The sequence below is a fragment of the Podarcis raffonei genome, chromosome 10, assembly GCF_027172205.1.
Source record: "Podarcis raffonei isolate rPodRaf1 chromosome 10, rPodRaf1.pri, whole genome shotgun sequence".
NCBI classification, from domain to species: Eukaryota; Metazoa; Chordata; class Lepidosauria; order Squamata; family Lacertidae; genus Podarcis; species Podarcis raffonei.
The window spans coordinates 62,141,697-62,202,644 of NC_070611.1; the positions used below are offsets into that span (position 1 = coordinate 62,141,697).

General features: G+C 43.4%; 1 protein-coding gene across 1 annotated transcript; it reads right to left on the reverse strand.

The window, feature by feature from the left end:
* Positions 1 to 17,743: 17,743 nt before the first annotated feature.
* On the reverse strand, positions 17,744 to 60,624 carry LOC128422271 (1-phosphatidylinositol 4,5-bisphosphate phosphodiesterase zeta-1-like). Its single transcript, XM_053406061.1, has 13 exons — positions 60,499 to 60,624; positions 58,024 to 58,145; positions 56,218 to 56,449; positions 44,472 to 44,673; positions 42,397 to 42,541; positions 40,282 to 40,434; positions 38,506 to 38,724; positions 37,733 to 37,889; positions 32,345 to 32,461; positions 28,635 to 28,807; positions 20,810 to 20,942; positions 20,562 to 20,711; positions 17,744 to 17,893 (listed from the first exon to the last, which is right to left on the reverse strand). The coding sequence occupies exons 1-13, from the start codon at positions 60,509 to 60,511 to the stop codon at positions 17,796 to 17,798; spliced, it is 1,914 nt and encodes a 637-aa protein (XP_053262036.1). The 5' UTR covers positions 60,512 to 60,624; the 3' UTR covers positions 17,744 to 17,795.
* Between the last annotated feature and the right edge of the window lie 324 nt (positions 60,625 to 60,948).

The window sequence follows — 60,948 nt, forward strand, 5'->3', positions numbered from 1 at the left end:
GGGACCGTGGCCCTGGGTGCAAATTTCTGAGGGGGCACAACCAGACACCCCCACAAAGGCTCTTTCATCAAGGCCAGAGCCAAGGGGAGGTAAGCCACACCCGGGCCAGGACTTTATGATACGATACGATAATCTTTATTGTCATTGTCCCATACAGAACAACGAAATTGAAAAAAAAATCTACATAAGACATTCAAAACCAACAAGCCTGCTATCCCAACTATCCCAACATGGTTAGCCCCCTAAAAACTCTGATACCCCATTTTTAAAATACAATATACTCCCATAGAGACTCCTTACACTGCATTTAAAACCAAAATCGCATTTAGACAGAAACTGTTTCTCAGGTGGCTAGTCCTAGTCTTTATAACCCTGTACCTTCTTCCAGAAGGCAGAAGCTGAAAGAGATCATTTCCGGGGTGCTCACTATCCTGTGCTATCTCTGCAGCTTTCTTATGGCACCTGGAAGCATAGATTTGAGGTGGGAAGAGTGCACCCAATTATTCTCTCCGCAGTCTCTACAACCCTGGACAGCATTGTTTTTTCCCTGACCGTGCAGCTCCCAAACCACACACACAGACCATAAGTTAATACACTCTCAACAGTACAATGGTAAAGTGCCATCAACAGGTCATTTGAGAGATTGCTTATCCAGAGGAGTCTCAGAAAAATTGGGGCTGGGGTGGCAGTGGTTCCTCCTCTTCGTGGCTGGCAAAGGGATGCCCACGGGTGCCCCACCCTTGGGCTGGCCGAGAGGGAGGGAAGGAGGGGGAGGGCACTGCCACTGCCCACCGAGAAGGGAGGGAGGAAGAAAAGCCACATGTTTCCCAGAGCACCTCACTGCAAGGACAGGAGGGTGTGGTGACACAGTGGTGCTCCTAGAAGGATTTGCTTTAATTCATACTTTTGAAGCTGACTTGTTGTTGTTGTTTAGTCATTTAGTCGTGTCCGACTCTTCGTGACCCCATGGATCAGAGCACGGCAGGCACTCCTGTCTTCCCCTGCCTCCCGCAGTTTGGTCAAACTCATGCTGGTAGCTTTGAGAACACTGTCCAACCATCTCGTCCTCTGTCGTCCCCTCCTCCTTGTGCCCTCAATCTTTCCCAGCATCAGGGTCTTTTCCAGGGAGTCTTCTCTTCTCATGAGGTGACCAAAGTATTGGAGCCTCAGCTTCAGGATCTGTCCTTCCAGTGAGCACTCAGGGCTGATTTCCTTCAGAATGGATAGGTTTGATCTTCTTGCAGTCCATGGGACTCTCAAGAGTCTCCTCCAGCACCATAATTCAAAAGCATCAATTCTTCGCCAATCAGCCTTCTTTATGGTCCAGCTCTCGCTTCCATACATCACTACTGGGAAAACCATAGCTTTAACTATACGGACCTTTGTTTGCAAGGTGATGTCTCTACTTTTTAAGATGCTGTGAAGCTGACTTACACCAAGTCAAATCATTTGTCTGTTTAGCTCAGTGTTACCTACTAGGGGCGTGTGCCACTCAGAGGATTCAACTTGCATCTGTATCTGCAGCTTCAGGAAGCGGTCCAGCCTCTTTCAGTGCCACGCTGCATCTTCCCAATTCAACCTCCATCCAGGCAAGCAAGAATCACTCTTGAACAGGTAAGAAGTTTCCTTACAATCAAGAAGTCCGTCAGTTTTGTTAAACCAGTAAATATCAGCATTCACAGAGGCATTCTAGGTGAGCAGAAGCATTCAAGAAGGGAGCAAATCAGAGCTGGTGAGGGGTGTGTCCTGGATAGGGCTCCAAGGGTCAGGTAGAGAGGCTGGAAGAACAGCTGTTACCACAGGCTCAGAAAGCAGCACGGCAAGGCCTTCCAGACGCAGTGCTTAGAGGAACAGACTTGCACCGTAACATACCTTTGAAGCGCCATGCTGCTACTTTAAACATTTCTGGCTTTCCTTGAAGAATTCTGGCAACTGCTTGTTGTTAGACAGCCCCTATTCGCCTCACAGAGCTGCCTTAAGAAAAAGAGATGGGTAAAACACTCTGGGAATTGCAATTAGCCAGGGCAGCTATGCTCTCTACGTTCACAGCTGAAGGCAGCAGCGCTTTTGAATACCAGTCGCTTGAAGCCACAGAAAGGAGAGTGCTCTTGTGCTTGGATCCTGCTTACGGGTTTCCCATTAAGGGCATCTGGTCAGCCACTCTGAGAACAGGATGCTGGGCTAGATGGACCTAGCAGGCTCTTACATTCATATGAACCACACTGAGCCCTTTACCTATGAATTAGTGCATACAATTTATATACATATCTGTATCTTACTTTTCCCTTTTTCCCTTTTGGCAATGTGCAACTGGCTGCCCTGGCAATACAGTATATTTGGGGGGGGGGTACAGAATAGGCACTGGAAGAGTCGTTCTGAGGAAAGGAAAGGGTGGTGCTAAGCCAGGCCTAGCTTTCAAAGTGTGTATGGTTCGGATGCATCAACTTCTGGCGGTTCCCTCCCTGTGAGAAGTGAGGTTACAGGGAACCAGGCAAAGGGCCTTCTTGGTAGTGGCGCCCACCCTGTGGAATGCCCTCCCGTCAGATGTCAAGGAAATAAACAATTATCTGACTTTTAGAATACATATGAAGGGACCCCTGTAAAGGGAAACTTTTTAATGTTTGAGATCTTACTGTTTTAATTTGTTGGAAGCCGCCCAGAGCGTCTGGAGTAACTCAGTCAGATGGGTGGCATATAATTTATGATTTATATATTATAAATTATATTATTAATATTATTATTTGCAACTGTCCCTGCAGGCCACCATCTCTGGGGAGCAGGTGAGCGGTGTGGACAGTCAGCAGTGCTGACAAACCCAATCCTGGGGCCTGTTAAAGACATTTGGGCACCTGAGGCCGGCTCCAAAATGGCTCCCCCCTCCAGGAAGAAGGGGAGAGGGAAGGTCAACATCGGGAACAAGGAGAGAAGAAAGATTGACCTAAGGATTGACTTTCCTGAGGATTGGACCCCATGTGAGAGACCCACATGGTGAGAGGCTATGAGAAGAGAGGGATGAGCCCAGGTGAGAGCCAGGGATGAAAGTTAAGATACAGTGATGAGGGAGGTTCATTTCTTTTATTATATTGTGAAAACTTCAGGAGCATTGGATGTCCTGGTGGACCCTGCCACCTGAGGTGGTAGTAGCCTCACCTGGCCTCATGTGTGGGCCAGCCCTCTACATCAGCATCTGCTGTCCCTGGGGATCCTGTTGCTTGGCCTCAGAGTGAATGGGGCTGACCCTGCCCGATCCTATTGCCCTTTTTAAGAAACCAAGGCTGAAACTGACTGGGAAAATGCCAGCTCACATACACAGAGAGAGAGAGAGAAATCGCACAGTTCTCAATTTTACACATATTAGTTAGATTTAGGTTGCTGAAACAAGGAGTGTGTGCCTCTGTGTGCGCGCCTTTGTGTACTGAACTCTCTCAGTGGGTCTGCTTTCTCAGTAACCCAATTCAGTGCAGTTTCTTTGCTTTCTCCTTGAAATAACTTCTGATGCTTGGAGAACATAGCTAGGGTTAATTACGAAATGTTAGCTCTGTATTCCCAACTTTAAAAATCTGTGGAGAGCTAACAAGACTGCGACAGCTTGGGCAGGAATGCCTTGAATTCATAATTGGCCTTCCTCTCCTTCCCGCTTTTCGACAAGAAAGGAAAAGCACAAGAAGAACCGAGAGCATCAATGTTTCACGTCACGTTGGCCGCCGAGTTTTAGATCCAGAATTCAGGATTCATTTCAATGCGCTGCCAAAAATGTATTTATTTATTTCTATGGTTCCGTTTATCAATCACTTCCCCATAGAAATATATTGAAGTGATTTCACAGTAAATACAGCATTTTTTAAAAAAAATAAAAAACACAAGTTAACAAAAAGAAAGAAAACAACAGATCTTCCAGCTTCTCGCTATGCTAGGATATGAAATTGTGAATTGATTATGCTGTTATGCTTTATACAATATTTCAGTTAAACAGAGTTTATACCGGGTTATGCCTTAGAGATGCCTTATATTTAGATTATGCCTTATATTTTTTTATCAGTGTGTTGTCTTCCCTTTACCATCCTGGGATCTTTAACTGTAGTTCTTCATATCCATTAGCATTCTCTGTATACCAGCATTTTAAAGTACCAGAATGATTTTCTTTCTATGTGAGCTTTTGTGGATGTCTTGATGATGTAGTTTTTCTGCTTTTCTGCTGTGAATTTTGGAACCTTTGTTGGAGTTTCTCCTCATTTTTATCTGGGGGAGAGTGTTCTTTCCCTTCCTCACTGTTTCTTTGTTTCTTGTAATTAAAAAAACAAACAAACTATTATTTTGAGAGCAAAAAACAATTACACAATTTCACATATGAAAGCAAGCATAACAATTACGAAAGAACAACTAAGAATGCTTTTATATGTAAAAACAATTTCAAATCCAATACAGATATAGACTGGGAATTTTTAAAAAAAAATGTTTGAAAAGACCTTTATCACATACTCAGCCCAACAAGACAACAACAAGAACCCGCCGACAGCATTCGAATCAATCTGGCTAACCTAATCCAAAAACACACACACACCCCACTCACACACAAAAACAAAGTTCACCACAGCTTATCACAACCAACCAACCACACCCTAGGCCAACTCCAACCTCTCTCACCACCAAAAAAATACAAGTGAATAGTAAAGAGAATCCACACAAGTGATGCTGACACAAAACCCCACACATACATTAAGTAAAATAGAAGCATTGCCACCCGACCCCACTCACCATGCCCCCCTCCACCTCTTCCCCCCTTTTCTTCCTAATGTAACACTAATGTCTTAACAAATGAAACTGATCTGTAGAAAATGTAACTTTGAAAAAAGAGACATTGCACATACTTTTGTAAACCAAGAAATCTTTAATTAAAATATATTTAGTAGTAGTAGTAGTAGTAGTAGTAATAACAACAACAACAACAACAACAACAACAACAACAACAACAACAACAACAGAAAAGGCTTGTTAGAAAAGGATGGTCTTAAATGGGTCCTGTCTGATAAGAGCTGCCACTATGTTGAACATCCACTTCCTTTGTGTGTCGAGGACCCACCACCCCGCATGGAGATAAGAAAGACACAAGGACACAAGTATTTTGAGTTAATGGGCTAAATAAGCCACAACTTTATTGGCTACAGCATGTGAGAGGTATTGGCTTAGTCACTGGGTCAAACAAATTATACTTGACTCCACCCTGCTCAGCGGAGGGGTCAATCGAGGGTTAACAGCCAATGAGAGGAGCTTGTTGATGCAAATACAACTGAAAGCTTCCCCAGACGTCACTGGGGGTTGTGCCATGGCCCTAGCCACCAGCAGGGCATCGGACGGGATCCATGAGGTAGGCGAAAAACCAAGACGCTGGTGCCAATTTGCCAAATGGATAAAATGGATAAAATTCCTACCAGGCCCCCTGGTCAACCAGGACAACCAACCAAGGTCCATATCAAGGTAAATATGACCTAAAGGGAGGGTGGGTGGGTGATTCGGAGGAAGTAGAAAGCCGAATGGGTCCCCCACACTGCCGCAGCCACTTAAGCGCAGCTAAGCTCCACCCACCAGGCAGCCCTATTGGTTGTCTGCTGGGTCTGGTGCGGCAGCTGAGGGGAGGCTGACGCAGGGGGCCGAACACGCCCAGCCCTGATGGAAATAAATAAAAAACACTGGCTAAAAAGGGCTCTGTTTCCTGCAGAAGAAGAAAAGAGTTTGGATTTGATATCCCACTTTATCACTACCCGAAGGAGTCTCAAAGCGACTAACATTCTCCTTTCCCTTCCTCCCCCACAACAAACACTCTGTGAGGTGAGTGGGGCTGAGAGACTTCAAAGAAATGTGACTAGCCCAAGGTCACCCAGCAGCTGCATGTGGAGCAGCAGGGAAGCGAACCCGGTTTACCAGATTACGAGTCCACCGCTCTTAACCACTATATCATACTGGCTCTCTGTTTCTCTGTCCAGAGGTTGTTGCAAGGGGCATGGTTGGGGGGCATGTTGGTCCCGTATTCTGAACCCCATAAGGCCGCAGGCCCAATTAGGCTCCCCAGGATTCCCTATTTGGGTTGTACTGGCCAAGCCTCATCCACCTGTGATACAACTAATGTCATATATGATGCCAGGTGTGGAGCAGGTAAAGGCAGGGCTCAGTCAAAAATGGGGTTTGCAGACACTGTGATCAGCTAATTGCCAGCCCTTACAAAGTGCTGCGCTTCTGCCTGCACAGTTTGATTTCTCCATGAAGTCAGGTGACTGGCAGGTGGACATCTCTGCCCACCTGTCAAACCTGGCCCGCAGAATATAGAAAAGGTAACAATACAGAGGGTGGCAACAAGAGAACAGGCCATTTCTGTGGTGGCTCCCCGATTATGGAATGCTTTCCTCAGAGACACTCGCCTGGCACCATCATTACATGTCTTTAGGCACCAGGCAAAAACATTCCTCTTTACCCAGGCCTATGGCTATTAAATGAGGGACACAGGTGGCGCTGTGGGTTAAACCACAGAGCCTAGGACTTGCCGATCAGAAGGTTGGCGGTTCGAATCCCTGTGACGGGGTGAGCTCCCATTGTTCAGTCCCTGCTCCTGCCCACCTAGCAGTTTGAAAGCACGTCAAAGTGCAAGTAGATAAATAGGTACCGCTCTGGTGGGAAGTTAAACGGCGTTTCCGTGCGCTGCTCTGGTTCTCCAGAAGCGGCTTAGTCATGCTGGCCACATGACCCGGACGCTGTACGCTGGCTCCCTCGGCCAATAAAGCGAGATGAGCGCCGCAACTGCAGAGTCGGCCACGACTGGACCTAATGGTCAGGGGTCCCCTTTACCTTTACCTTTTATGGCTTTTAAATAATCTAGGGCCTGTGAAATGACTTTTATTATTAGGCTGTCTGCCTGTATGCTTTTATTATGTTTTTTATCATTGATGTTCTGTAATGTGTTTTTAATGTTGTACACCAACCTGGGATCTTTTGATATAGGGCGGAACATAAATTGAATTAATAATAATAATAATAATAATAATAATAATAATAATAATAATCTAGGTTGCCACCAAGATCTGCTTCCCCACTCCTTTGACAAAGCGTATTTTATTTTCCTTGTCTGTCAGTAATTACAAGAAATGCTAGCCACCGACAAATCCACAGAATCTCCTGCATTCCCTTCTTCTTCACCCTGTGTTGACCTTCTGAGATAGCGAGAGTGCTGCGCTCCTTTTCCTGGACCGGAATGCCAGAATTTGAGATGCACAGCAGCAGGCCTCCTGTTTTCCTTCTGAGCCACAGAGCTGACCTACAAGAAGCAGGAGATGCAATCGGTAAGTGTGACTGACCTGGCCTCGAGGCCGGGTCAGGCGGGCTTGACCCAGAAGTGTGACTGGATCAAACAGATATGCCGATCCCATCTTAACCTCCTCACAGCTTAATGGGAAAGTGGCAGAACTGAAAATGTGTGCTAAAAATGTCCTACATTGGAATGGTGGAGGGGGGGTAGTTTACCACCGCAGCCTTGTTGTTTGTGAGATCAATAGCTACAGTGTTATCCGAAGCAATACATAAATATATATTTAAGAAAGTCCTTGGTACAGGCAGGTTATGCAGCTTTATTTTTGCATTCATAAACTACCAGGTCATTCAGCCTTGGTCAGACTACACCAGGAAGACAGCGTCCAATTCTATGCACCACAATTTAGGAAGGATGTTGACAAGCTGGAACGTGTGCAGAGGAGGACAACCAAGATGGTCGAGGGTCTAGAAGCCAAACCTTATGAGGAACAGTTGAAAGAGCTGGTTATGTTTAGCCTGGAAAAGAGAAGATCGAAATGGGAAATGATAGAAATCTTCAAATATCTCAAGGGCTGTCACATTGGAAGATGGAGCAAGCTTGTTTTCTCCTGCCCTGGAGGGTAGGGGTCAAACCAATGGCTTCAAGTTACAAGAAAGGAGATTCCAACTAAACATCAGAAAGAACTTTCTGACAGTAAGAGTTGTTTGACAGCAGAACAGACTTCCTCAGAAGGCGGTGGACTCTCCTTCCTTGGAGGTTTTTAAGCTGAGGTTGGAAGGCCATCTGCCATGGATGCTTTAATTGAGATTCCTGCTTTGTAGGGGGTTGGACAAGACAGACCTCGGGGTCTCTTCCAACTCTTCAATTCTATTATTCCTCCACAGATATGACTTATCTCCTTTTAAAGCCATCCAAGCTGGTGGCCATCACTTCATTTTGTGGAAGCAAATTCCATAGTTTAGCTACGTATGTGCTGTGTGAAGGAATTGGGTACCGTCTGTCATGGATGCTTTAGTTGAGATTCCTGCATTGCAGGGGGTTGGACAAGACGGACTTCGAGGTCTCTTCCAACTCTACAATTTGATGATTCTATTATTCCAGTTTGGCTGGAGCAACACTGAAGCCAGGGACAGCTCATGCATCAGCCTCCAACATAGCCAGGGCAGCTTCACCCCACAAGCTGCAAGGATCTGCTCTGCCTTCGACTGCACAGGGTGATGGTGGTAGTGATGCTGTTATCATTCCGTTAACAACTTTCAGTTAACTACAGGAAAACACTGCGCACTGGAAGATACTACAGTTTGAACAGTGATAGGCCAGCCTTCTCCAACATGACAGCTGGACTACATCTCCCATGAGCAGTGACTACATTATTACATGAGCACTGTTCCACAGCATTTGATAATTTCATTTATATACATTCATTCGAAATAAGATGGGTTTATGAAGCAATTCTATATCCTCCCACCACGCTGACGAAGAATTCTACGAAACAGTAGTCAATATCCATAATCACTGTTCAGTGTTGGACATCATATTTGCTGAAAACACAAAGCTTCACAGCTTGTCTTTCATCGTACAAAGTCTGGTACCTCGCTTCTTTTAAAGATTTTCAGAGACTTTTAGACTAAAGATTTCATTTTGTACTTATTATGGTTTGAAGGAATTCTATAAAGATTGTCTATTGCGTATGTACATGGCCATCGTGTTGCCTAGATATTGCTGACGTTCTCCAACATGATAGCTGGACTACATCTCCCATCAGACCCAGCCAGGATGCGCCAACATAGTAGCCTCCAGATGTTTTGGACCACAACTCCCATCAACCCCAGTCAGCTTTAGCTAAATTTCCAGATTTTGGGGGGGATTAGAGCTCCCATCAGCCCCAACCAGCACAGGACAGAGGGCACCAGGCTGCCAAAGACTGCCGCAGGCAACTGAGTTACTCATTCCTGTGGACGTCTCTCCCTCTTTTCCTCGTGAACTGTTTTGCCACATTAACTGAAGTGTTTGCCTTGGAGAACATGAGCACAGAGGAGGTTGCTAAGTGCACATAGCAAGCTGCTAATCACGAGGAAATTATAATGGCTTTTTCATGGTCCATTGTCATTTCGTTATCTTCATGGAATTACTGCCCTCCATTTGCAAAACAAAAAACGTCCCCATTAGCACAGGTGCATAAAAGGCCTGTGTGGATATTTTCCAGCATGCAATCTCAGCAAAGGCTTACCCACTACACACTAATGCGGTTCATCGTGTTCCTCCAGTGCTGTTTTGTAAACATCAAAGCATCTTCAAGAGCAGGTTATTTAGAACTGAGATGCAGCGTGGGTGTTTAACCCGTTCCTGACCATTTTGCACCTGCTCCAAATCATTCCACTAGCAGCTTTTCTCTCTGCAGGGCTCAAAATGTGTTTCCCTTTACAAACCAGAATTTTGAACCCAATGGGGTAAGTGGCTTGGGGGAGGAGTGGTTTGGGGTGATAAGGCAATGAGTGGAGATGGATCTGAACACCTCCAGATGATGCTTTTTTGCTCTAAATTCCTCCTCTGCTTTGAAAAAGAACAGAGCACTATAGTAAACCATAAGCAGTTACACCATCATTTTGGTTTCTTACCTGCGTTTCACCATAAGGTCCCAGGGAGCATTGCATCGGTTAAAAAACACAATGTTAAAAACAAATTACAGTCACAAGAAGAGGGTGGGTCCTAATATCTGTCAGTCTCCCTATCTATCTCTCTATCTTGGGTCATGACCCTCAGATTTCTGCTCCTTTGACATTTACTCCATTTATTTGGAAAATAAGAGCAGCTTTATTAAATATGAACCCTCAAATCTAGGATCCCCTCCAAACTGATTCCAACGTTTTGTACTTCTTTGTAGGGGGTGGTGGTAAAAAATGTGGTACAAAGTGGCAGAAAACAATTACAAATCATTGGCTTCAGTTTGGAGGGGGAATCCCAAATTTCAGGGCTCATGTTTAATAAAACTCTTCTCCATTCTAGGAGGGTGGGCGAAGTTTGATTCAGTTTGCACTTAGCGGCAAACCTATCGGATTCACTGTTTCCAAAGCACAAATTGAAATAAGGGCCCATCTTTTGAAATTGGCACTTCTCCAATTTATGCAATACAGTTTTCCAACCAAGTGATGTGTACAAAAATGCAGAGGCTGCATACAGCAAAGTGTGCATAAAAAAACACATATAACAGTGAAAATACTAAACAAAATATGTTTCATATTAGGAGAGAATTGTTTGCAAAGTGGTACATTTTAGACAAGACTGCATACCAAGTGGTGCATAACTGGAGAAAAATACACTGAAATGCAGGTGAGGTTTCACGAGGACTTCTTTTAAAAGGATTTGCAAAGTACTGTGGAAATGTGGAAAGCTGAACTTCAGAGAAATAGAGAGAAACCAAAAGTGACAGACTCATCCCTCCCTGCTCTGAAAAGCATGGCATAAACAACTATTTGCAGTTCTGCTCAGCCCAATTAAATAAGGATGTTAAATTGGAAGTAACTGAGGAAAGATCAATATTTCCCCTCCCCGCTCTCCTAATACTATATCTCAGAGGTCACTCAGTGAAGTTAATTGGCAGCAGGGTCAAAAGGACAGGCAAAAGAAAGAACTTTTGCCACCTGATACAGAATAAAACTGTGGAACTCTCTATGGCATGAGGTGAGTATTGTTGCAAATAATCAAGGGTGGTGGTGCATGAGAATGTCTTCTCTCTGTGTGTGCCCCTCCACCCCGGTTATGGAGTGACCCCACTCTGAGATGCGCAGGCTTTATGATGACTGATCAAAGCATGCACCTCTTGACCCAGACGTCAGTCTGAGTGGGTGCCTTCCCTCCGCCTGCACTGCTGTTTGTTTATTTTATGGTTTTGCTTTATGGTTTCCACGTTCATCCGCATCTCTTTTTTATTGCGATATTTTTGTAACCCATCCTAGGGCCATGCACTGAAGGGCAGGCTGTAACTACAAATCATAAATGAATTGAGAGGACTTGGTGGGCTAGCCATGTAGGAAGCTACTCATCTAGCCCCAGACTGGATTATCTCGAGGAGGAAGAGGCGGCGGCGAGGAGGGTTAATGTGCTTCCCACACAATGCCTGGCAGAATTTTTGAAGGCTGGGGATGGAATTGCCTGCGTGTTGCTTTGGCAACTCTCAGAACCCAAGAACCACACTGGATTAGACCAATATCTGACTGGTAGGTATCTATCTGGTGGGGCGGAGCTATTCTTCAGACACTGGTGTCACTGCAGCTTTTTTGGTGGGGGGAAGGAGATGGAACAGGTTTGCTCAAACCAGTGCACTCATACAGCCCTGACCTTACTGCTCCCTCCCCACGGTTCATCTGGGTAACTTGCAGTGATGTCAATGTCAGGAGAGTGGCTCCACCACACCATACACGCTGCTACTGGTAATGGTTTATCTAGCCCAGCATCTTCTCCCAGAAGACCAGAAGTAGGAGGTGGAGCCATAGCCCTACTACTGCAGCCCAGCAGATGGTACTCAGTGTTCTACAGCCTCTAAACCCAAAGATGCCACAATGATCATGATTTGTAGCCACTTGTAGACCTCTATCTTCCTTGAATTCATCGGATGCCCTTCTGGAGCCATCTAAGCTTATGACCAGCACTGCATCTTGTGCAGCAGCAAGGTTCATCAATCCATCATGCACTACATGAAGCACATCAGCTGGTTTCTTATAGGCAAATTGTTGGATCCATCCAACAACCTCTGATGGGTTATTTAGGAGGGTTGGGTCTGGCATCACTTTCACTGTTCATGTGTGCCAGTATCCATACTCAGCAGTTACATCTAAACACAGCTCCTTCCGTGGAAGCGTCTTTGGGGTTGAAGGTACACGCAGTAGGCAATAAACACTCATGGACGCCATAAAGATTCAGTCAAGTGTAGAAGTTTTACTTGACAGGCATAAAAGCATATTGGTAGCGAATATATACAGACATTCACCACTGCAGTGATCAAGGCATGCTTAGAGTCCAACGAGAGACGAAGACTCTCTCTCTGCTTCTCTCACCACAAGGCGCAAGCAAGAGAGAGAGTCTCCTACTCTTGTCGGACTCTAAGCATGCCTTGATCCCAGCAGTGGTGAATGTCTATATATATTTGCTACTACAACACCAAGGAAACACCATACTAGACACTGACTCCCAGTTAGGCAAGTTGGACCAGTCACACTATATACAAGCAGTGCTTGCAAAAAAAGGTTGTGTGTGTTCACCTCTACATTTATCTGCATATGTAGGTAAAAAAGTAAATGACCCCTGGACGGTTACATCCAGTGAAAGGCGACTATGGGGTTGCTCATCTCGCTTCCAGGCCAAGAGAGCCGGAGTTTGTCCAGAGACAGCTTTCCAGGTCATGTGGCCAGCATGACTAAACCGCTTCTGGTGCAATGGAACACCATGATGGAAACCAGAGCACATGGAAATGGCGTTTACCTTCCTGCCGCAGTGGTACCTATTTATCTACTTGCACTGGCGTGTTTTCCAACTGCTAGGTTGGCAGAAGCTGGGACAGAATAATGGGAGCTCACCCCATCATGGGGATTCGAACCACCAACTTTCTGATTGGCAAGTCCAAGAGGCTCAGTGGTTTAGACCACAGCACCACCCGCATATGTAGAGGATTTTTTTCAGTATGCTGAATTCCTGCCTTGTCTCTTGGTGGCCCCCTAACATTAGCCCGGGCTGCCACAGTGGAAACTGCAAGAAGCGAGAATGCTGTTGGGCTCAAGTCCTGTTTGGGGGTTTCCCAGAGACATCTGGTTGGGCACCATTGTAGCAAGATGTTGGACTAGATGGGCCATTGGCCTGATCCAACAGGTTCTCATGTTCTTATGCCCATTTGCTGTTAGAGCAGGGAACTAGCCATCTCCTTGGGGGCTGATGTGGTCCTCCAAGGAAATTTTTCTGGGTCCCAGTGAATTTGCTTGCGGCAGCAAAAAAAAGACAGCCCCCCTTCTTAGCAGGCCTGCATGTGTTATGGGTGGGTGCATGTGAGAGGGTGGTGTGGCAATAGCCACAACTTATATGCGGTCCCTGGATGATTGGCAAAGGCTGAATGTGGCTCCTGGGCCAAAATAGTTTAGCCAGCCCTGGCCTCAAAGGAATTGTAGTGGTTGCCAGTTAGGGATTGCAGAGGGATTGCCAATCATCCATGTCTTAAGACCCACCAACAAACTTAGCCAGGTTGACCAGTAGAAAACAGGACACATTGCGAAAGAAACAGAGTTCAGGACAAGAAACAGAGTTAATTCAGAGCCCTTTGCACTAACAAAGCAACCGGCATTATCTTCCCTTTTGGACAACTCTTGGAGAGAGATGCCATAAAGGATGGAGATATTAGCCTCCCACTCCACTGAGTGCAATATATGAAAGGCGTAATACGAATCTATTCAAGCAAAGACCTTCATATGCTTCACAGTTCTGAAAATTTGTGATTTTAATGCTTTTTTCAAAAAAAAATGGCTATAAAACACACCCACACAAGCAATATAAGATTATCAGGGCCAAAATTCTGATTACAGCTTTGGGAGGCTGAAAAGGCAAATTACTTTCCCCTCTAAAAATAAAGTGCATTTGGCAGCTCACTCTGGCTGTTTTTCAAACTTCCTGTCCTTAAAGCTCAATAAATATTGATTTCAGAGGCTTCTCAGTAGACTGGGTTTTTAATTTGTTCCCTTAAGGTTTACTGTAGATAAATGTAGACATTTGCTTTCCAGTAGTTCTGTAGTCTTGACTCTGCTTTTGTCTTGTTATTGCTCTATTGAGGCCAGTCATTTCAACACATGCATTCCACACAAACACAAATGCAGTAATATTTATACAAGGCTTGTGGTAAACGGATCAGATACATCACACCTGTAAATGTGATGCTACGCTAATGGTAACTCACTCATGCTACCACCCAGGCGATTAATACCTTGAAAGCTAACTGAAATTTCATTTCTACCTACCTAATGCTTTTGCCATTGATTTTGTTTTATTACACAAACTATATAAAATTACTGTTTAGAAACCGAATAACAACACATATCCATCATAATGAATAGAGAGGTACACCCACCCCAATTAAATTAACTTGTCTATTATTGTGTGTTGAGGAAAACCTGCCATAGCTTGGAAACTTGAAAGAATAAAAATCCCTGACCTGATACGCTGAGGTGTCAGTCATCTTGGTAAGCTAGCCAATTATCTTCCAGCAAAGGCACCCCACACTCCAATAACTAACCAGTAAATATTGAAGAACTTAAGAAGAGCCCTGCTCTTTCAAGCTGACTGCTCAGCTATAGTCCAACCTCCTGTTCTCACAGTAGCCAACCAAGATGCCCATGGGAAGCTGACAAGGATGACCTGGGCTCAACAGCTCTCTCACGGTTTGTGATAGACAGCAACTGGCATTCAGAAGCAAAATGCCTCCAACACTGGAGTTCATGCATCATCATGATGAGTAGCCACTGGTAGCCTAATCCTCTTTGAATTTGCCTGATCCTCTTTAAAGCCATCCAAGTTGGCAGCTTTCACTACATCTTCTGGGAGCTAATTCCTTAGTTTAACTCTGTTCTGGAGGTAGATCATAGCTAGTGTGGCTAGTAGCTAGCAGTGGCATGTGGTGAGTGGACTAGCGGGACTAAGCTAGTCCCCTAAATGTTCCATTGGCTCCTCCTGGGAAGCTTCTGCCCAAGTTAGGGAAGGAGGCACAATGCGCATTTGTGAGATATCAGGACCTTGTGATGTCACATGAGCAACGTTTCCCCCCCCCCCCGCCGCGGCCCATCGCCCTCGCCTCTGGCCCTATCTGCTCCCCTATGAACAATTTAATTGCACAATACTGGGTATTAATACCAATAATTTACAAAGCTTGTGTTTATATTTTTCAGCAGCTACATTGCAGCTCATTCTTAAGCTCTAGTTATCTCCCGCTTGGACTACTGCAATGTGCTCTACGTGGGGCTACCTTTGAAGGTGACCCGGAAACTACAACTAATCCAGAATGCGGCAGCTAGACTGGTGACTGGGAGTGGCTGCCAAGACCACATAACACCAGTCTTGAAAGACCTACATTGGCTCCCAGTACGTTTCCGAGCACAATTCAAAGTGTTGGTGCTGACCTTTAAAGCCCTAAACGACCTCGGTCCAGTATACCTGAAAGAGCGTCTCCACCCCCATCATTCTGCCCGGACACTGAGGTCCAGCGCTAAGGGCCTTCTGGTGGTTCCCTCACTGTGAGAAGCGAAGTTACAGGGAACCAGGCAGAGGGTCTTCTTGTTAGTGGTGCCCGCCCTGTGGAACACCCTCCCACCAGATGTCAAAGGAAAAAACAACTCTCAGACTTTTAGAAGACATCTGAAGGCAGCTCTGTTTAGGGAAGCTTTTAATATCTGAAGGACTATTGCATTTTAATATTTTGTTGGAAGCTGCCCAGAGTGGCTGGGGAAACCCACCAGATGGGCGGGGTATAAATAATAAATTGTTGTTGTTGTTGTTGTTGTTGTTATCACTTAGGTGCACCGATTGCTGCAAAACTCTTCTAGTCAACTACTAAGGCATGAGGTGAAGGAAGCTTGGCTAAAACTCTGAATTCCTGTTTGCAGCTGAGGACGTGTGATAATGTTCTATTGCAGGCACTGCATATTAAGAAGCTAACATTATTTACCACACCTCTGCCACAGCACCATTCTGAAAAGTAATGTTGGTATTTCCCTTGAAGACCAGAGGATTAAACACTGGAAATGAGCTCCAAATGCAATAGCAGCTAGAAGGAGACACAAAGCACTGCAAAGAATTTGCTTCCTGCACAAAAGTTTTTTTAAAATAAATAAATAAATAAATAAGTGCAAATATTTGCTATCATGCAAATCCAGTCCATTAAGTCACACAAGTCATCTCATTAACTTCTGTGTGCTAGTGCAAGCCTCTACCTAGAACCTTTAAGAAGATTCCTCCTGGATCAAACCAATGGCTCATCTAGTCCAGCTTCCTGTTCTCACAGTGGCGATCAAGATGCCTGTGGGAAGCCTGCAAGCAGGACCTGGGTACAACTCTGCACTTGTGATTCCCAGCAACTGGAATCCAGAAGAATGCTGCCTCCAACAGTGGAGGCAGAATTTAGCCATCATAGCTAAGAGCCATTGGTAGCCATATCCTCACTGACAATTTCAGGGCAGATTTGAGGGTAAACCATACACAGCACGGGTCTGCCCTTGTGGCTCGTTGGAAGTTGAAACTGCTTCACATGTACTATTACGTTGTCGTTTTTATGAGGATATATGTTTGACTTTTATTACACCTGTTTTGCAAAAGTCCAGGAAAGAATCAGAATACCATAGTTTAAAACTACTGCTAGAGGACAAGAATCCCAAGACTACATTAAATGTAGCTAAATTCTGTGCGTCTGCAATCAATCGCAGGAAGCAAATGGTATCCCATAGTGACCAAACCCCTAAATGTTAATTACAGGGGGCACGCTAATAATTAATTTTAATTTTTATCTTTAAATCCTTGTTATATTCATATTGTCCTTTGTATTTCTGATATTTTTTATGATCTGTGATATTGTGTGTGTTGACGCTGGTCTGTGACCGTATTAATAAATTCATTCATTCATTCACTAACAATTTCATTTCCCAGAAGGTGGAAGAAGCAACAAGGGGACCATCTGTCTTGGACCTAGTCCTCACCAACAGGGAAAAGGTGGTCAATGAAGCAAAAGTACTGTGAACCTTAGGAGGAAGTGATCATGTCCTCTTGGGTTTCATGATTCAGAGGCAAGGGAAAGCTGATTGTGGTCGGACATGCACTCTGGACTTTAAGAAGGCTGATTTCAAAAAGCTTGAGGAACTACTGGGTGAGATCCCATACTCAATGAGAAGGAAGCCCAAGATGGATGGGAGCTTCTTAATGGTGAAATACTGAAGACACCAATTCCAACAAGAAATAAGAGTAGGAGGCATAAGGCGCTTCAAATATCTCAAGGGCTGTCACATGAGAAGATGGAGCAACCTTGTTTTCTCCTGCCCTGGAGGGTAGGGGTCAAACCAATGGCTTCAAGTTACAAGAAAGGAGATTCCAACTAAACATCAGAAAGAACTTTCTGACAGTAAGAGCTGTTCGACAGCAGAACAGACTTCCTCAGAAGGCTGTGGACTCTCCTTCATTGGAGGTTTTTAAGCTGAGGTTAGATGGCCATCTGCCATGGATACTTTAGTTGAGATTCCTGCATTGCAGGGGGTTGGACAAGACGGACCTCGGGGTCTCTTCCAACTCTTCAATTCTATTATTCCCCCACAGATATGACTTGTCTCCTTTTAAAGCCACCTAAGCTGGTGGCCATCACTTCATATTGTGAGAGCAAATTCCATACTTTAGCTACATGTGTGCTGTGTGAAGGTATCGGGTGCCTTCTGCTTTGATTATGGTTGCTTTATTAAACACGCAGCTGGGAGGAGTAGTGATGACATTAACTCAGGACATGAAAGCAATACCAGATATATACGAAGAGCGAGGCGGGCTTGAGGGTCACTCCGAGCTTGGAGACCAATGGAACATGGCGGTATCCTAGAAACAAACCAAGAAGGAAGAAGATTTTTTTCCCCAAAAAATGTGCTAAATATAAAATACACATCAAATAATATATGATGAAGGAAGAAGGAGCTTAAAAAAAAATACCATGCCATTTTTTTTAAAAGTAAATCCACGCATGTGATGCATACAGACCATGCTTTTAAAGCACATTGCTTCCTTTCCCCCCAAATCCCCAGTTCTGTAGTTTGTTAAGGATGGAAGGAATCGTAATCCTGGGAGGGTTAAACTACAGTTCTCAGGATTCTTGGGGAAGGGGCAGTTATGCGCTTTCAATGTGTTTCAAATGCATGTTGTGGTTGCAGCCATGTTCATACAATCCTTGGGGAACTACCTACATGGAAAAGCAAGAGACCAGGTTCTTCCAGAGAGTTAATGCAGCCTGGTCAAAGAAATTGGGTATGCCCAGTGGAGAATTTGCTTTTTTTCTCTCTGCCAACCCATGGCATGCCCCATTTTCTGGCCCTGTGGATCACTGCCAGATGAGAAATGTCAGTGGAGAGCTCTGAGAGGCCTCCATGTATGGGCCTCCTACTCTGCCACACTAGAGAGGCCTCCACCCCTGGACCTCCTGCTCTGCCCATGGCAGGGGTGTAGACCCTCAGCATCCTACAGCCCCTTGGCCTATGCTCTACGTGGGGCTACCTTTGAAGGTGACTCGGAAACTGCAATTAATCCAGAATGCAGCAGCTAGACTGGTGAGTAGGAGTGGCTGCCGAGACCATATAACACCGGTCCTGAAAGATCTTCATTGGCTCCCGGTATGTTTCTGAGCACGATTCAAAGTGTTGGTGCTGAGCTTTAAAGCCCTAAATGGCCTCAGCCCAGTATACCTGAAGGAGCATCTCCACCCCCATCATTCTGCCCGGACCCTGAGGTCCAGTGCCGAGGGCCTTCTGGTAGTTCCCTCACTGCAAGAAGTGAGGTTACAGGGAACTAGGCAGAGGGCCTTCTCGGTAGTGGCGCCTGCCCTGTGGAACGCCCTCCCAGCAGATGTCAAGGCAATAAACAACTATTTTACTTTTAAAAGACCCTGTTTAGGAAAGTCTATAATGTCTGACACCGTATTGTTTTTGATATTTGGTTGGAAGCCACCCAGAGTGGCTGGGGAGACCCAGTCAGATGGACGGGGTATAAATAATAAATTATTATTATTCTTATTGGCCACCCTCCCAGCAACTATGATTGCTCCTTAAGAGACCTATGTGTCCCCTGCAGAACACACAGAGTATTGCATAATATGGAGATCTGGCCCTCCAATTCTCCCCAGGCCACACACGCTCTGCAGATACAGCTCCTAGTGGCCCTGTTTTGTAACCCCATTGAATGGTTGAAATGTATCTTCTGAAGGTGCCTTCTGCTTGCCTGAGTGAAGGAGAGAGAGTTGAGTGTATGGTTCTGGGGTGGGGAACATCACAAGGGCCAAAGCTGACCCTCCAGGTCTCTCTGTCTGGTCCTCGGGACTCTCCCAAGTCCACACCTCTAATAATAATAATAATAATAATAATAATAATAATAATAATAATAATTTATTTATACCCCGCCCATCTGGCTGGGCTTCCCCAGCCACTCTGGGCGGCTTCCAAAAAAATATTAAAATACTATAATACATCAAACATTAAAAGCTTCCCTAAAAAGGGCTGCCTTCAGACGTCTTCTAAAAGTGCCTCCCAGGTGCTTTTGCCTGGCTGCAATGTGTTCTTAAACACTCACAATGCCTCTTGCTTGTCTGAATGGACAAGGTCCATTGTAGAAATTAGCTGACCATATAAGGTAAAATTTGCATCCATGTGGCCCCTGGAAGGTTGCCCAGGAGGGAATATGGCTCTCAAGATGAAAAATGTTCACTGCTTCTGTCATAGAAGGAAAATTTGTTTTGATCTTGCAAAATAAAAAAGAAAGTTGTCTATTTTGCTTCTTCGTTTCTTTTGGCACTCTTGACAGTAGAGATTTACTTTAGCTTTCCCAGAAAATCATACTTGTATGCCATTTAAAGTAATAATCTCTCTTTATTTTGTACTGCTAACTTCATACTGGTAGATTTGAATGCATTTTTATTTGTGGTTTTCCTGTGCCTTGATATTGATAAATAGACATCTTCCACTTCCATAATAGCATTGCTAGATTGAGTCTGACAGCACATAGACTTTGTTGTCTTGTTAGAGACTAAATATTTCAAGACGGTTCATGTAGCCTGAAATACAGCTTAATAATTCTATGGATATTTCATTGGGTTGTGGATATAATATTAAACTCAAAGAAATATTTTATAAACCGATTTTATGTGGGAATTTTTTAAATAAATAAATAAATAAATATTGTAGCTACAAAACAAGTATGAACCAGTTTGATGGATTTCTATCGCACAAACTTTTAGATTCTCCTAAAATGACTATATTGATTTAAAGGCTGCCTTTGTCTATGGCTGATTTGGCTAATTTAATTCCTCTGTACAAAACTGTAATCAAGTTATTTCGCCACAATCTAGCGCTCTGCAGGCACTACAGCAATAGGGCAGCTGTATCAGCGCAGAGGGACCACATGTGCAAAATTGTCTCAAACTCCACAATGAACAGGAAGACCCACGCATGCACAAATATTGTGTGTGTGCATGCTGACTCCTCCCATCCCTGCTTAATCTTACCTTTATTCAGGCTCATAACTGGCAAAGTAAATTGACCGAGGAAGTCATTTGCAGTTAGTGCCATCTGATCTTCTAAAACAAAGCGTATTAAGGCAAGATCAGGAACATTGATGTTAAACGTGAATGTTTCATTCCATCTAGGATTCAAAGCTGCAAGAAACAGGAGGGGAAATCTAGTTGTTGAACATGCATTTTTGAACAGAGCTCCACTTAACATCTTACCCAAGTTCATGGTGTGTTAGACTTACCATTGTTCTTTATGACAGAAGTCTGCTGTTTATTCATATCTCCAGGAACTCCATGAATCTCTATCTTGACTACAGGATCAGCCTTATTGCTCTTGGAGAGGTTGCTTGGTGGCAGCTGGCAACCACTGATAATCTACATAAAGGAAATCAACCGCCAGCATGAATGAATTGCTCAAATTACAGAGATACGTTCCCACAAGAATCCACTTTGAGACTTCTCCTTTCACTGTTGGAAGATCTGAAGTGGCGCTGGTGCCTCTGGAGATGCTGAACTCAAGGTGCCTGCTTGTCTGCCCACTCCCCTTTTTCTGTCTACACATGTTCACTCCACACACTTAAAGAGAACTAGTGTGGAATGGCAGCACGCTCCGTGTCGTCTGAATAAAAGACAACACGGTCTAGGCTGCTAGGGCTTTGGGGGTGAGTGCCAGGGCTAGGCGCCCCCCCCCCAATAAAAACCCCATGGGCGAGTGGGGACTCCAGGGGTTGCTGATCAGAAGGTCAGCAGTTCGAATCCCCACGACGAGGTGAGCTCCTGTTGCTCGGTCCCAGCTCCTGCCCACCTAGCAGTTCGAAAGCACATCATAGTGCAAGTAGATAAATAGGTACCGCTCCTCCAGAAGGTAAACGGCATTTCTGTGCACTGCTCTGGTTCGCCATGCTGGCCACATGACCCGGAAGCTGTCTGCAGACAAACGCTGGCTCCCTCGCCTATAGAGTGAGATGAGCACACAACCCCAGAGTCATCCGCAACTGGACCTAACAGTCAGGGGTACCTTTACCTTTACCCTTTACTTCGCTGAAAACAATTCACTCTACCTTTTTCTGTTTTTGCTCTTGTTGCAACAACAACATGGGATTGTATCCAGGTAAGAATTACTCAGAATAACTCTAAGTAGATCTACTCTAAGTAGAATGAGCATGGGAGACAACCCATCATCATTATTTTATAACAACAATATTGCTAGTGTGGTTATAGTATGAGGGTAGACAGCCCCAGCATCAAATGATGGAGGGCACTCTCTGAATTTCTGAATATACAAATTTCACATGATACAACCCCAGCCAACATGGCCAATGGTCAGAAGTGATGGGAGTTGTAGTCCAGCAACCTCTGGACTACAAACGGTGAAATTTCACAGTCCAATTCAACCCTGGGATGAGAGCTTTGAAAATGCCGACTTCCGGGTTGGCGCCATTGTTTAATGGCGGATTCCCTCCGAGCTCCGGAGGGAATCGGCTCCGTAGCGTCTGGGTCTGGCCGCTGCGGCGAAGCGGGGACCCTTAAAATCACAGGCGCGGATGCCTGTGAACACAGAGACTCGGCGGGCACCATTTGCGCCCCCCCAATCCGCGACGGAGCCTTTTTAAAGGCTTCGGAACGGAGGCAGGGTGAGGCGTGGTGCTGAGAGTACTCCCTCGTCTACGGAGTGAAGCCGCAAGCCATTGACAGAGAGCGCCAACTTCTTCTTTGGATCGATTGGACTTTAAAACATCAACCCGTGAGTAATACGGAGATTGGAACTTTAAAAAAAAAAAAATTATTTTGGATCTGGAACGAGCGGGAAGGGGCTAAAAAGGAAGTCCACCCCCCCCCTCTTTGTAAACAATTTAAAGCAAAGGACCGGGCAGCTAAGGTCGAGAGAATCTGTTTCTTGCTTTTTAATAAAAGATCTTGACTTCACGGTTTTGACATTATAAGAAGATTTACTGGAGGATAAAAAGAATTTTGGGAGCTGAAATTTCACCCCCCCCCCTAGACCCGGGGACGTCCTATGAGAAAGCCTGCTGTATTGAAGAGTTTGACAGCTGTCAAGTTAGCTGTCAGTCAGCTAGTTGTCAGCTGGAAAAAGAGAACATTGTTTCTGCTGTTTTTGCTGGTTTATTCGGTATAACTTTGTTGAAAATAAGGAGGGCTGATACAAAATAACTGGACTTTTGGTTTTGAGCTGAAAGGAATATTAAGGAACTAAAATCCCCCTAGAGGGGTAATAGGGACACTACATCATAAAAATGGCTGGAGCATGTAAAATCCAAGCAGAATTGGACAGAGCATTTGTTCTCCTAGGAAAGTTACAAGATGAATACAATGCTTTGTCTACAGAGGTTTCAGTACTACACTGGACAGTAAACAACAGTTTTGAGCCTGATAAGGACTTGAAACAGGAAGCCCATTCAACTGAACAAATAAATGAAACTGAAAGTGTAGATACGATGGAGCAATATGTTGTCTCTGAAGAAAATGAAGGAGGAGCTGGAAGTTTGCAGGAGTCAAAGGAGAGTTGCAATATGAGGCCTGACATGATGAGAAAAAAGGACAATAAAAATTGGATGCAGAAAGCCTGGTCTGAATGGGAGTCTGAAAAATGGAGAGATCCCCTCTGGAGGAGATCTGAAGACCTGAGGATTACAAATTTGTTGAAGGTGAAAGTTGGAGCTTTGGGGACATGTGGATTTGAAAGAAATTTGAAACAAGAGTTGGAGTACCCCATAGGCTTTGCTTTTAAGTACGGAGGACTGGCTGGAAGCAACATGGATCCTGTCGGGCCGGAGCCTCTCCGAGACTTGGGGTTTAACATCAAGGACTATCAAAGAGACCGGCAGAAAGGAACTGAGAGAGATATAAGGGCCTCGGACGTGAGATCTCCAGGCTAAATAACATAAAGACTGATGGATATTGGCTGGGGACTGGAACCGGGAAAAGGGTGGGTGGAGGTTGGGAATCCAAAGGGTACATAAGTATAATCTGCCTTGTTTTTTTTATATATATTTTGTTAGTTGTATGGAAATTGGGAAAATCGTGGAAGGGAAATTTTGGTCGACTTTAGGAAAAAGGTTTAAGAATAATTAATGAGGTATAAGTATTGATGTGTAATTTTGATAAGGTAAAATTGGTTTTTTAAATTAAATGAAAATAAGGCTGCTAAAAATAAATTGAGGAAATGGAAAAAAGAAGTAAAGTAAAATAATAGTATGTGAGAACAAATGTTCAAGCTAAGGTGAAGAAATAAGTTAAGGACTTGCTGAATTGACAATTTAAATTAGAATACAAGAAGGGGAGGTGTGAGGAGGTCTGAGAAATAAGGTTAAGGAAAATAAGTATTTGAAACTTTATGTGTTTTTTCTTTTTTTCTGTTTAAGTCTTGAATTTTATGTATTTTTGTGTGGTTTTTATTTTGTTTATTTTTTGTTTTTGATTGTTATACATTTGTTGAAAATACCAATAAATATTTAATAAAAAAGAGAGAGAGAGCTTTGAAAATGCCACATAAATAAATACTACAGCACTCCACGGTGTCATCCTCTTTAAGTCTCTTGAGATTTTCAGAATTACAACCATTAGCCCTACTAAGAAGATTGCTATAGCATGGATCCCTATATAGTGTTCAATCTTTCTCCCACTGTCAACAACAGGAGTCATCCATTATCTGCTGCGGAAGGAGGAAAAACATCCATAAGTATATATGATTTAAATGCTTTAGAAAAGATTCACTTTACCATAAATATAGAAATAAGATGTTATAAAATCAGCAGAACACAGAGTCGTCCAGGACCAATATTGTATAACACAAAATGTATAGGCATAGACCCCCCCAGAGTGCTTGGGTGATACCTATATCTCAAACACTTTCTTGTTTCATATGATTCACTAACTTTCAAATTATACTTTGGAAAACTTCGGGAGTTTCTCAGAAGCTTGTCAGGGGTTTCTTAATCAGATGAATCATAATGGCAGATAAGCTTTCATTACCAAAACCTCAAAGTTTTTTTGTTTTGTTTTTTAAAAAACTATGATGCAATAATTCATTAATCCAATGAAGCTGAATGTTGGAAAATTCAGAATAGATAAAAAGGAAGTGCTTTTTCACACAGTGTATAGTTAAACTGTGAAACTCAATCACACAGGAGGCACTGTAGGACACCAAATTGGCTGGCTTTAAAAGAGGCTTAGACAAATTCATGGAGGGCAAGGCTATTGATGTCTATCTTGTACTTCTACTTGTCAGGTGTATTATGCCTCTTAATGCATTAGGGTTGTCCTGCCTTTGAATATGGAGGTTCTTTTTCACCAATACTCTTTGATAGACCATTTCTCCACAAATTAGTCCAACCTCTTCTTACAAATCTCCAAGGAAGGAAAGTCCACCACCTCTTGTGGAAGACTGTTCCACTGCTGAATCCTTCTTACTGTCAGAAAGGTCTTCCTGCTATTTAGTCAGAATCTCCTTTCTTGTAACTTGAATTCTTTGGTTGGGGCCCTAGCCTCTGGAGCAGGAGAAAACAAGCTTGCTTCATCCTCCATGTGACAGCCCTTGAGATGTTTGAAGATGGCTATCACATCTTCTCTTTACCCAGGCTAAACATACCAATTCCCTCAACCATTCCTTATGAAGGAGGGAGAAAAATATCTGGCCTTGTTTAACATGCATTTTAAAAAAAAATAACGGTGAACAAAATCTTTGTTAAAGGTTGGCAAGATGGGAAGAGAATGCTTATTCTGTAGCCAGACCACACACACACACCCAAAAAAACCCCACACACTGTACACCGCTGGTATTTAATAACCTGTCAAATGTCTTTGATAACTATTTGCAGCTTGCTGGCCACAGAATTTATAGTATTTGAGGTATTTTCAACAACAAGCATAGGAGAGTACCAGGAAATATTACAGATAATAAATCAAACCTGTTTGATTTATTTTTGTTCAAACAGGCAATTTTCCAGAACCATCTCTGTACATGAATATCACAGCTTGCCCTGAAAGGTTTAATTCAATTTGCCTCTCTCTATTTTCAACATGCTACAGTAATGTTCTAAATTGCAGCTGAAGAATGACCTAGGTGTACTGAGAACGAGATCCTTGTAAATAACAGTATTTAATGAGGCTGCCTTGTAAGCAGAATGCCAGAATTTTTGGAAAGTTCAGTTTCGTTCTTGGATGCTGCAAATTAGATTTAATCCCAATCTGGGGATATATTGTAGCTAGGGGGCTAGAGAGGGTAAACTGTAACTATACCCCTGCATTCCTATCCTAGCCCTATTGAATTCGGTGGGATTTACTTCAGAGTTGGGATCTAATAAGGTATCATTTCCCATGCTGCTCTGCGTGCTTTGCATGCAGAATTGTTTCTGTTCTGCTGCAGTCGGTTTTCTGCCAAAAACTACATTATTTGTCTCGCTATGCATGGTGGCAAAATTTACATAAGTTACGTAATTAATTAGATAAATCGCATCAGTTATGTTGATGTTATTCCGCCCCCTTCATTTCCGTGCAAAGGAAACACAAAACCGATGGGGGGAACATAAGCAATTCATTTACAGACTGGCAGCAAAAACAGCAGCTAATACCAATTGTACTTGCTGAATTGATTTCTCTTCCAGACATGGGATAAGTAAGTGAACAATGGTCATTTCTGCTCCTGTTTCTGAATTCTCTGGCATCCCTCGTTTTGAGTAGGCATGATTAGGGTTGCCCACAGAAAACTCTGTCTCCAGGAAGGGTTTCCCAGTTCAGAACTACCCTGCTGGATCAGACCAAAGATCCATCTAGCATTCTGCTTCCAAACATGGCCAACTGCATGTTTCTGTGAAGATCACAAGTTGGCCGTGAAGCGAGTGCTGGGTCATGGGCAACAGCCTGGAGAAATTCAGGAGCTGGGAAATGAGAGGCTGGAGTAAAAATCTGCAACAGAGCAGAGGGCCAAAGAACAAGCTAGGAGACCAAAGAATTATCAGGATGCAAGAGAAAGAATTCTGAAGGCAGGGATCCAGATGAAGAGGGAAAATACAAGATACAGGTGGTGCTCAGGCAGATCTTGTTGCTCAAGCAAGGTTTAGCTTGAGAAAAGAGGCTCTCTAAGCTCTCTTCTGTTCAGAAAGATCTAGCGATCAGCCTGGGTGGGCAGAGTCAACCCAGAAGGTCAATCTGAGATGGTTGCCAACTGCAGTTCAACAGTTCACCACATGGGGCAGCCACATGGATTCCAGCAGTTCCTGGCATTGTACCGCCATCACCTTTTTTTGGTTTCAGTCTCTGGTATGAAAATGTACATACCCTGAACATAAAGTCTGTACTTCTGAATATGGAGCCCCCATTTAGCTCTCATGATTAAGGCTGCTCCTAACATTTACTGCATTCTTCTTAGTTCAAAGTCTGCTGTTTAAATCCATGGGTTGTATTACTCCTATTAGTATTACTCCTACTCATGAGTATACCCATTGAAATTAATGGATACAAGTAACTTAAGGTATATTAATTTCAGTGTGTCTGTTCTGAGCATGGATGGAAGGATCTGTCAATTCTGGTTTTCCCCATTTGTCACTGTACCAGTCTTACATTCAGTGCTCCACATTTCTACAGCAATCTGGGAAAATTCATCTGCTTTTTTCTCCCCGTAAACACAGTTTTGCAAGCAATTTCCCCTAATATGGTGTGTTTTGTATGTTATTCTCCCTAATGTGTTTATTTTCATGCACATTCTCCCCAAATATATGAATTCTGTACACATTGTCTGATTGCACAACTACACTGCAAATTGAGATAAGTGAAAATTTTGAGGAATAGGTTTGCATCTTTAGGTAGGGCTGGAAAAGTCTCCTGTCTGAAACTCTGGGTGCTATCAGTGCAGACCTTGCATGGGGAACCTGTGGCCTTCCAAATGTTGCTGGCCTGCAACTGCCATCAACCTTGATGAACTGGGGCCATAGGCACCAACTTCAGGGGGTCCTGGGGGCCAGGGCACCCTCAAAAAAACCCCTGTGGGTGCATGGCCCTGTCCTTGCCACCACTGAACCGCCCACTGCCTGCCACTGAACAGGACTGAGCCAATGGGGAAGTCCACTGTGTGCTGTCCAGGGTGCTGATCACTCCTTAGAAAGAGGATTTGAAAGGACTTAACCATGCTTGACTAGACTTACGCAGATTCCCTCAGCAGGACAGGGTAGGGATTTTACCTGTGGGCACATGGGCCAAGAGTCACCAGAGATGTACAACTGAAATGTTCAACCAGTAATGAATTTGGGATATTTTCTTTTTTTAAAAAAAAATAGAGCTTAGGAGAAGTAAGGTAAAGATAAAAGGTAAAGGACCCCTGTATGGTTAAGTCCAGTCAAAGGCGACTATGAGGTTGCGGTGCTCTTCTCGCTTTTAGGCCAAGGGAGCCGGCATTTGTCCACAGATAGCTTTCCGGGTCATGTGGCCAGCATGACTAAACCACTTCTGGCACAACAGGACACTGTGATGGAAACCAGAGTGCACGGAAACACGATTTACCTTCCCGTTGCAGCGGTACCCATTTATCTGCTTGCTCTGGTATGCTTTCTTTTATTATTATTTTTTATTATTAATAATATTTTTATTAAAGTTTTATAATTACAAATATCATGTACCATAATCCAGTCCTACCTTTACAATCCCCACCCTCCCACTGGCATCCCTCATTTTCCCCTTCTGGTTTGTTACATTGTTTGTTGTATGCTACATGTATATATATATACTATTAAATGTTGTTACATTGTCATCCTCCATTTTGAAATTCAATAAAGTTGTGAAAGTTTGTTCAAATCTTGACATTGAGTACATTTCTTTTTGTTATTTCTGCAAATATCTTGTAAAAAAAATTCCCATTCCTTTCTAAAGTCACTGTTGTCTTTTTCGCTCTGGTATGCTTTCGAACTGCCAGGTGGGCAGAAGCTGGGACAGAGCAATGGGAGCTCACCCCATCGCACAGATTGGAACTGCTGACCTTTCAATCAGCAAGCCCAAGAGGCTCAGTGGTTTATCATATATGAATGATAAGTGAAATGTTGAATGAAACCTTCTTACCCTTACTGTAAGTGTAAGCGCTCTGAATTTCATGTTTACGTCATGTGGGTTGTAGTCTGTATCTCTCTTTCTCAGGAATTCTGGTTTTAAGATATAACCAGAGCCACCATTGTCCAAATACTTTCCATTCAGTAGATCCATCTGTACTCCGGGTGTCTGGAAGTTTAAGGCCACTGCAAGCGGGGGAAGAGATAGTTTCAGTTGCATACAAGGTATTGTGTGAGCAGTTGTTGTTTTTAAATGCAACTGAAGTAATGACTGATTTTCAGAAATATTTTCCCCCTACACACACACACACACACACACACCAGGATCTGATGAAACACACACATACAGAGACATTGAAAAAACAAATGGGAGTGATGAAGCTGCAAGGGCTGGGCCTCTGAATTTCTGGTGCATGCAATGATCACATACCACAACACTTGCACATTTTGCTCTATGCACCTATATCAGCACGTGCTTGTAACCTCTTCTCCTGCCAGCTGAGGTGTGGGACTCTGGCTCCTGTGCACATCTCATGGGGATCGTGGGATAACATACCTCCCCACTCTTTAAAATGTAGTTCAGAAAACCTCTTGGTGGTTTTATAATCTATCCTATGCAACTGCTCCATGGGGCACAGAGCTAGGGACAGCTTCCTAGAGGCTAGAAGGGTGTTTGCATGTGTATCCAGAGCACTGTGGGAGTTGCTGTAAGTGCATGTTTTTGTCAATAAAGAATTAACTATCAGATGTGTACCTTCCTTGGCTGGGGGTGTCTAGGGCAGAACGGGGTGGAGCAACAATTCTAAATTTCATCTTTGTAAATTTCTAAATTTCTACACATGTGGATGGCTCAGTTGGTTAGAGCGTGATGCTGATAATGCCAAAGTTGCAGGTTTGATCCCTGTCTGGGACAGCTGCATATTCCTGCATTGCAGGGTGTTGGACTAGATTAGCCTCAGATGAACCCTGCAATTCTATGAGCCTATGATTCCTCTCTAACCTCCATCCAGAGAACCAAGAGTCATTATCAGTGTTCAAGGGCATGTTCCTGCAAGGCACTTGGAGTGTGAAGCAGGGCTGGCGTGGGATAGGGTCAGGGGAGGGTTTTGAGGACCAGATAATGGAGAACCATATTTGGCCCCTGGGCATGAGGCTACCCATCCCTGTCCATTAGTTTGGCAGCCACTGCAGAAAGAGCATTCCTAGTGGTACCACCTGGACTAGGTAACACCTTAAGTCGGAAGACTGACCCTTTCAAATGGGATTTAAAGACCTGTTGTGCTCAAAAGGTGCACAGAAGCAGCCTTGTGCCAAGTCAAAACATTTGTCCATCTAGCCTAGTACCGTCCATTTTTTCTGCCCTCGGCAGTCCAATATCTTAAGCAGAGAAAGCTATTTTCCATTGCCTGCTATAAGAACCTTTTAGCTGGAGATGCCAAAGTTGGAACTTAAAGATTTTCTGTCTGTTTAGACAATCGTCTGATCTTTAATTTGCCTAATTGATTTCATCTAGATTTACTGACTGCTGTTTAGCTTCTCTCTGCTTGGCATTCTTTTTGGTAGTTTTATTGTTCTGTTTAGGTTGTGTTTCGTTTCATTGGGTGTTCTGTTGCTGGAGAACACTTCAAAGTGAGGTCGTGAATTAAATAAAACTAGATAGGTAAGGTAGATATTTCCACCACAACCTCCTCATCTATCCTGTAAATCAGCCTTCACTAACCTGACGCTCTCCAGCTGTTTTGGATTGCAACTCATTTCAACCTCAGCCAGCATGACCATGCAGGCTGAAGCTGATGGGAGTTCAAGTTGAAAACATCTGGTGGGCACCAGGTGGGTAATACTTTCATCTGTTAGGCATTTAAATGGAACAGAGATTATAATAAATACACGTGATAGTTTGATAAGGAAGCCTGTAGACCTTAGGGCTGCAGCCTTGTTGCAGTTTTGCTTGGGAGGAAGATCACATCTATGCTATGCATTTAAAGAACACTTAACACACATGGCTTCCTCCAGTAATCCCAGGAACAGTTGTTTATCCCCTCACAGAGATACTATTGCCAAACATCTTACAAACCTACAGTTTCCATGGGGTTGTTTTTTCAGCCATGTGCTTCAATTGTGTTTTAGACAGCAGGTGTAGATGCGGCCAAAGTCTCATTGAGCTTGATGGAACATACTTCCAACTCAACATACATGCATAGCTTCAACATTCACAAGGGACTGACCTCTCTCTCTCTCTCTCTCTCTCTCTCTCTCTCTCTCTCTCTCTCTCTCTCTGAGACTGTATTGCTATTCCCATCATACAAATCTGATGATTGGCAGCATGCGGACAAGCTCAAAATAGTTATATCTCAAAGGGCAAAACTCTTTGGTTCAGAACCTTTTTAATTTCATAGAAATAAAGTCACTCCTTCCGCATGTCACCCATTCAGTTCTGGGTGCTGCAGTGACATTTACAAATCATCCAATTTCCTGCAGTGCAGGCTGCCTGAGTCCTGAGTGGCACTCAATAAATGATCCTTTCATGCCAGGAAACTGTCCACTGCCAACAATGCACCCAGTCAAAGCTTTTAGAGGCAAGGAGTTAATATCACCAAAGAGATCACTTTATCTTTTGTTATGCATTACACACATGCCATTAAAGAGGAGCGAAAAATGAAAGCAATGAGCAGGAAGAGATGTAATTAGTATTTTTGTTCTTCCCCCCAACTGCCGCAGGATGAAACAAAGTACAAGGCTTCATATAATGAATTTGTTGTTACATTTCCCATTGCAATGACAAACAAGTTAAGACATAAACATTAGGCAGTGTGCTACAGGAAGAGGACTTAGACATCTGTTTAGGAGGCCAGCACAGCATATTTTTGAGCATGAGGGATTGCAATTTTGACTCAGCCATATGTCCGCTATCATCAAGGCTGCATTCAGGTCAGGGCTGGGGAACCTTCCACTCTCCATAAATTATTGGACTACAACTCACATCAGGCCCAGCCAGCATGATGATGGCAGTTGCAGTCCACCACATCTCTGCCTCTTTCCAGCCTCCTCTTTCAAGCAGATTGGATGCTTTCATTTCTGATTTTAAAATATGTACAGCCTTCCATGACATCCAAATGGAGGCAACTGCCATTTGTTTATGAGTAATGCTCCTATCATGGCTTCAGAACCTGGCTTGTGCTGGAACCATTGTTTATACAAACCATGGTTTCCTGAGTTAAAATGTCACAGGGAACTGTGGTTAGTCTGTTACAAAAAGATACTTTGCATATCCCCCGGTGCACAAAGAGAGGAGGAGGACCACATAATCCACCCTGCCCCGACTCTCCACTATGGTTCTCCATTACATCTCAGACTGGCCAATGTGTTTGATGCTTCTTTGCTTTACTGTCTCCAGGTGTGTAGAATCTTTGGCTCTCCCAATGCTGCTGAAATATCACTCTCATCAACTCTGGCCATTGGATACACTTTCTGGAGCTGATCAGAGTTCTAGTTTAGCAATATCTGAAGGGACAGAAGTTCCACACACCTACCTTAACCTCATTGCCCTCCTCAGCCCTCTGGCCTGTGACTGCAACCCAAAAGCACTCTAGAGTCCAATATATGTCAGCCCCCAACCCGCTTTCATCCATGTGAGACATTATCAAATCTAAGCCATATATCTAAACCTATTTTGGTGTTTCATGCATGCAAACACATCACATAAAATTAGATGGAAAAGCCTACCCATTTGGCACCCAACGTTCCAGAATTCTTGTGGATCATAATTTGAAGAGTCTGTCCTGGTTCCTTTGGGGTAGATTCTTGTAATGAAGTTTGTTGTGTGCGCAATGAAGTCAGGAGCTGCAAAGAGGGATGGTGCACATATTTTATTAAAAAGTACAAAATTTTAATATTTCAAAGGTAAGATAATTTGATGTGTGTTTGTGGCAAAGTCACCATGCAATATTCATGCCCACAATGCTACGCAATATTTCCTTACAACTCTCTTATATGAACTCATATTCAAAAGTAGCATTTTTTAAAAAAACAAAAAAACATAAACCTAGCCAGCCAGGGACCCTGGAAATCAACATAACCATGAACCAGTTATAGATGACAGGATATCAAGGATAGAGTCCACTGGAAGAAATCTCAACTCTGATTTTATATATATATATATAAAGGCTGTAGTCCATATGGTCACAGGGAGAACATGTAAAAATGTGCCTGTTGTTCAGAACAAACAAGGAGAAAGCATATGTTCAAGCGAAGGTTCAATTCTATTGATTTCAAAAGGGAGGGTAAGTATCCACTAAACTCTCTCCCACTGGAAATGATGTGATTTATTATTGTTTATTTTATTCATTTATCACTGCATTTATATCCCAGTTTTCCTCCAAGGAGCTCAAGGTTATCCCCCTCACCATTTTATCCTCACAACAATACTGTGAGAAGATGGTGAGGCATTCCTGCTCCTTCCAGCTCTCATCTCCTGCAGCCCAAGTTATGATGTAACTTCCTGGCCCTCCAGCTGCTGCCATGATGGCAACCAAGCAACCCACCAGGGTGCTCCCTTGTGCAGAAGTGGGCACTTCTACATTCTAGTCCTCAGCATAGCTCTATTCTGGAAGAAGTCTCGAGAGCCATAGAAATGGACTAGAATGTGAACAGAGTTTCTGTACCCCATAAATGCACATAAATCTGATATCAGGAAGCACAAGACAGAGAAACCAGTAGGAGAACACTTCAATCTCCCAGGACATTCTATACAAGATCTCAAAGTAGCTGTCTTATTACAAAAGAATTTCAGAAATGGACTGGAAAGAGAAGTTGCTGAATTGCAACTTATTACCAAACTTAAAACCATGGAGAGACCTGGTCTGAACAGAGACATTGGATTCTTATCTCATTATACATGATATAGCTATTTTTAGCCATCTCTCCCCTTGATTTTTCCTGTAAGACCAGTTGGCAGTCGTCACCAGGTTTACCACACCTATCAGCCAATCACCCATGCCCACCACCCTTCTGAGTAATACCCCTCCCCACCCTCTCACTATATATAAGGGTCTGGTGACTTCTGTTTCAGTGTATCTGAAGAAGTGTGCATGCACATGAAAGCTCATACCAATAACAAACTTAGTTGGTCTCTAAGGTGCTTGGGACGCGGGTGGCGCTGTGGGTTAAACCACAGAGCCTAGGACTTGCTGATCAGAAGGTCGGCGGTTCGAATCCCCGTGACGGGGTGAGCTCCCGTTGCTCAATCCCTGCTCCTGCCAACCTAGCAGTTTGAAAGCACGTCAAAGTGCAAGTAGATAAATAGGTACCGCTCTGGCGGGAAGGTAAACGGCATTTCCGTGCGCTGCTCTGGTTCACCAGAAGCGGCTTAGTCATGCTGGCCACATGACCCGGAAGCTGTACACCGGCTCCCTCGGCCAATAAAGCAAGATGAGCGCCACAACCCCAGAGTCGGTCACGACTGGACCTAATGGTCAGGGGTCCCTTTACCTTTACCTTAAGGTGCTACTGGAAGGATTTTTAAAATTTTGTTTCAACTACGGCAGACCAACACGGCTACCTACCTGTAACTGTATCCCATAGAGAGCTCTCTCACTACAGCCATACCTATAGGAAAGTGAGGCCTACAATTGGCCAGAAATATATTCCTTACTGAAGAAGGCTCTTGCCTTTCTCCTGCTTCTTTGCACTTTGCAGCACGCATGGAAGTGGATACAGCGAGTATCTCATCAGATCAATGTGTGCAAGAGCCCGGACACCCCTGTAAGTGCCCTTTCCATTTGGTCAACCTTAGCTGGAATCCAACATGGCGGCAACAGCTTGGCCGCGAACCACCTGGGGTGGCCTCGCAACCCACCTGTGGGTCCCAACCCACTGGCTGAAGATCTATAATGTAAACCTTTCAACCACCAGACTATTAGAGAAATGAACTAAGGATAAATTCTGAATTCCATTATAGCTCCCACTCCACAAAACAAATGTTGTGATTATGCAAACTGCAGGAGGCCCAATTTGCATCATTTATTCCAGTTTGGGGGAGGGGTTGTTTAAGTGGGTGATTTGAGAAGCCCCGAGAATCGTAATTTTTGCTACAATTTCTAGGCAATCCATCTCTCTCTGCTTCCAGGGCTGTGCTATGTCTCAGCCAGGAACTCTTGATATGAAATGGGAATCCCTATGCGATGCAGCAGCAACCAACATATGAGCCTGTGCTATTTTTTGTACTCATTTGAAATATTTATACGCTGCGCTTCTGATTAAAAGCCTCCAAGGTGGCTTGCAACAACCAATAAATAAATCCTGCACAATATTAAAATGAAAAGGATACAATTATGTCAAATGGCAACAGCAGAAGTTATGAGAATAAATGAAGCAGGAAACAGGGGTGGGCAGATGAGTCCATTTCACATATATTCATTATTTGCAAGTCTTTTCCATCCAGTTTCGGCCTCAGTCAAAGAGTGCTTAGAAATGTGTGTTTTGTTAGGAAAGGCATTCCAGAATATATATGTTGTTGTTGTTGTTTAGTCGTGTCCGACTCTTCATGACCCCATGGACCAGAGCACGCCAGGCACTCCTGTCTTCCACTGCCTACCGCAGTTTGGTCAAACTCATGCTGGTAGCTTCGAGAACACTGTCCAACCATCTTGTCCTCTGTCATCCCCTTCTCCTTGTGCCCTCCATCTTTCCCAACATCAGGATCTTCTCTTCGCATGAGGTGGCCAAAGTATTGGAGCCTCAGCTTCAGGATCTGTCCTTCCAGTGAGCACTCAGGGCTGATTTCCTTCAGAATGGATAGGTTTGATCTTCTTGCAGTCCATGGGACTCTCAAGAGTCTCCTCCAGCACCATAATTCAAAAGCATCAATTCTTCAGCAATGAGCCTTCTTTATGGTCCAGCTTTCACTTCCATACATCACTACTGGGAAAACCATAGCTTTATATACATTCCAGAATATATATATATAAAAACATATACTGTTCTTTTTTTCTTTAAAAAAATGTTTAGAGGTACTCTCATTTTCCTACTCATATTGAAATACTGTCCCTCAATGAGGCCAAACTTAGATTCACAAAATGTTTAGGGGTATGCGTACCCCTGTGTCCTACCAGAAAAAAGCACTGTGTGTGTGTGTGTGTGTGTGTGTGTGTGTGTGTGTGTGTAGGGAGAGAGAGAGAGATAAAGATAAAGAGCGAGACAGAGACAGATAATGATAGAGATACAGGTGATAGAGATATTCTTGCCCACACCCCTTACCATAAATGTCCCAGGGCTGGTTATAACAAATTAGTATAGAATTATAACAATAGATTTAAAAACTTTACAGTTATAACACGGGTGTGGGGACATTCTAAATGTAAAAGAACAGTATACATTCAATAAAAAGGGGGTTGACCGTAAAACAAAAATGCTTCAATTGCCAGAGGCCAAGGTAAAAAGGTGCATCTTAACTCAAAAGCTGTATAATGGAGACAGAAAGTCAACACACTTCGGCAGAGGAGAAGTTCCACAATTCAGGTGGAAATTTAGGTGCAAACCTTCATGCAGATTTTTAAAATCCCTACTTGAACATTTGCACTTAAAGGCATATACCCAAAAACTATCTCTCGCAAAAATAAGCATTTCTAAAGAGGTTTTTATACTTTTTTTGAGCTGACAAGTTCACCCCAAGCTTCAGAGAAGTGTAAAATCAAGAGGGTGAACTGCAAGGTTCTTATCTGCATTTTAGTTCAGGAAGTGCAGAACAAGTCAGGTCATATCAGAATTCACAAAGATCAAAATCCTCAAGCGCCGTCCCTGGCGGTGAAACAGATCGTCCTCCAAGTACATGAGCAAACAACATCAACCCAATGTCTGAAGGACAGCAAGGTTAGCAGCCTCTGAGGATGTTCCAGGATGTTCGCACCAAGGGGAATGAATGACCTGTCGCCTCCTGCCTAATCTCAGAAGGTGGGGAGAAGCATCCTTAGAATGATCTCTGAAGCAGATCTTATAACATGGCCGAGCTTCTGTGGGAGAAGGCAAATCCTCCGATAGCTCCTGGCCCTAAGTTTCTGGAGACGGTAGTACCCAAATAATGGTTCACGTTATTTTGCTCTTTATAGAGAGATCCACACAAGGAGTTAATCACTCCATTATTTCTGTCTCAGCTGGGGTACCCAGCTAATTATTACAATGACTTTTCTCCTTGCAGATCAATATAAGCTGCTGACAGCAGGAAGGGGAAAAAAACCTGCAAAATTCATAGCAACCTCCATTAAAATAAGGGCTGCCAAAGTGCCCAGAGTTTTAAATTGTATCATTTTAAAATTCTAATTGATTTTAGTAATTTTACCCACTCAGTAGTATTTATACTTGTATATATTTCTATTATGCTTAGATCTGGAAGCAAATGACTGGTGTCTCAGTTGAGTTTGGTAATTTTCCCTGCTTAGTGGTTCACATATGTGTGCATTTTATGTTTTGTGCAGATTGCAAAGGCCAGTGGCTGAAACAAATAAATATCTATTTATTTAGAGTTTTATTCCATAGACAGCACTTCGACTTCTTTGCAGAAGCAAACAGTAAACCAGTAAAGACCTCTTGATTGGATTTAGCTCTTGATGCAGTAGAGTACGGCAAAGACCAGTAATACCACAAAGATGCAATCTTATGCTCACCTATCTGGAGGTAAATCCCACTGAATGACGTCTACAAGAGGGTCCTTAGGCCTGATTCTCTTGCATGTTGCAAGTTTAAGCCTACTTACTTGGAAATAAGTTCCAGTCAAATCAGTATGACTTATTCCCAAGCATAGAGGCTTACAATCTGGTTGCAAAAGGTATTCTGGAAACTGCACTGACTGTGAAACACATTGGGGTATTATTATTATTATTATTATTATTATTATTATTATTATTGCTTTTTCCCCACTGGGACTCAATGGGCATCCATCTAGTCCCGTTGAAGTTAATGGACATGACTAACTCAAGAGTCATTAATTTCAATAAGTCTACTCTAAGTGGGACTTAGTTAAATACCATTCTGTATTGTGCCATGCATAAAGTTTAGTTCTTCCAATAGTTTAAAGAAGCAAATAGCAGCAAGTGTCAATTTTAGAATCTTGTAAATTACCTCTCTTGCTTATAAGTTTTTGTCCTTTCACCTCCCCGATGGAATTATTTTGATAAAACTTCTGCTTCTCCTTTGAATCTTCAAAGCTGACAAAAGACCGGGAAGCTGTGTATATCACAAGTTCTGACAGCAACATGGCGACTTTAACCTTATGAGTCTGTGAATAAAAAGTTTAAAAGCATTACAGCCTTGCAGAGTGAGAAATATGAGGTGATTGTCTCCTGGGGCTTTTGTATAACTGAATAGCTAAGATGCCCTGTTCATTGAACACCAACCATCAGTTAATAGTCACTGAGACAGGCAACGTGGCTGCTGATTTTGCAAAAATCTGATGTGCTGGAGGTTAAGGATAGAGGAATCTATCAATTTCAGTTCTCTTCCTTTCTCATTTTCCCAGTCTTAAATTTTGTTCTCCGCATTTTTACAAGCAATTTGCGATAAAAAAACACCTCTGATTAATACATTTTGTGTATATCTTTTACTAATATGCACATTTTTACAAGCAATTTGCACTAATGCAATGCATTTTAATGTTGTTTTCACTGCTGCACACATCTTTCCCTCAATATATGCACATTTCCCTCAATATATGCATTTTAGTACACAATGTTTGATTAGAAAACTGCACTGCAGAAATCAGAGAAGTGTGCATTTCAAAGGATAGCTGGGTTTCTGTCCATGTTTTGGTTCAAGAAGTGTGAGTTAGCTACTTTCTCACTGAAATGCAAACAAAATCTTATTCCTCCCCCACCTCTAACTGAAGGTATGTTTACCTTCTTGCCCTTCTTATCCTTCTTGGGTGCTGAGGCCAATCGAGCAAGCGGCTTCTTGATCAACTGTGCTTTAGGGTCTTCATCAATAAGGTCATCCTCTGACTCCATGACCTCCTCGAGTTCTGCTATTTGGCCCAGGCACCTCTGGCCTCTGCGTTGCAGGGTTTCTTCCAGAGTTCCGACTTTCTTATTTTTTATCAAGATTTTGAATTTCAGTTGCTGCGGGAAGAAATTTGAGGGCATTCAGCACAATAAACCACACAACCGTACAGGAACAAAAACCCTTTTTGTTCAGGTGTCCACTCTGGGGAAACATTATGCAAACCAAACCAGCAGACACCATGAAAAGGAAACCATGGCTTTCCCTTTCAAACCCCAGAAGCCATTCATTTGTTCACCTCCAAGTCATCGACCAGCATTATGTCATGGAGATTCGACTTGCATGTAGGGATTAGCTTTTGGGCTAATGAAAAGGAAACCATGGTTATCCATTCCACCCCTTTCTGCAAATTAAAGAAAGACGCTGTGCTATGACCACTGCTTGTGGTGAGCCCCACCCTTGAGACTTGTTGGATAAATTCTCCTTCTCCTAGAGAAGCCTGGTGGCATTTCTCCACCCACAATCTGAGTGCAATTTAATTATTATTATTATTATTATTATTATTATTATTATTATTATTATTCATACCCCGCCCATCTGGCTGGGCTTCCCCAGCCACTCTGGGCAGCTTCCAAAAAAATATTAAATATTAAATATTAAATTTTGAGAAGCATATAGCTCTAGGAACAATTCAGCAAGCAAGGGAGCCATAGTTATGAGTCAGTTTACACAAGTGTGTTCCTTTCTTCAGGACTGCAGCACCGTGCATGTGTGAAGAAACTCAGGCAGCACAACTCAAGTGTTGCACACCAACACTGCATGTAGCCTCATGTTGTCATCTCAAGGACAATGTGTTGTTCCTGAGATATCAGCATGGCTTGTCTATAGCTTGGAATGTCTCACATCTGACTATTTGTTTTACCTGGAAAACAATCATATTTGAATTTGTTTGAAGAAGGGGGGTGGGCAATGTGTAGCCTATACAGGAAGCAGTCTATCAATCAATGCAACACAGGCTCCTCTGCCCTCTCATACTTGCAATATTTATATCCTTCCAAGAAGCTAAAGATGGCATAAGTGGTTCTTCCCCTTCCCCATTTTTATCCTCACAACTAGCCTGTGAATTAGGCTAGGCTGGGAAATTGTGACCATCACAAGGCCGTCCCTCATCTTCATGGCCAGGTGAGGATCTGATCCTGGGTCTCCTCAGTCTAATCCATGGTGGCTAACCTGCGACACCCCAGATGTTGATAAACCCCAACCACTAGACATGCTGGCTGGGACTGATGGGAGCTGCAGTCTTCCAACATCTGGAGGGCCATGGCTTCCCAATCCCTTGTCTAACCACTGTACCACACTACTTCATTTCACTCACAGTTTTAAAGGCTCCGGAATGAGCTATGGTGAGAGGAGGGGTGGAAGTGGAAGAATGGGCTGGAACAAGAATGATATTGATCACAAGCCCTGTGAGCACCATCTCATTTCCCCCTGCCCAATCTCATTTTTTATGACGAAGATATTCCAAACTCTGAATAATCATTATGCTGCAAATGTGCGCAACAGTTGCAGAGCTTGCACACAAACACACACAAACTGACACACAACAAAACACCCCAAAACACCATATTTTACAATAATAATAATAATAATGTTGGGTTTGGGGGGTGGGATGTTACCTCTGGAGAGGGTAGTTCAGATGGCATGCTGTCATCCAGTGTTGAAGTACAGAGGGTATCCCTGAGAATGTCTAGCAAATGGCCAGCCATCTTCTCCTGTTGTGGAGCACTGCAGTGATTCTCCAAAGATAGTGTAAGGGGATAATCTGATGCCTGAAAATTTAACATAAAGACTGTTGGTATCCCTCCCCTTTTTGAAACTGAGGAAGTCCATTAACAGAAGAATCCAAACCTCAACCCACGTAAGCTCAAGGGTAGTTGAATGTGTCATGGGCATCCCACCACCCAGAACTGCCTGGCTGTTTTGGCCTCTACCAGTGGGGAGAATCCACAACTGTCATAGGAGAAGTTTGGGTGGAAGGAAGCTACTGCTGGCAATGGTCAGTGTAAACCCTAAACGGGGTGTTTCAGGGGTAATTTAGGAGCAGATCTGAACTAGCCAAGGATCCTCTAGATCAGTCTTTCTCAACCTGTGGGTCCCCAGATGTTGTTGAACTACAGCTCCCATCACCCCTAGCTAGCAAGGCCAGAGCTCAGGGATTATGGGAGTTGTAGTCCAACAACATCTGGGGACCCACAGGCTGATAATCGCTGCTCTAGACACTAAGCCATTGGCAAATTGTTGCTACTTCAGCCTTTCTTCAACACTGCTGTTGCCACTGGTGGTGCAAGCAGCAGGAATACTGCTGCACTGTCCTACTGCTGCTCACCAGGGGTAAGGATTGCTCCCTGAATCACTTTCGTGAGGGGAAAATACATGCTCAGTCGCAGATAATGATCAGGAGCAAAGTTGAACTATAGAATTTGCTCCCACAGGAGGCAGTGATGGCCACCAACCTAGAATGCTTCAGAAGAAGGTTAGACCAATTCATGGAGGAGAGGTCTATCAATGGCTAGTAGTCATGATAGCAGTGCTTCTGAAAACCAGTTACTGGAAACCACTGGAAGGGAGAGTGTTTATGTGCTTGAATCCTGCTCGTGGGTTTCCCACAGGCATCTGGTTGGCCACTGTGAGAACAAGATGCTGGACTGGATGGTTCAGAAGGATCTTCTTATGTTCTTAGGAGGATTCCAAGGGCCACGTTAGGCATGACCAAGAGCTCGTCCATGCCCATCTGGGATTTGTGACTCTGTTTCCTTTTTAAATGCTTGCAGCTGCCACATATTAAAGGTAAAGGGACCCCTGACCATTAGGTCCAGTCGTGGCCGACTCTGGGGTTGCAGCGCTCATCTCACTTTATTGGCCGAGGGAGCCGGCGTCCAACTTCCGGGTCATGTGGCCTGCATGACTAAGCCGCTTCTGGTGAACCAGAGCAGCACACAGAAACGCCATTTAGCTTCCCGCTGGTTTCTTGGAGAGACGCTCCCCAGTTTTGGAATGTGAATTTGATCTCTGGTGGCTTTGACAATATGAAAGTGGGAATTGGCTGTGTTTGAACTGGGGGCTCAATGTAATATTGCTTTAATAAATATTGGTGAACAACTTAGTTCTCTTTCACGATTGAGAAATCTTCAGATAAGCAAATAAATAAACAGCAGTCACACAAATGCGGCCAAAATTGTTACAACAAGCAGCCATTCTCGAAACATAGCAAGGTTTTCCTCACTGCACAGTGCTGTTCTGCCCACAGTAATTTTCACAAAGGAATTACAGTGGTACCTTGGTTTAAGAACAGCTTAGTTTATGAACAACTTGGATTAAGAACGCTGCAAACCCAGAACTAGGTGTTTTGGTTTGTGAACTTTGCCTTGGAAGCAGAACATGTTCCGCTTCCTGTTGAGTGTGTTCCATTTGTAAACTGAGTCCCCTCACTGCTATGGGAAAGCATGCCTTGGTTTAAGAATGCTTTCGTTTAAGAACGGACCTCCGGATGGATTAAGTTCATAAACCAAGCTACCACTGTATTTTTGTTTCTGTTATCCAGCCCTGCCATGTGTCACATCTAAGATCTGTTTTATGCTTTCTGTAGGTCAGCTGACAGCATCGTATAAGGCTCTCATAGGTCAGCAGACTACCCACCCTCAGAGTCATCTGATACTGCTGTGGGACAAGTAGGTACCCTACAGTGCCCTGTGAACATTTTTCAGAGCTTTTGACCAACTACATGCACCTACCTCAAAGGCATGCTTGTGGACCACATCGATGACATTCTTGAAGGTAATTTTGCTCGTCAAGGTATGTCCATGATAAACCACAGGCTCATTATTTGGACCATCCCAACAATCAATTTCTACGCAGCGGCATCCCTTCTTTAGGGAACTTTAAATTGAAGAAGAAGAAGAAGAAGAAGAAGAAGAAGAAGAAGAAGAAGAAGAAGAAGAGAAGGCAATAAAAAGATCTGTGTCCCATTCATCAGCACTCATATTGCTTTCTGCTTTCCAAATAATTCTTGTTTAGCTACGGAGTTGCACTCTGCTAGAAGCTCAGATAGGGTAGCACACATTTTGATGATCCACAGTTTTTAAGAAAACAGATCTTCTCCGAAGCAGTTTGCACTGCCATAGAGATATGAAAATATTAGAGAGCCACAGTCTTATTTACAGTTCTGAATTGGACCCACCCTTGGCCATCACTCTGTGTATTCAGATAGAGGTATAACTCTGTGCTGGAAGCCCCTATTTACCTGACTGACAATTTCAACCAATTCCATTTAACACCAAAAATAACATCGAAGGTCATGTTGTGACTGTACCTACATCTGAGTTATAGGCTAAGATGTAACTCTTTATTTAGTCATCATATTGATCTATCCATATCCTGCCTTTCATCCAAGGAGCTCGAAGGCAGCTTAGGGGAATCCCATTTGATCTTCACAACAGTCCTGTGAGGTAGGATTGTGACTTATCCAAAGCCACACAATAAGCAAGGATTTGGATGCAAAAATTCATTGGGCAGCATGATATTCCCAAGTCCCCAAAGTCTTGAGAGGACCAACTTTTGTCATTGCAAGACCCAGATGATATTTTGGGACATTTAGGATCCTGGGAGGCAATTTCAGAAGAATTATTCCTGCTTATGAAATCCACAAACTTCAGATGACTCTGAATTCCAAACTCTGGCTGTGTACAAACCTTTCCGGAGCAGGAACTGGGTGCACCATCTACCTCTTGACTGGAGGTTTCCTTGCAACTGTGAAGGGCTAACTTAATAACTGACTTGGATTGCCATTCTTAAATCTGTGGGCCCAATTCTGAGTAACCAATCCTGCTAAAGCAATGTGAGCTAAGGGAACCTACTCCTGCAAGCTGAGGTTTCCCAGCCACACTTTCTTCCAATGAAGCAGCAAGGCAACCTTGCTGCAAAACAGATGGAGGGGGAGAGAGACAAGGACCGGGCGCAATTATTGCCTGGGACAAATCACATGGTTTTGCCAATGGTGCCACAGTGATCTGCCATGATGCCACGGGTACTCATGGTAAAAAGCCATGGGATTTGTGCTTGCCACTCACAATACAAAATGCTAGCACCAAAAGGATAAGCAAATGGAGGAACAGAAAGGCCACCAGCCACAAGATTGTACACAAGATTTCCCATGCGTTTGGCCATAGGGCACACTGTAGGCACTGGGTGGGACGCCAAAAGGGGTTCAAAAGAGTCCCAAAGTTCAGAAAGCACTAAATCAGAACAAAAGAATAATTTTCTGCCATTGTCCTATACAGCTGCAAATAAAACATTTTAAGGGTGTTTTAAAAGCAATATACAATGTGACATTAGATGGCGATGGCCAGCCTTATGGAAAATGCAATGTATTTTTTTATTTTTAAGAAAACCATTTTTGAAGCAGTTTTTATATGTATCTATATTCCACCCCTATTTCAGTTCTAGCTCAGCCACAGACTTGCTTCCAATGAAGTCATTATTGCACCAGCAGGATGATGTCCATACATGCAATGGAACTTTCCTCCTTTGTACCCCCTCAATCCCACCAACTCTCCAGGGCAGATTTGTTGGGGGGGAGTAACAGACGTTCCATTGCCTGAGCGGAAATCATTCAATGAGCGCAATAATACAACCCATAGGTATTTTTCCAAGTTATTTTTTCTTCAACGGCTGCAAACATTTGTGTTTATTTTAAATATGGAGAAAGAACACCATTAGGAAACGCAACACACTTCTGCACAGTTTTGTTACTCCACACCCTATTGGCCTCACCTCTCCCCTGCCCTACCCCACAAATAAATGTACATACTTGGCGTAGCCCCACAGGTGACTTGGCCCTACAAGCTGGTCTTGTATCAGGTAGGTATTGTGTGACGATGATATAAAGTAGTCACACAATGGGAAGTTCATATCTTGGTAAACCGTCCGGTGCTTTTGTTTAAAGATGCTGCACTCTTCCGAAAGCATGTACCGTATAAAGCCTTCGAAGGTCATCTCCCTTTGGCTTCTTGCTAAAGTGGGAACATTAAAGGGGGGGGGGTAAAATTAAAACTGCTCAGATACCTCCACCGTGTTGTTTTTTTAATGCTGGAATTAAACAGATGTTGGAAATACTCACACTACGAATGTGTGCCCCTGAATTTCACCTGGTGCTTGGCTATGATCTGAAGCTGAACATGCATAAGCTGAATGCTTATTCATGCCTTTATTTAATGACACAACAATCACCAGAAGCTAGTGTAATGTGCACAAGCCAGGAACCAGACCTTAGCCATGTTAGTTCATGTGCTTAGTCATAATAAGCTCTGCTATTGTAATGTTCATTCTGGGGGAACCCGGTGGTTCGTCCAGAAGCACATCAGAAGATGAGGAGATCAGTCATGGCAGATCAGCGGCTCTGCCCCATTTGAAAAACGTTTTGGTCACCTTGACTAATCTTGCACTGCTAAGCCACAGGGAAGCACTTGGTACATTTGAGCGTAGTGGTAATCACTGGATGATTTGCAGTAGATCAGCAAAAGTTTCTGGTTCCCAGTTGCTTATCAATACCAGCAGCAAAAAGAATCCTTGATTTGACTCAGGTTTAAGATTTGTATCGGTACATGCAGGTCAACGGAGAGCCTAATTTCAACACGCTGCATTTAGATGTGCAGCAGAGAGCTTTTCCTACATTAAAGAAAATAATACTAAGCATGAGGTGGTCTCCAATCAGGAACACAGCATGCAGGAAAGAGAAGTTTAGCCCTTCCCACCCGATGAAAATCTTTGGCCTGCCGATTAGTTCAGTTGTCCCAATGGGAGCTTTTTCTAACCTCTGGGGCAAGATGAGGGTCCATTTCTGTGAGGATTGCAGCTGGGAAGGCAAGAGTTAAGCCTACCCTCTCTCTCCACTCTGCAGTCTTAATTAAAATCTCCCCCTCCCCTCCTAGCACAGAGTGTTAAAATAATACTAAATGCAGATGAATTTGCACCCTGTGCACTTAACATTATGGGAAGTTAAGCCCCACCCAGCCACCCAGTGTAATGGCACATGGGATTCAGTAAGCAGTTAGCTCCACCCCTTGAGCTGCCATTTTGCATGTGGCTCAGGTAGGTTCAAGTCAAAACCAGAGCAGATTCCCCAACAGAAGTCTGTTCATTCCTGTTCCAAGGTGCTTCCACACAGATTGACCGTGTGCTTAGACATAGACCCATATGTCAAGTTCAGTTTCTTTCACTTTCTCATTCTATCAGTCTTAAGCTCAAATCTCCACATTTCCACATCAGTTTGCAATTTTATCTTAGTTTTCAAAAAAAAAAAAGGAAAATTCACCAGCCTTTTAATGCATATTTTTCCTAACATACACATTTGCAATTTTGCCTAACGTACGCATTTTTGCAAAGCCATTTCCCCGAACGTAACACATATTTGTATGTTATATTTTGCTAATACGTGCATTTTCATGCACGTGTTATCCAAGTGTATGTATTATTATTATTTTTTTACACATTACATGGCTGGAGAAGTGCATTGCAAAAATCAGAAAGTGTGAATTTTGAAGGATGTTCTGGTTTGTGTGTTGTTTTGGAAAGTTTGTTATTAGGTATATTTAAATGCAAACTGAATCAAATTTATCCCACATCTCTAGATGTGACTCTACTGGTCTGACCTTAGCACCAAGAATGAACTGATAAACATGCTGCAGTATGCCCCACCCCAGAATCCTCCACATACAAGAATTAGCCAATTCTGTTTCTAATACATGTGGTGGTTCCTTGGCAGACCACTGAACATATAAAGGATTGTTGTAAAAAAGAACATATGAAAGTCACTGCTGTATTAATGCAATCCTTGAAGTCTACACCAGGTTAATACTGCTACCATGTATTTGTCATATCGCTGCTTAGAAACCAATGACACAATTTTTGTCCTATTTCCATTACAAAAATAAAAGCCTTTTCAATTGGATTTCTTATAACTAAACTGTATTAATGCTGTGTTTTCTGGTCTTTCCCCTCATCTTAAAACTTTCGCAGAAACCCAACTTCTTTGTTAATGCGCAAAAGCAATATTATTTATTCATTTGTTATGCATACACTCTTAATAAGCTATTATTAACTATCCACTCTTAATAAACTATTATTTTCTATCTATCCGTTACAAATCTTCAGAATACTCACAGCTGAAACTTCTCCTCCCCATGACTCTTTCCCTAAACTCCCATTTCAGCTCAGTTTCTTTATATGTGCTACCAGTTTTCATACTTACCATTAAGTCTCTCGTTACTTTTGGATATTACCTTTTCTTGGTGATTTCTTGTCTCATTCCAGTCTGGGCATTTTATTTATCTTCCTGTCTTCTCTTCGGTATGCATAAGAACTCTTCTTTTGTCAAACATCTCCAGCTTTTTACTCTATACTTCAGGGATGGGGAACCCGGGGCCTTCCAGATATAGCCAGACTACAACTCCCATCATCCCTGATCATTGACCATCCTTGCAGGGGCTGATGGGAGTTGGCATCCAACAGGTTCCCCACCCCCGCTTTACTCCCCTGAGCCGATTTGGCACCTCCATCACTTTCTTTAGAAAGAAACTAGCAGTCTTGTGCCCGGCGTTGCTCAGGAATTCTAAGAAACCAGAAAAATCATTGCAGTTCTGAAATCAGTGGTTAAAATCTGTGCAGTTTTGAAAGGCTCAGGGCACAATAGCAGGACACAAAATTGTGTCCAGCTGTAGTCAAAACCCTGCACCTTCATCTCAAGAACCACCATGCAAACTTTGGTTAAAATCAGTGCAGTTTTGAAAGGTTCAGTCTGCCTTCAGGATCCAAAATGGCACCCAACTGTATCCAGGCACAGATGAAAACCTCCTCCTTGACCTCGGGAACAATAATTTGGTACTGATATCGTAAGAGGTGTACAAATGCCCAGCAAACATACAAACAACTTTTTGAAATATATCGTAGATGCTTCAACTTGTATCCTTTTGCCGCATAACTCGCATGTGAAGGTGGTTATGACAGTGTTGCATCACACTCTACTAAAAATCAGGAATACAGTGGTACCTCGGGTTACATACGCTTCAGGTTACAGACTCCGCTAACCCAGAAATAGTACCTCAGGTTAAGAACTTTGCTTCAGGATGAGAACAGAAATCGTTATCCGGTGGCAAGGCGGCAGCAGGAGGCCCCATTAGCTAAAGTGGTGCTTCAGGTTAGGAACAGTTTCAGGTTAAGAACAGACCTCCAGAACGAATTAAGTTCTTAACCCAAGGTACCTAAGACATCAATATTAAACATACTTGCTTGGAAAGAAACCCCATTGAAATCAGTGGGCCATTCTTCCATGTAACTATGATTAGGATCAGGCAGTTCACTGATGTGTGTGTCCTTTCCTCTTTGTTGACTCCCTATATTGCAAAGCTTAATGATAAAACTACATTTTTGCAACCCAAACTGTGCTTTTCACTGTATTAAATGTGCTATTATTTTTATGATTCCCGCTCCCTCCTTTCCACCCCTGTGCCCCACACAAATTCTTTTATGATTCATGTCTATTGAAGCTGCTTTAGGCAGGGACCTGTTTATCCGACCCTTTTGTAAAGAGCTTAGTATATTTTTGGTGCTATAAAAGTAAGCAATAATAATAGCACATGTCATATGGAGCTATGAGTGTTCAAGGCTATTATCCAGGGTTCCGCCCACTACACCAATTGCAATGATTTATTTAAACGATAAATATCACTCAAACACAGAGGAAAGGGAATTGCTTCTAACACTATTAGACAAATAGAAAGCAGTTAACTAGAGTCTGGGAGTCACAATCAGCTCAGGATCCAAACAGTTAGTATACAGGTATACTAGAATTTGGGGGGCATTCTGTGGGATTTTTTTTTTCTTTGAAGGACAAACCTACTTACTCTTACTATATATCAAGCAACAAAGAGACATGAGGGGGGTGTTCTATTCAAGAAGCCTGTTTTATTTGTCCATGGATGCCGAAGAATTGATGCTTTTGAATTATGGTGCTGGAGGAGACTCTTGAGAGTCCCATGGACTGCAAGAAGATCAAACCTATCCATTCTGAAGGAAATCAGCCCTGAGTGCTTACTGGAAGGACAGATCCTGAAGCTGAGGCTCCAATACTTTGGCCACCTCATGAGAAGAGAAGACTCCCTGGAAAAGACCCTGATGTTGGGAAAGATGGAGGGCACAAGGAGAAGGGGACGACAGAGGACGAGATGGTTGGACAGTGTTCTCGAAGCTACCAGCATGAGTTTGACCAAACTGCGGGAGGCAGCGGAAGAGAGGAGTGCCTGGCGTGCTCTGGTCCATGGGGTCACGAAGAGTCGGACACGACTAAACAACTAAACAACAACAACATTCAAGAAACAGTCATTGTGATCATATAAAGGTGTTTCTGAGGGGGCACTGGGCTGTAGACCTCCTCAGAATCACTGTTCACCATAAGCACAGGAGAAAACCTAATGCTCAAATAATTAAATGTAACAAACACAATGTCCGTACAAATCCAATAATGGGAGAGCGGGGAGCAGACACATATCAATGCTGGATACACTCTAGAAACTTAGGTGTCTGGTTATTGCATATATGTCAGTCAGCAGTGGGTGGACCTTGGTGTGGTCAAAGTGTTCCCTCAGAAACTACCGTGGGCTGGCCAAATCAGGCCAATGGAGGACCCACAGGAGGGCTCCCATGGGATGTAGGAGTCTCTCCCAGGTGTGGGGCAGCCTGATAGTGAGGATCTGGTGTGGGGTTCCATCAACCTATGATCTCATCTCATCCATCTCTGCAACAAGAGCTGCAAGCCCCATCTCCCTCTGTTTCCCCCACCTGCCTCTCCACAGCTGTTGGAGCCTCTGACTGACACTTTCATAGTGCTGGGCGCACCACCCACCCCAGCACCATCAAACACTGGGAGCAGCTCTGCCTTTCCAGGTGGGAATGTTTTGCCGGTCCCTGCCACCTTTCAGACAGCATAGACACCTCCCCTGTCACCCAGATCTAGGAGGTGCCAAATAAGAAGGGAACAGAGAGTTCCACCAACTAGGACTAGTGAGAGACTGCGGGAACACTTACTGAACTAAGTTGTGCCCCATTCCTACATATAGGATAACAAGGATCAGTGTCGGGTCAACATTTATAGCTTTGGGAGTTAGAACACTTGCCTTTTTGTAGCTCTGTTTTGGATTGACTTTGTGTATTTCCTGAGGTGCCTTAAACTAGCAATGCGCACATGTACCGCAGTAATCTAAACATCAAAGCCTTTAGAAACATAGCTGTCAACTTACAGATTTGAAAATAGGGGACTAGCAGCCTCGAAAATAAGGGATCAGCAGCCAAAATAAGGGATTTTCCGGGCACAGGTATGTTCAACTTCTGAGCCCCTCCGAGCCAAAGGCAGAAAGCCCAGCCAGCAGCCAAATGAAGCCTCATCAATAAGGGACAGCAGCGGGACATGGCGCTGGGACTGTCCCGCCAAATAAGGGATGCTTGACAGCTATGTTTAGAAAGAATCCTCCTTCAAATCTTTGTTCTTCAGCAACTAGGGGCCGGGACAGAAACACCTTTCAGCTGAGGACAATGGTCCTTTCTTCGACAGCACTCCAAGGTGGAGTCAGAGATTCACTGGAGTGGTGTTTTCCTTCCTTCAAGCAACAGAAGGACTACAGCCTACTTGATGTTGTCCTAGTGCCTGCTCGAGAAACTTCTCTTCTGTATCAGGAGATGGGGGAATCTTTTTCAGCCTGAATGCCATGTTACTTCATTGGCAACCTTTGGGGGGGGCACATGACATTGTCGGGTGTGACCAGTAGGCAGAGCAAATAGATGTGACTCTTGTACAGTAGGCTATATTCCACCCATGCGAATACTAGAGGTTACTATGCATACACACAAACATACACTTAATCGAAGCAGGCAAGAGGCATTATCACAGCTCGTAGAAACAGTCAACTAGATAAAAATACTTGAGGAAGGTTGAGAGCATGACCAGTCAGAGGTGTGGCCTGGGGTGGAGACAGAGTCTGAAAAGAGTCGCAAGGGCCAGATAGCACTGTGAGGGGGGTCACATGATCATTGGGCTTGAATGATCATTTCCCGGGGAGCAATAATAGATTTCAATTGTATTTAGCAACTACATTGGCTCCCAGTACGTTTCCGAGCACAATTCAAAGTGTTGGTGCTGACCTTTAAAGCCCTAAACGGCCTCAGGCCAGTATACCTGAAGGAGCGTCTCCGCCTCCATCGTTCTGCCCGGACACTGAGGTCCAGCGCCAAGGGCCTTCTGGTGGTTCCCTCGCTGCAAGAAGCAAAGTTACAGGGAACCAGACAGAGGGCCTTCTCGGTTGTGGTACCCACCCTGTGGGACGCCCTCCCACCAGATGTCAAATAGAAAAATAACTACCAAACTTTTAGAAGACATCTGAAGGCAGCCCTGTTTAGGGAAGCTTTTAACGTGTAATAGGTTGTGGTATTTTAGTGTTTTGTTGGAAGCCACCCAGTGTGGCTGGGGAAACCCAGCCAGATGGGTGGGGTATAAATAAATTATTATTATTATTATTATTATTTTATTATTATTACTAAGCCTATAACCAAGGCTGAGCACATGCAATTGAAACAATTGTATATTTTTTTTCCTTCTGCATCCTTGCCTCTTCCTCCCCTTCTTCCTCTTTGCTGAATTTTAGACTGGAAGCTCATCAGGATGAGGACCTGTCCTCTTAAAGCAGTGTGCCTCCCAGATGTTTTGGACTGGGATGCCTACCGGTCACAGCCAGCATGGGGCCTGAAGCTGATGGGATCTGAAATCCAAAACACCTAGAGAGCACCAGCCAGGTTAGGTAAGGCTGTCTCATTGTCAGCACACTGATCAAACTAGATGGGGGGGAATGAATAAAAATACATTTTAGAGCACTTTGATATTTTATCACCTTTCGCACTGACAAAGCTTGAAAGTACAACTGCAGCGTACTAAAGGGTACCGAACAATAACAATTTAGATCCCTCAAGTCATCCTGTTAAAGGGTGGGGAAAAGACAGTTCAAGTTAAACTCATTAGAGTTTTTGAACATCGGAGGTCAGCAACCTATGTATTCCACAGGGCTCTTTCTCACGGTAGAGACCATTCTAGCCTTTGGTGTGCTGCTGTTATCAAAACTGCTTTTGAGACAGAAGGAAAAATATGTGTCTTCTCAGCACAAGGTGGAAAGTAGCTACTTCCTAATCCCCAAGGTAATCATGATTCTAATCTCTGAACCTGGATTAGCATTCACGCAAAAAACAAAACAAAACAAAAACTGCCCCAGAAAACCAAAAAAGATGATTTTCAAGTTCTGCGCAGTGTACTAATATCACATGAATAGGGAATTTGGCACCTGGGATACTATGTAGTTCTAAAATGATCTTTTCTACTTAAAATGTTTCAAGCAAACATCAAAACAAGGTTTTAAGGCCTGGGGCTGCAATCCCATGCAAATTAGCTGCCCTACAGTCCAATCCTAGGTATGTGTAGTCTGAATTAAGTCACAGTGTGTTCAGTGGGTCTTCCTCCTAAGTCAATGTGCATAGGAATGCTGCAAGCCAGTTAGATATTATTATAGAGTAGGGGAAAGAAACCTCTGGCCCTTCAGATGTTGTTGGAATTCAGCTTCCATCAACCCCCCAACCAGCACAGCCAAGAATGATAGGAGCTACAGCCCAGCAAGATTTGGAGGGACACAAGTTCCCCACGCCTGCTACAGAGAACGAATCTCTTAGGCAGCAAACCTATGTACACTCATCCAGGAGAAAGTTCCATTAAATAAGACCTACACTAATGTGTCCAGTTCTGGGTACCACAGTTTAAGAAGGATATTGACTAGTTGGAAAGTGTGCAGAGGCTTCAAATATCCCTCCATGATCATGTTGCTAGTAGTACTGAATAGTTTCAAGTGTCTTTAAAATGAGTTGAAGAACAGAAGAAATCTCCTCTAATATAACTGTTACCAGTTTAGCAACTCAGGTAAGCAATATTCAGTGCAATATCTGTTTGTGCTGTTTTGCAAAAACAAACTCACCCACTATTCCTCAAAGTGCTGTAAATGCACAAATGCCATCCCAATTAATGAGGTCTTCAACAATGAAGAGGTAAGAAATTCAGAGCGTTAAAAATGTGTTTATTTGTGGGCAGTGTTGCTTTTTGAAAATCACACGGTAAAGTTATGCTGTAACTAGAACACTATAAACTAATATTTTAAAAGCTGAGAATTGTAACAGAGAAATTGTTTAATGCACTCATTATACAAGGCAAGACATCAAATGTATTTCATACAAGATTAGTAGACTATTTAGCTAAATCCCATCAACCAACATTTAGCTGTTTTGTGCTTTTGTTACCAGTGTTTTATCAAGTTGCATTTGTTACAATCTAAACAGATTCTAAAAGGTAAAATTATCAGTCAGCAGGCTAATGTAGGAAGAACAGTCCAAATAAGGTTATCGTCATCATTTATCATTAACTGAAACAACACATGCATGATCTCACTTAGTATCTGAACGGAACATTTACTCACATGATGCATACAAATTAGTCCTGGTTTATTCGAATTATAAACAACTTATCTATTTTAAGACTATCCAAAGAATATAAGAATAATGCAAAAAGAACTACAAACAATAATAAAGCAGAAGCAATACAAACAATTATTCACATAGTCTAAGAAAATAGGAGAATGCTTAGACAGTTGTACAAATTGATCTCATGTTATACAAACGGCAATAATCTTTTGCTTATGTTTCAATAAAGAAATATAAATGTACATTTTTTCCTTGTTTTTTTAGGTTGCGCTTTTCTTTCTTCCAGAAAGCAACAATGAAGAATGTGATAAATTGCCACCATAATCTGATGAATTAACACCATCTGTGTTCATACAAACATGCATAAGAAAATACAGTAGGTGCAGTTTTGAAGGCTTTACACTTAATTGCCACACTCAGAGAAACAACACCACAGCAGAAGACTCCATGCCTGTTAGCCAGGTGGGGGGCAGGGAGCTGGGTTTCCCTAAAATTCCTCAGCCCACCCTATTTATCTATCTATCTATCTATCTATCTATCTATCTATCTAATTATACAGGAACATTTCTGCTTTTTTTCTTACAGGTACAGGTGCTATTATTTTGGGGGTACTGCAGCAGTGAAATCCGCTTACCACAAAAAATCATGTTACGAGATCCAGGAGGGAGACTTTTTTAAAGGAGGAAAAGAAGCTTGACAGGTCAATTTGTTCTGAGGTATCTAAATTCACCAACCGCAAACTCAGAAGGTAGGCGGAATTTTCCAATCTGACAAATGAGGTTAAAGGTGCCACCACATTGCCTCTAAATAGGAGTTGCTGTTCTCTCCCCGCTCTCTGGCTAGTATATCCAATGAAGAGCAAAGGCTAAAGCAGGGAGGTGGGATTCAGGTGTCTCTGCTTGCTAGGCCAAAAAGGAGTCAATTAATGGAAGCAGCAGGATTAAAGGGGTTGCATGCTAAGCAAATGGTCTCTTGGTTGGTTGGTTGGTTGGTTGGTTGGTTGGTTGGTTGGTTGGTTGGTTGGTTTACGTGCTCTGCTGAGAGGTGTGGTGAAATTAAGTTATGCTTTCCCTTGATTGAGGAAAATACAAATCCCCTGGTCTAAACCACTGAGCTTCTTGGGCTTGCCAATCAGAAGGTCGGCGGTTTGAATCCCTGTGACAGGGTGAGCTCCTGTTGCTCTGTCCCAGCTTCTGCTAACCTAGCAGTTTGAAAGGACACCAGTGCAAGTAGATAAATAGGTACCACTGCGGCAGTAAGGTAAACAGTGTTTCTGTACACTCTGGTTTCTGTCATGGTGTTCCATTGCGCCAGAAGCATGCTGGCCACATGACCTGGAAAACTGTCTGTGGACAAATGTTGGCTCCCTTGGCCTGAAAGCGAGATGAACGCTGCAACCCCATAGTCAACTTTGACTGGACTTAATCGTCCAGGGGTCCTTTACCTATTCTCACCGTGACCTCAAAGCAAGCATTTGTAAGCTGCTTTGCTGGAAATAAATCTGAAACAGCAACTCCTGTTACAGGTAACATGGTGGCACCTTTGCCATAGCACTCGTGAATTAGAAAGTATATTCAAGGAGAGAGGCTAGTTAGCTATTACATTTATATCCCAGATTTTCTCCAAGGAGCTCAAGGTGGCAAGCATAGTTTTCACCTGCCTCATTTCATCGCACAACAACCCTGTGAGGTAGGTTATGCTGAGAGGCAAGAACTGGCCGAAGGCTACACACAGTGCACTTCATCCCCACGTAAGGATTTGAACCATGGTCTCTTGGGTCTTAGCCCAACACTCTAACAGCTACAGTACACTGGTTAATTACAGCTATAGCTTACAAGAGTTTGTCCCAGCCTGGAAATGAGAACAATTTGAATCCACTATGTAAAATATTAAAACATCACTTGGACAACTGTAAAAAGCTAGAAAACTTAAAATTGGAACCTGAGTCGGCAAAATTCCTTATTAAAGAACGACCATCATTAGCACAGTTTGCAGATGGGCTCAAAAATTATGGGCCTGCATTTCCCAGAGCTGGCCTTTTGGATGAAGCAGCACCAATAATTTCAAGCAGAACTGCAATGCATCTCATTAACATCAGTTTTTAGGTCGGCAGCAATTGTTAATGTTACAGTGAACATAAAGCCGATCTTGTTCTTAGGGTTATAACATGGACATGACTAAAGCATTGCTTTTGGATGAACCTGTTCTACCTTTGCAGCTTCGAAGACAAGAAAACTTTTGTTATATACTATAAGAACACTCCCATTGTAGCTTATTCCTAATAGTAATGGGTTGTTGTTCTTGAATTATTATTATTATTTACCTTTTTTTGCAAAGTGGTGGCAAGAAAAGCAACAACTGTTGTTTGCTTAGGAATTTTTTTTTAATGTAAGTAAGTTGCAATGTAAGTAATGTAAGTAAGTAATGTAAGTAAGCTGCAAAAATCAGGGTTAAATAAAAAGAGTTTTTAGTTTGATTGTGAAAAGGCCTGCAGACCAGATAAACTGCCCAACCTCTACTTTTCTGATGTCCTCACCAAAACTTTTAGGCTGGCTAAGGGCCTGGGAAACTCCGTTCTCGTGGAATCCTGAATGATGCAATAAGCATGGGTAGCACTTATGATTGGATGTGGAGGGCAAGCCTCATCCACCATTGCTCCCCCATTCTCCACCAAAAGATAATGGCTGCAGAAATAGATGTCAGCCCTGGTCTTCATTAGATGTGCTCATAACGGTGCAGGAATCACAATCTCAGGCACTAGATGGAATGCATTTAACCTCCTCGCTATTGTTGGAGCTGGCTGAATGTCCAGGGCAGACAATAAATTTAGAAAACTGACAAGCTTTCTGCATAAAAACAACATTTTCTCTTGGGAAAACAAAGGCTACATTGCGACTGTCTACATACTCATTATTACTCATATGTTCAATATCATTACCAACACACTAAAAGCTATGGTTCCAAACTAATTAAACTGTAACGTTAAAACTTTAGTGTACCTTCGTCAATGGGTTCAAACTTATTAATGAGTGACACAGCTCTTGCTTCATTAACATCAAGTTCAAACTGTTCCTTTCTAAGAAAGTCACACAGGTTTGATACTGTTAGAACTTTTTTGTTTGGCGAGTAGCTGCTGAAGAGTTCGTGAAGTTCCGGTCGGTGCAGAAGCGTTCGATAAATTGCCCTAAAATCTTCCATGGTAATAAGTCCAGACTTCTGTTTGTCATTTTTCTATGTTAAAAAAAAGAAGAGTTGGCAATAAATATAAATAAAGCACTATGTGGCAGTATTCACACCAAAACGATGAGCACTTTGACATAGTTTGAAGCTTTTCTAAGAAACACTCACTAATAATAATAATAATAATAATAATAATAATAATAATAAATTTTATTTATATCCCGCCCTCCCCAGCCGAAGCCGGGCTCAGGGCGGGTAACAACAATAAAATAGTACAACATTCTAAAATCATTTCATTATAAAATTAATTCACTAGAGTCAGTCTGTGAGCCTTCGTGATTGTGAGGGCAAGCCAGTAGGGGAGTGAAGTGAAAAGTGAACGGGCATTGTTAGGTAATAATAATAATAATAATAATAATAATAATAATAATAATAATAATAATTTATTTATACCCTGCCCTCCCTGGCCAGAGCCGGGCTCAGGGCAGCTAACACCAGTAAAATTACAATAAAAACATAAGGGGGGGGGGAAGAAAAGAAAGAAAAAAACCCAATTTAAATTATGGGTCAAAATACAATTTAAAATGCAGCCTCATTTTAATAGTAGCCCATAGATCAAAACCATAAGGGGAGGGAAACATAAGGGTCAGACTGAGTCCAAACCAAAGGCCAGGTGGAACAATTCTGTCTTGCAGCTCTGTCCTGCGGAAAGATGTCAAGTCCCGCAGGGCCCTAGTCTCTTGTGACAGAGCGTTCCACCAAGTTGGGGCCAGTACTGAAATGCCCTGGGCCCTAGTTGAGACCAATCTAACCACCTTGCGACTTGGGACCTCCAAAGTGTTGTCATTTGTGGACCTTAAGGTCCCTTGCAGGGCATACCAGGAGAGGCGGTCCCGTAGGTACCCGTAGGTTACATGCTGCACCTTAAATTAAAATCTGGGACCTAATTTAGTTACGTTCACATAGCTGAAAAGCAGATCTAGAAGAATAAGTCTTCAGTTTGACCTCTTCATCTCCCATCCTATATGCCAATTACTGGCTTAATCAGAATAATTAAAGGGGAGAGAGAGGAGCCCAGCCAATTCATCCACTTCAAACTCATGTTATAGGGCTCATCATCCGATCAAGCCTCTCTCCTCTCAGCTCTCCATCCTCCTGTCACAGCCATTGGAATATAAGACTCCACTGGAATATAAGAACAGCCATAATCAGAAGGGAAACAGTATTGAGTGTGTTTTTTAAGCTTCCAAACATCTCTGTTTCTAAGACCATTAAGGGCTCTAGAAGGCAAGCGTACAGAAGAATTAAACCTCTCATGTAACTATACGAGGTTCAACAGGTGAGACAGATGTTACCAACCCATCCCAAATGATCAATAATTGGTTTCTGAAAAGGAAACACTACCCAAGAAAGAAAGAAAAACCAAGGGCCCTTGCTCATGGGTGAAAAGATAGGTCCTTAATTACACAGTAATAACGCAACTTGCCTAGAAGCAATACATTTTCTGCTCTTAAAGAACTTTAGTCTGGAAGTCCTGTTGGCATGTAGTAAGTTTACTTAGACAGCTATGGTCCACTGACCACCGATACTACTATATATTCTTAATACAAACATGGTTTTCTCACCTTAAACACCTTTTTCACATGAACGTAGTCGTAACTGACGTCAAACTTATTTAGCAGTTTCAAGGTCTTATCTAGATTGATCTTGCCATCTCTAAATTCATCAAAGATGAGGTCCATGAACCATGTACAGAAAAGCAAATTAAGGAATTTTCCAGCTAATTTTGGCATTCTCTCTTTTTTTCCAGTTCAAAAAAAAGTGACTGATGTTGGCAAGGAGCCACTATATGCTTTTTTCCCCTTCTTTTTTTTGCAAATGGCCCAGTCCATTTCCCACTTGTGAAGCAGGAGCTGGGGGCAGAATTAATTAGATCCAAGTATTTTATTTAAACATTGTTGTGGATCAGGTTCTAAAGATGTCTGCGGAATAGCAGCATTCCAGGCAAAGGATCCCTGCAAGAGGAAATTGTTCCTTTCATGGGAGAGGTGACAAATTCGCCCCTTCTATAAACATAGTGTGGCATGTGCGTTGAAACAGGGAACCTTTCCGTAGACTAGAAACAACACATTTCTGTACAAGTAGATGAGACTTCAGTGTATGAAAGAAGAGAACTCTACAACAGAAAGCTGGTAATAAGGGAAAGCTGGCGAAGGAGGGGAGGTCATTTTGGAGAGTCACTTCGCTTTGTGGCTGGCATTGTCCCCCGAAAGGGAACTGGGCTCAAGTGCTTACTGTGTACTTGCATCTGGGCGTCTTAGTAATGTAACTGTGGATAAGAAACTCTCAGCTTTGGTTCTCCCTTTGTTTAAGAGATTGGGTTATTTACCTACCCTTCACCCTAAAGTCGTAGGTGGCTTATTGTTGTTGTTGTTGTTGTTGTTGTTGTTGTTGTTGTTTGTTATTGTTATTACTCCACCTTATTCCCATTCTAGGACTCAAGGTGGCTTAATTCAAATGCTAAGTTAAAAAATGGTATAAAACAATTTACCATATTTTTCGCTCTATAAGATGCACCAGACCACAAGACGCACCTAGTTTTTGGAGGAGGAAAACAAGAAAAAAAAAATTCTGAATCTCAGAAGCCAGAACAGCAAGAGGGATCGCTGCGCAGTGAAAGCAGCAATCCCTCTTGCTGTTCTGGCTTCTGGGATAGCTGCCCAGCCTGCATTCGCTCCATAAGACGCACACACATTTCCCCCTTACTTTTTAGGAGGGAAAAAGTGAGTCTTATAGAGCAAAAAAGACGGTACATGTTACAATCACAGAAAAAACGTGGATCCTAAAAATTTACCAGGTTAAAGGGAACTGCTACTAGGATTCCACTGCTTGCTTGTGGAATCTCTCCCACTGGAGACGTCCTCCTTTGGGTACCCGTCATAGTCTTCAACATTAATATACTATATTATCATTCTGCTGACCAGGCAACTTATTAAATGCCATGTGTGGGAGGAGGTAGCTTGTGACAGGTTAAGTTCTGGGGCACATTATCCGTTTGAAGAAAGCAGGGAGTGGGCTTTACTGAGGAAGCAGGGAGCAGCATCCCTCAGGCAGGCACCCCCAAACTTGGCCCTCCTGATGTTTTGGGACTACAATTCCCATCCTCCCTGACCACTGGTCCTGTTAGCTAGGGATGATGGGAGTTGTAGTCCCAAAACATCTGGAGGGCCGAATTTGGGGGTGCTTGCCTCAAGGTCTCATGGCAGGGGTGCAGTGGCGTAGCGTGGGTTGTCAGCACCCGGGGCAAGGCAAGTAATTTGTGCCCCCTAACCCGTGGATTTGCGCCTCCTAACCCGTGGATTTGCGCCCCCTAACCCTAACCCCCAGATGTTGCGCCCGGTGCGGCCGGCCCCCCCTGCACCCCCCATGCTACGCCACTGCAGGGGTGTATGGACAGCTAATCCTACTTGTGTTCTCCCATAAATTGTTCATTTATGCTTGTTCTTTTTTAAAGGAAAAAAAATGCACAGAGTGATTGACATGTTTCCCAGGTGCTCCAAGAGAGGTGGAAAGCAGGGTGCAAAGCTCATGGTGATCTACAGTAAGCCTGCAACTTACCCCCAGGGATCGCGCCAAAAGCCAAAATTGTGTCTCGTCAACGACATGCTGGGTGAAATGGCGGGTGGCATCACCAAAGTCTTTTAAAAAAATTTAAAATTCAAAAAAATTTAAAAATTCTAATCCGCGCCTAAAGCTGAACGCACCCAAGTTGAATGTGCATAAAGTTGCTGGCTTACTGAATTTATTCTCTGTTTATGTCTGGGGAGCAGGGTGCCAACTAGAGTAAAATATTGGCCTAGCCTGCATAGCCGACCACATGAAGCAGCAGATGCACACTATTTGAATAATGTTCCGTCAAAGATTTGGGGGGGGTGTCAAAGGAACCTCAGACCCTAGGAGTTGGTTCCTATGCTGGGGGGCGTCTGCTGAGGACCCCAAGGAGAACCTCTTCCCTCATCTCTCCATGGGGGCTTCTCGCCCCCTGATTCCACGACGGAGTGGGCGAAGTGGCTCCCTTCCCGCGCCCCTGAAGGAAGGATATTTATTCTCCATGGTGCTGCTGCTGCTGGTGGTCCTGCCTCCTCCGCCTACTCTTCGCGCCTGTTCCTTACTGCGATGGTCTCAGCAGCTCCCAGCGCGGCATAGCCCGCCTACCCGCCCGCCCGAAGGTCTTCCAGGCTCCTGCCCGGAGGCGCGACCGCCCTCGCCGGTGTCCGCGAGGCGATGGAGGCGCGGGGGCGGACGCGGTGCCTCCCCACGGGCGCGCAGCTGGGGAGCTCCCTGACGTCACACAATGGGCCGCGTCACACTCGGCTCCCGACGTCACCGACGTCATAACAGCGCAGGCCGTTGCCAACGAAACGCCGCGGCTTGCATTTTCTTTCTCTCTCCCGTTTGGCCCTTTCCGGACCCCCCCCCCCCCTTGTAGCGCACATACAAACAAAAGTGTCAGTCTCCTCCCCAGGGAGCAGCTGAAAAGCAAGCCAGAA

Bases quoted from the DNA above. Each gene is read 5' to 3' on its own strand.
- LOC128422271 (XM_053406061.1), bottom strand. The intron at 38,725-40,281 runs GTAACATCCCAC...TTCTTCCCGCAG, and splicing joins CTGAACTACCCTCTCCAGAG to CAACTGAAATTCAAAATCTT. The intron at 37,890-38,505 runs GTAAACATACCT...TTTTATTCACAG, and splicing joins AGGATAAGAAGGGCAAGAAG to ACTCATAAGGTTAAAGTCGC.